A 72,089-nucleotide genomic window follows, 5' to 3' on the forward strand; every position below is an offset into this window, starting at 1 on the left:
ACCAAGTCCTCATCTTCAAAAATATTTTCAAACCCAGCCACAGGTTCAAATTTACTGTTGAAATCACCCCCAATAATTATCAAAGCACACTGGTTAATCGTAGTTAAAATTTGATCCAGATGCTCGATAACTTCTGCTTCTCTACTTGCTGTATTTGGTCCACTATACATATTAAAGATGTAAACTTCCCTTTTGTCTGGTGCTAAAACTTTATTCCCAAGATGTCTTGAGAAAGGGAATCAATTTGCTTAAAGTCAGCACCTAGAGTAATTTTCACCCAAATAGCTAGGCCGCCCAAAGGCCTTCCTCTCACTAACAGAATAACAGTAGTACTAAAGGTTTTCCATGGCCCAGGTTTCTTGGAATAGCACTATTTCACTCTGCCCAATATAATCCTGGCATATTACATCCCTTTGATTTCTCCTAATCCCTGCAATGTTCCATGAGGTCAATTTTATCTTTATTTTACATTCTCCCATAATTTGTTCCAGTTTATCTCCTCACTTCCATTTTCTACTGTTGGGGCTGCCTCACAATCATTACTAAAGTTACTAACAGAGTTGCCATTTAGTATATCTTCCTTCTTTTATGGGCTACTGGATCTTTCCCATCACACACTTTGCTTAGGTCAACAATGCTCTTTGTAAGTCCTTCAGAATTCCTACATATAGTTTCATTCTGAATACTATAGAAGTTACCTGTCAAATTCCTTTGGTGTTTACTAATAAGTGCCTCTGGGACCATATTATCAATAGCTATAGTTCCTGTCCCTATAGGACCTATCAAAGCACTAATAGGTATCGCCACAGCTGCACACTCGTTTATCTCACCCTGCCGAGTTCCAAGTAGTTGTCAGTCCTGGGAATCCAGGTCTGACAATGCTTGGTATCTATGAAATTGTGTGGCCGGTGGAAGTCTAATAGCTTTGTTCCCACTTTCCGGTTTATAGAATATCCCAAGGGAAGTGCACTAATCCCAGTCTCAGGGTCAACGGTTGCATCACAATGTTGTAAAAGATGGTGAACCTCCCTTGGCCTACGAAAGTGGACCACTATGCAATTACCTCTTATACTCTTAGTGGATTGCCCTATCCATCCTACCCTGCGGACCATTATAATCTCATCGCTATTAGAAGGATGAAGGTTCTTGTGTCTAGCCAACCCGTCTACAGTTTTGTTCCTTATGTCAGTCCAATTTTCTTTCTGCCCAACCCTTAATGTTGGAATCCCGGTCAAAATCAAAACATGAGAACATAATGCCGGTGGAAGTCGCAATGTCTCCATAGTAGGGGCCAAAGTATGATTAGGCTCTTTAGCTCTCAGGTGCCCAATAGGAGCACTCGCTCCATTACTCATGTCTGAAGTTACTACATGCCCCCTCTGTGGGCCCTGGGAGACTACCACATTCGGTCTTACAGACAGTGCATCAAAACTATTTTTCCCTTGTTATTTTGAGTGGATCTATTCCTATTTGTGTTCTCAAAATTCCCCTCATGGGCAGATAATAAGCAACTATACATTAGTGACCTTGTGACCTTCCTTTCCACTCTGGATGACTGCACACCCGCAATGTTACAACTTAGTTTTTTTTTTTGTAGACTCTAAAAGGCTGATTTTATCCCACAGTCTCGATAAGTTTTTTTCAATCAGGTTGCACATTTGAGTTACAGCTGCTCCTAACCCAGGGTCATTCAATCCTGCAGGAAACTCAGTCATAACTTCCTTAATGTTGGCTACATTCAAAGGTGTAAAAGATAAGTTTATTTCTGTTTGTGTCCCAACCAAAGTGGTTTTTAAAGGGGAAAAGGTGCCATTATTGTCCTTGCCGTTGGTTTTTCTTGTCCCAGTGCCCCGCTTCTTTTTATCTAACCGGGATTCAGTCTTATCTGACTCATTGTTTGCAGCCCTGGCCCTGGTAGCTCTATTTGGGACCACTGAAGAGCTTAGGATCGCTTCAGGGGGAGATAAGGGTGGGACAGGGGCAGGGGTAGACAGGGCACTTAAGGTAATGTTTGGTAAAATCTCCTGGTTATTATCCCCCAGTACCGGTGAAGAGAGGCCAGTTGTTAAGTGTCTCTGTAATGTAGAGGAAAGACGCCACTCAGTCAATTGAATTTCGTGGGTTAAGAGTGACTCCGCCCTTACTAAAAAGGCATCTAACGTGCCAGCAACCCCTTTGCGTTTTTCTGTTTTAAAAAAACACATTTTTTTAGATAACCTTGTGAGTCAAATAACCCAGTTATTCTCTAGACTCTTAACAGTCTCTTAACAGTACCTTAGTTCTTCAATCGGGTTGAGGGTTTCCAAGAAGAAAATGCAGAATCCAAACTTCTCGGAGGGGTGGCCCAATCCAGCCTCTCCCTGCCTCTGACGGGCGCAGAAGGGCCCGCCCTTGGCCCGGGAATGCCCATGCGCGTCCCGCGCTGCAGGAGCCCTGTCCCCCTTTTTAGCGCTTCCTTGAAGTACCATAAAAATAACATAAAAGGCTATACCTACCAATAGCCCCAATCCCATTACCCAATAAATCAGTCAGTTGGCAGTGAAGAAAGTTCAATCATTTATTAAGCAAAAATACTCTATAGAGGAGCCTCTCCAACCCTCACCCATCAGGTGCGTGGAGAAGACTGTTGGCTTGCATTCAAACATGAGGTTATATACTTTTCAGTTCAACACATACATTCACTATAAAAGGAAAAACACCAGTTGGCCCTCGAGCTCCAGGAAAGGACCATATAAGGCACACATGATTAGTTCAAAGCTTAGCTATTTATTACTGGGGAGGTCAGGAGGGGTGACTCCCTTTTGTCTTGGTGCCCAGGAGTGTAGGCACGGCGCCTCCAAGAATGCGTTTATCGCACCTAAAGCCAGATGTGACCTTGAGTCTCAGGACAGTCGAGTAAACAGTCTACGTTCAGCTGCTCCCAGTAATTCAGGTGAACTGGGGCTTGACAACTGCCGGAGACTAATATGTGATCACAATTCGTGTTCGGGCATAGGTTCAGAAAATGACGTCTGTATGGTTCACAGCCTACTCTGTAAGCAGGGATAACACAAGGAGTGAATAAAGGCTGTCCTCCCTGCAAAAGCGATATAGATGGATATATATATATATATATATATATATATATATATATATATATATATATATATATATATATATTCACAGAAAAAACCATAGGTTATAGTCCATATATAGTTAGGAATTTGCATTTACAATACCTTGAAAATTCAATGAAAAAACCATTGGTTTTAGGCCATATATAGTTAGGGATTTGCATTTAGAAAACCTTATTTTACTCACATAAAACCATTGAAATTCCATATATAGTTATAAGCGCTAACTATATATCGCGCACCCGCAATCCACTGCTGATGATGTCACATATTACATCATTCATGACATGGTTAGTGACATCACTGATGACATCACTGATGACATCTCAAATGACATCACTGATGACATCACTGATTACAACATTCAGTGACTGTATGTTTCTGTAAAGTTAAAATATGTTTTACATATTGAAGAATGAGTGGATATATAAGTGTCTGGATGAAGGATTTACTAGGTGCATGACTGACTGATTGAGTGAGTGATTAAATGTGTCTCACTGAGTGCATGGGTTAGTGACTAAACTGTTTTAATTTGTGCATCATTATATCTGTTGTTCTACAAACTGCTGCATATGTTGATCAGTAGCTATATGAGTAACTGTATGGGTTATTGATTGGTTGTCCAAGTATTTGTATGGGAAACTGAGTGTGTGTGTATGGGTGGCTGGGAGGTGTGTGACTCTGTACATAGATGTGTGAGTAGTTGATTCACTATATGTATAGATTCAAAAGTGCATGTGGAAACAGCTGTATGGGCGGTTGACTGTGCATGAGTGTATTAGTGAGTGAATGGATATCTCAGTGCTACATGTCAAATTAAGTACATATGTAAAACACAGTACATGTGAGAGTTGACATCTATAAATAACTGTGCATAAGAGCCAGTGAATGTGTGGGTGGCTGTATGGATCATTGTGAACATGTATCAGAGATTGTATAAGAGAGTAAAGTAAATATGTGTTAGTATATGTTTGAATAAGTAAGGTGTGTATAACTGTATAGTTGAGAAAATGGAGGTGTGATTGATTTTTGGCATAACTGACTAGGTGTGTGAGTAACTCCATGGATGAGTGACAGTCTGTGACTGTCTGTTTACACTGATTGTATCTAAGGTTATATTAGAGTCTGAAGAGGTTCATGGTATTATCACATGAATGATATCATCAGTGATGTGATCAGTCATGTCAAATGAGATGTTATCAGTGATGTCATCAGTGATGTCATTTGAGATGTCATCAGTGATGTCATCAGTGATGTCACTAACCATGTCATGAATGATGTAATATGTGACATCATCAGCAGTGGATTGCAGGTGCGCGATATATAGTTAGCGCTTATAACTATATATGGAATTTCAATGGTTTTATGCGAGTAAAATAAGGTTTTCTAAATGCAAATCCCTAACTATATATGGCCTAAAACCAATGGTTTTTTCATTGAATTTTCAAGGTTTTGTAAATGCAAATTCCTAACTATATATGGACTATAACCTATGGTTTTTTCTGTGAATTTCAATGGTTTTTTAATAGCAAATATCAAAAGCTGTCAAATGTCAAGTACGTGATAGGTAAAAACGTTTTCGTGTTTATGCACGCTGATGTGCTTTGAACGCTGCCCCCCCCCCACTTCCCTCTTTTCTCTTAGTAGTACTCTCTCTTTGCAGATAGTGAACGGTAGTTAACGCAGACCTTTACCCCTGTTGTAATCTGTCGTACCTGCTTGTCTCTCCATTTGATTGATTATTATCCAAGCATTTACTGTTTTACAATTGGTTCTCTTTGGATCATTCTCTATTTACAAACAAGCACAAAGTCGCAATACTCTGTTTAGTCTTTGCAGATAGTGAAAAATCGTGTAAAAAAATAAAAGTAATCGAGCAAAATCAGTAGACCACTAATTCGATCTCTTTTTGACCTCGGTAAAATACAAACATTAGGAACAACCCTTCATGAGAAATACGAAAATAATGAAATTAACTAAGCTCCACACCATGAGGGCTGCAAAACAGCTCGACTCCGCCACCCACACCGCCCAAAATAACGACAAACCCTATGCAAATATTATAAATATACACAACACACCAGCAAAGAAACAGAGTAAAACATTTTATTAAATAACTATTTACATAACTATTTTATACTTTTTATTGCCCGATCCGGCTAGCTCAATCGATCGAGCATGAAACTCATGCACTGATAACAAGCGTTGAGAGTTTGTAGAACTATGGCTTCAGATTTTCCACATACGGTGTAGTGGCGCGAACTGGCAGGGGGCGTTTGGATTCTACCCCTTCCCCAAATAAGATTTTCATACGTGAATGTTCGTTCATGCTTTTTGTCCCTGAGTTGCTTCCATGTCACTGCCTTACACAAATGGCATAAGTCCTGGTTGTTGAGTGCCATACTTCAGAGTTCTAAGCAGCTATTGTAACACTGTTTAAACCTTATTTGCACCTGCTGCAGCTTCACTATTCAAAGTAAGTGGGGTCCATTTGTGGACCTGACTGCATTGGAAAACAATGTGATACGGTGCCTCCCTAAACCGCTTGACGGAGGCCCCCGAGGGGCGGTGAGATGGCGGGGACTGAGAGGGGGCGCTTGGCTCCTGCCCCCTCCCCAAGTCGTGTTACCCTGGTGAGGCCTGAGATCGCCCCCGGCATAGGCGGCCGGCTCCCGGGGTCCGGCGGAATTTTTTCCCTTTTGAAGAATCTTCCATTCTGGACTTTGTCCCACAATCCGTTTGACCTGAAGACACGCTGTCGTGGGGCGCCCCTTTACCGTTTTAGTTGCCATTCCGCCCGCTTTTGGTACTCTGTGCCTCTTCCGCCATTCAGCTGTTTACCGCCCGCTCTTGCGACTACAACGTCTCGCTCACCATGTAGTTGAGTTGCTCCCGCTCTTAAGATTTAACGGAACTTTTTGGACTGCTGAAAGCGGTTGATTTCCGACCGCTGGTTGGTGGAGACATTTTGACTATATTCTGGACCTGCATTGTCGCGTAATGCGTCATATGACGCGACGCGTTAGCGCACCCGGAAGTGCTCCGGTGCGCAAGGCGCAGCTTCCCAGAAACGATCCAGAGCGCGCCGCGCAGCGCGTAACGTAAGCATAACAGGTCATGTGACTTGTTAATAAAACTTTTCATTGGTTCATTTTACTTTTCTTTTCCTAATTATGTAAGACTAGGTCATGTGACCTAAAAATAACACTTTTCATTGGATTAAAACATTTTTTTTCCCAAACGATGAAAGCCCCACCTTGTTTCTGGATGTTTCAGACTGAAGCTGGCGTCACCATGAGAGCACCACCATCTCGTAGCTCCGTCGTGGCCATTCCGCAAGCAATCATGGCAGCCGCTCCCCACCGGAAGCCTGCGGGAGTCGACGGCCCCCAAGACTTTTGTACAATCTTCAAGGCTGAGGGGACGCTTTCGAGAATGGAACCCAGGCCCTGGCAGACAAGCGTCCGAGTTCCAAGGTGTCCCAGGGCCATTTTACTGGACCAGGCCCAAATCCGAAGAGCCGACCGCCATTTTAGGAGTCCTGTGGAAGCCGCCTATCGCTGCACCGCAAGAGTGGGAGCAACTCAACTACATGGTGAGCGAGACGCTGTAGCCGTAAGAGCGGGCGCTAAACAGCTGAATGGCGGAAAAGGCACAGTGTAGCAAAAGCGGGCGGAATGGCGACTGAAACGATAAAGGGGCGCCCCACTACAGCAGACAAGCCTCCGCCATGTGCTTCAAAACTGCATATGTATCTCGTGATATCAAGGTTGGGCAACCAGTACACAACAAGCAGTTACGAGTCCCATTTACACCGGCGCCATTTTGGGCGCGGCCGGGCAGGTCCAGGATCTACTGAAACATAACAAATGAGGCTGACGTCTCTGAAGCAGTTGACGAACAGCAGGACATAGCAAATAAACATGAACTCTCTAAAGCTGTTAACTCACTGCAGGACAAAACAAGTGAACCTGAAACCTCTGGAATAATTGTCGCTCAAAAGAACAACACACAAAACTCTGTGGAGCCTGAAGAAAAAAAAACAGAAGGGCACTGTAGTTTCAGACACACTTAACACTAATGACTAAACAAAGATATCGTCTGTTTATGAAGCAGTTATCATCTTGACAGAATTGACAAAGAAGTGTACAGACACCAATGCTATTAAGAAACACAAGGAAATCCTAACGCATCAGCATTCTCGGAAGAGGTTGACACAGATAACATCTTAAGGAACAAAGAAAGACCTGTTCACTCTTGACACCCCAGGTGCTGTGTATATTGCACTATAGTGCTGCATCGAGAAAACGGACAACCCTATTGATGTGGATTTTTCATTATTGATTATTGTAAAGAAATGGCGACTCCCCCCTTTAGCAGATTAGCTAAATGTTTGCGTAATTTAGGCATAAAAGTTATATTATTGTTGTTGTTGTTGTTATCGTTATAGTTCTGGTTAATTTCAAAAAATGGTTAAATATATTTACAGTTTTTGTTGCGTTCGTTATATTTAAATGTTAATAAAGTTTTAAAATCTAACTTTGTTGGAGTGCTATATATGTTTAAAAAATCGGGTAAATGGGGCCTTGAATCGGGTTATTGTCATGTGTGGGCTTTGCAAGTGTACTGCTACAAGATCGGACATTTCAAACTCAAATGCACGTTCTTTTTCTTACCTTTCCGAAGCATGGAGCGCAATAGCAGGCAGAGAAAGGGTAATGCACGTGTTGAACACTGCCTGGCCTGGCAAGTTGCTGGCAGTGCCCCCCCGCCCGCTCCTGAAAGAGGGCACACACACACCGCCGCCCCGAGTACTTCACAAATCTTTAAAAGACCATGCGCTTGTTCATGAGGCTTAAATGGTTTATCACCCCTTCTGGAACCCCTGCATCGACCCTCTGACGTTTCCTGGAAGAATTAGCACGTAACACAATACCAAGCCCTGTCAGCTGAAACCCCCGAGAAATCATGGGGCATATTATCAAGGGGGTTTATTTCCGCTTTTTTGGCTTTAAAAGCCAAAAAAAAAAGAGATAAAATTATCTCCTTATTACCAAGCTGTCGCTAACACCAGTTAGTGACAGCTAAAAGGAGATAGCGACCATCTTGGGCCCCGCTTTGCATATCAGTGATATTTATCACTAATGACATGCAAAGTGGGCGTGACAAGATTTTAGCGACTGGAAACAGTCCCTAACCATCGCTATCTCCTATTACCAACTTTTGGAGATATTCACGCTAAGCGCGAATATCTCCAAAACCTAACACCTGCCCTGAGCGGTTTTAGCCATGTTATCCAATGGGAAGTGGATAACATGGCTAAAGTTGCTGGATAATGCATGAATATCGCTGACTTTTCAACGATATTCATGCATTGCGGCCATTTTTTAACGCATTTGCGATAAACCTTGCTAATAGCAAGGTTTATGTGCGATAAAATTCGCCGAAGTGCGGCGATAATTTTTGTCTCTAAACAAGTTAGAGACAAAAATTACCGCTAGTTGTTGGTAATATGCCCCCGGGTTTTTCCTTGCAGGAATCGGGAAGCGAAAGACTAGCACTGAAATCAGTAGTCTCACGCCTGAATCGGGAGGGTTGGCATGTCTGGATACTCTACAGCTGGGGCCATAAACTACATCCGCAGGGCTAGGTGATAGCCGAGGTCCGGCCTGGACAATCGGACACAGAGGAAGAGGAGTGTCAGAGGGTGCGGTAGTGAATAGGGTGAAAGGGAGGTGTCGGGCGGGCACAGGGTGTGATTCTCAGAGAAGAGCAGCGCAGATGGGGGGAAGTATATGTCCCATGCATGAGAGAGAGAGCGGGGGTGACCAGTGCGTGGGGAAGATGCTTGCGAGGGTGGGGAGCCATGCTGAGGATCGGTGGCGTGCAGAGAGTGGCCCTGGTCAAGGCATCTAAAATGGCTGCCCTGCACGACAAAATTGTGGCATTGGACAAAAACGCAAGATGGCGCAGACAATGTTTATCAATAAGGATTCATTTATAACACAATATTTACTCGCAGTGACAAAGTGGTGGTCAACACTTCCTGATTTCCATCGAATCGAACGTTAACAAACGTCACGCAGCAAAAAAAAAAAAAAAAGCTCACGCACAGAGCAGTTTTTAGCCATGTTATCCAATGGAAGGTGGATAACATGGCTAAGAGCATTTGCTGGATAATGCATTTATTTTATTTTTATTTTGAAAGTTTTATATAGCGCGGACAAGATCCTTGCGGATATCAGAGCGCTTTACATAGAAAAGTACATGAGGGATCATGGTTCAGATGAGAGAAACAATACATCGTCAGACAAATAAATCAAAAGAAGCAATCAGTACAGTCAGGTAAATCATGCATAGGGTGCAATATGATCTGTGCATCAAAAACAGACGATATTCAGCGATATTCATGCATTGTGGCCGATGTGCGGCGATAATTTTTGTCTCTAAACAATTAAAACGAAGCACAAAATGGCGAATTCCCGTTTCGTTACCAGTTTGCGGCCCAGTTCGCGGCCCGTGAAGCGCTTCTACCGTGAAAAATCATTTTTTTTTTATTTTCCCCACGCGACCCTTTAATAACCCCAACAACATTCCTCGGGGGTCAAGAGGGGTATACCTTGCCCCCTTTCAATAAATTCCCCCTTCGTTTTTCACCTCTTCTTCTCTCTCGATCCTACCGAGAGATAAGATGGCGGCCGCTCCGGACTGTTTAGAATGTTGACAGACACCGGAGAGCCAATCAGCTTTCTGCGCGCAAAGTTCCGTTTCGCGAAAAGTAAGCGGACCGGATCGCTGCCCAGAGCGCTGTTACAGATATATATCTTGTTTTGAACGTTAATTTCTCAAAAACTACTGGAGCACATATATTGAGACCTAGCAAAGGCACATCAGGCTAACAGTCCCTACAATTTTGCCAAGTTTCGTGCAAATCCATTCAGCCGTTCGAGCTAAAAGTGAGTCCAACCGCCCTATGGAAAAATGAATGGGAAAAACGCGTTTTGGGACCCCCCTTTTTTCTCAGCCCCCCCTTGACGAAACCCCCCCAAATTTTCAGGGGCTGCTCAGAAACACAATGTGCCATTTTCCTGAAAATTTCAGCCGATTCCGTCCTCAAACGCCAAAGTTATTAGACATAGAATTTTCAAAAATCCCATAGGGAATTAATCATAACTATATATACCTACTGGCGATAGCCAGTAGGTAATATATGTATATATATATATATATATATATATATATATATATATATATATATATATATCAAGCAAAGAGGGTACGTATAGATGCATCATGCTAATATAATATGGTCCGATACTCCTTATGTATGGGAAATCTATTTTTTTTATCCCTCAGAACGCCCTTTTAGCATGATGTAGCTAACTAAAACAGCTCAATCTTCAAATATTCCTTCATCAATCTGCATTAAATCTTTGAGCTCCTGCTGAACCAACTGAGCCTTTACTGCTGCTGGGGATGGACCGGTCAAAGAGGAGGTGAGTTTAGTTGCTCAATAAGAGCAACATGCAGGTCCACATTGTACACAAAGGCAGCACGTAAATATGATACCAGCTATATATGCCAGCACTATCAGAATTTTCCATCCCCAAGAAGACATCAGACCCCAGAACCAACCTAGAGAGGGACCATGTACCTGTCTCTACACGTATTTTGGAAGCCAAACGATGTAGCTTCTGAATAACCAATGAACGTAGGAGGTGGAGTCAGGGATATAAACATAGCAAGAGCTGCGGATCACATGGCATGTTCCTCCTCCATCTGCCAAGATAAAGTCTAAAACCATACGATTCTGAAGCGAAACGAGCCTCGTCGCTTGCAGGTCTACGGTAAGATTAGTCAATATTCCTGCAGTAGTGTTAATTACCCCTTCAACTACTCTGGACAAACAACGTACTTCTTTGCTGGTGATTATAGGCCCCCAGGAAACACTCCTTTTACAATATCGGTAAAATGCTGTTCAGGAGTATCTGTCTGATCTATATCAGTAGAATCTATAATTCTTTTATTTCTCTTAACAGGCATACTTCGTTTATCTAAGCGGTGATCCTTGGGATAATTAGAAAGGGCAATATAGATAGGTAGGTGCAGATGGACAGGTAGCAACGTCCAGCCCAACCTCGTGGAAGCCAAGTATAGGCATTCTCTCCACAAACAAAATATAAATTAGGAGGGGTTAACAAAGGGTGACTGCTAAAAGTACGCAACCGATAAGTATAATTACATCGGCTTTCTCCCACTGATATGTATCCTACTCCCTGAACACAGAATGCAGAGGTACTATTAAGTATAGGCACTGGAATAGCCTTATCTTCAGTAACATTTCGGTCTTGAAAATGTCAAAAATACTGAGTGAAATTAAACTCTACAAAATCCAAAATCTCATTTTTCAACCAAGTGGTATTTTCATGCATTGTATAAATATTCATACATGCATTCGGGTCTAAGGTTCCCTCTGCATTATTCCCCTCAGGGTCGAATCCTTGATGAACCTCGATATATGCTAAAATCATTTCATAATCCTTTTCCGAAAATCTTTGAGTGTCCACAGTATAATGCATGTACATCTTTGAAAGTAATTTAAACCAAGCCTCACAACTCCTCAGATGAGACAAAGGTAGGAATATGAATAAGTCGTGCTTGTGCATAACATATGGTAAAAGACCACAAACCCAACAATTTGTAGCATTGGTTGCGCTGTGTGTTTGATGAAGCATTTCAATAAATACAATATTCACATAGGTCTGACGATGCCTTTCCTTATGAGGGGCTAAAGTATGAAACACATGTTCTGGAGTTAGGGCAGTTGTTCCTAAAACAGTATGCATAGGGTGGCGAAATTCCAAATAGATGAATACTCCCATCAATATGATTAATATTATTGCTATAATAGCTATAAATGCAATTTTAACATGTCGGGTCCAACTAGAAAAGACAGGCATATATGCAGGGAAATAACGTCTTCAGGACCGAAAAGAGCAAAGGGATACATGCTAACTAAAAGTCTAAAAAATAAACTCGGGCGATGCATTCCAACCTGCCAGAGGGTGCTTCTTTCCTGTGTTCGTCTAGAGCCTCACAGGCAGGCTCCTATCGTTCATCACAAATGATACCAAAGCAAGCCTCTCACATTGGAGTTATGTTCTCACACAACCCTTGAAGAAAACACAACCTGGGCCCTTTTAAACAGGAAATTCAGTCTTTCTTTCTGAACAGAGCAAGCAAATGTTCAAGGCTCTCAGCGCGTTCAGTTCAGTGTCTCGCTCAGTACCCCAGAAGCGCATATAACAGACATTCGTGGAGCAGGTCTGTACCCTGTCACTCAAGTCTTTCCCTACCCCCTAACATGTTCACCTGGGATACCGCGTTGTTTTCTGGGCCGCAGGTTGTATCGAGCATCGCCAGGCACTTCTTGATCAGAGAACAAAACAGGGGATGATGAATCCGGTGAACCAGAATACTGTGTAATGCGAGCCTCTTGTTCGACTGTAAGGGCAACAGAATCTGGGGCAATCACTTGTGCTGAGGACAGAGCCCCTTCTGAGCCCGAGACACCTTCTCCTTGCCCTTCTCCAATTACCTGGGTGTCGTAAAAAGGGACAAAACGAGGAACTCGCTCCCTTTCCTGGGTCAGAACCCCTTCCTGGATTCCCTGATCATATGGAAGCGGGAGGGATAGTTTTTTCAGATGTGACATATGGATCCAGTGTCGCTTGCCATTCACCTTTACCGCCGTCAGCGTGGCCAACAACATTTGAAATGGTTCAGACCAACTAGGATCCACGCTGGATTTTCGCTGGTAATTACGGACACAAACCCACTGTCCTGGCTCCAAACGATGTCCGGGACCCTCCGGCAGGTGCTTCAAAACTGCTGAGACCTGTTGATGAATGGAACGAAGAACTTTAGTCAAAGCATACAGATAGTCTGTCAACATAGTATACTCTATATCACAAAACGTTCTGGGTCTCGGGACGCCCCAAACATTAGCAGAGCGCCCAAAAATGACCCCATATGGAGATAAGCCAGAATGATAATGTGGGGTAACCTGTATTGACATTAATGCCAGTGGTAGAGCATCTGGCCACTTCAATCCGGTACTTTTTTGGATTTTTGCCAATTTGAGCTTTAGTATCCAATTATACTTCTCGACCAACCCAGGGGACTGGGGGTGTCGAGCCACATGGAATTTCTGTTTAATCTGTAATCCATTACAAATGTGACTGCCAGGATCTGCATTAAAGTGTTTTCCATTATCACTCCAGATCACCCGAGGCAATCCATAGCTTGGGAAGTATTCCTGTACCAATGCCTTTGCCGTTGCCAAAGCAGTATTTTCCTTGGTTGGGTAGCCACCCATTTACTGAAAGTGCACACCACGACCAGGACATACTTCAAATTATTTACACACTCCCGCTGGATATAAACCATTTGGAGCAACTCAAAAGGCAAAGATGGTGGTGCAAAGTTTCCACTCTAAACAGGCTCCCTGCTCCCAGGATTATGTTGTAAGCAAACCATGCAATATTGCACCAAATAAGCAGCGGTCCTTGGAATATTGAGATTGTACCATACAGGATCTAATAATGCACAAATACCTTTCGCCCCAATATGAGCCGAACCATGTGCCATGGTTACCACCGCATTCACTAATGCATTGGGCAACAACCATCGTTGCTTTTCTGTCAAATTAATCCAACAATGATCTGAATCTAATTTCCCCACTTTCTCTTTCCAGTGAGCCAGCTCAATAGGGGGAGCTTCTTTCTGTATTTCTTGGACACTCTCCACGGTGTTATTAAACATCTCTGTTTAAACCACCCACCTAGCAGAGCTAGACAGAAACATTGAGGTCATTTTGGATTTCGTAGTTTCCTTAGCTACTTGATCAGCAAAGGCATTACCCTCACCCACTGCATCAACCACTGCCTTGTGTGCACTGCATTTAACTGCAGCCACCATCTATGGTAAGGTCGATGCTGTCAGCAATCGCAAAATCAAGGGGCCATGCAGTATTCGCTGATCATGGGAAGTGAGAAAACCTCTCTCAGCCCAAAGCGGGCCAAAACTATGAGCCACACCGAAGGCGTACTGGCTATCGGTGATAATATTTACTCTCAATCCTTCACTTAGCTCACAGGCCCGAAGCAATGCCACTAACACAGCTGCTTGTGCTGATTGATAGGGTATTCAAGAAGCTTCAACTACAGTGAGAAGAGTAGTTATCGCATATGCAGCAGTTGGCGTACCATCTGGTAATTTGAAACAAAAGCCATCAACATACAACTCTCCTTGAGGGTCAGGTAGGGGATTGTGTGTCAGGTCTACCCGTCCCTTCGTCTCTTCCTCTGTCCGAAATATACAATCCTGAACATCATTGTTCTTTTCGTTCGAAGGGAGGGTTAGTAACGTGGCAGGGTTCAGAGTGGCACATTGTTTAACCGCATCTCTGCTGCGGTGATTTTCGCGCTGTGCGGCTGTTTTCCCTTTTCCGCGTTACATGACGAGCTCAGCTCGTCATCAGCACACGCCACCCATGGCTGATGACGAGCTGAGCTCGTCATCAGCGTCAAAGGGGTTAATTGTAATGTGGGGAGCAAACAAAGTCAGTTCGTAACCGGTAAGACGCGCACTAGTAAAGTGCTGGGTCTTCGTTTTGTTCAATAATGTATCCACAGCGTGTAGTACCATCACTGTGAGAGCAGTGTTCAGAACAAGCCCTTCTGACTGTCGAATAGCCACCGCAGCAGTAGCCCTTAAACAGCTAGGGAGTGCTCTTGCAACATTGTCCAACACCGCCGAGAAATAGGCACAAGGTCTCTGCTTACCACCAAATCCTTGTCTTAACACAGAAAGCGAGCAACCGTCCACCTAATGTACATAAATCACAAAACCTTTTTGGTAGTCAGGGGTACCGAGAACAGGTGCAGAGCATCATTTTTAACTTTTCTACTGCTTTTATCCCTCTTTGTAAAACTCTTGATCATGTATCTCCTTCACTTTTTTTTAAAGAGAAATTGAAAAGATTTTTATTAATCGTGCAATAAAGTTCATTATTATCAGGTGCAGAGCAAAGCCCAGATTTCAAAGAGTCGAAAGCATTTTGGCAATCATCAGTCCTAGGTAAAGGTTCATGCACATCTTTAGTGGTGAAATACAGGTGAGGTTTAGTAAGAAGGGAAAAATTAGGTATCCATTGGCGACAGTAAGAAGCTATGGCGAGGAATGCACGAACATCATGCTGAGTACGAGGAACAGACATATTAGATATGGTAGTCACACGCTCAGGGGTTAATCTCCTCCCCTCTTTTGACAGCAGATGACCTAAGTAGGTCACCTCCGGTCGACAGTATTGGAATTTAGAAAGAGAGACTTTATTGCCATTAGCCGCCAAATGAGACAATAATTGTACATTGGCTTCCTTACAACCTTCCTCAGTATCAGAGGCCACTAACAGATCATCGACATATTGCATAAACACATTATCAGGGGGTAGGACCAAATCATCCAACAATGTCTTCAAAGCTTGACAATAAACACCAGGACTCTCCGTGTACCCCTGGGGAGCGGGACAAAACCGGAAGCTGCGACCAGATAACGAGAAGCCAAAAATATGATGGGTATCAGGATGTATCGGAATGCTTAAGAAAGCATTCTTTAAATCGATCACGGAAAAAATATTTTGCAGTGGGAGGAATAATGGTAAGAATAGTCGTGATGTCAGTAACCACAAGGTATTGGGGCACCACTATTTTATTAATTTCATGCAAATCAATCACAAAACGATAAGTATCAACATAGTCAGGATCACTTCCAACAGGGGGCTTTTTTAAAATCGGTAAAATGGGGCTGTTACATACATTAGCAGCCGTCTCCTCCACCACACCCCTTTTGATCAAATTTTGTATGATGGAGAGCAAAGCTTTCAAAATGTTGTACTGAGGTATACGTGGAAGTCGAGCATTTTGTTTCAGAGTAATAGAAATGGGTGGAATCCTTAATATTCCTACATCTGTGTCTCCAGTGGCCCACAGCGTCTCTGGGATAGCAGCAAACTCAGGAGGGAGGGGTTCATTTTTGTTGAAACACTGCAAAGTATGCTTGCCAAAGGGATTAATAGTCAAATAAACACCATCAGGTGAACAATGAATTTTTGCATGTAATTTCTTCAACAAATCCAAGACCAATACATTTTTACCACAATGGGAAGTCAAAAGAAACGGGGAGTCTACTGTGACTGGACCAATTGTGAAAGGAATAGGCTTGGAAAAGGGGCTTACTACCGGAATTCCTGAGAATCCCACTGAAACATTATTGTGCCCGGACAGAGCAGCCCCTGGGACCAGAGAACGAGAAATAGAACAATTCATCGCACCCGTATCAACTAAAAACTTTTCAGATGTCCCCATCAAATGCGCCTTTACATAAGGACCTTGCTGATCAACGGGTACTGACTTCTGGCCCCCACTCTGACCTTGGCTGTCCTATGTATAGGCATACCCTTCGGTTGCATCCATTGCACAGTCCTCATTATAATACTGCCTACCTCTCATATTATCCAAATAATTATTTTCTGATCCGATGTGCGCTGCCTCATCTCGTCGCATATCACTACGATCCACACCACCTCGACCTCTTCCTCTCATAGCCCCATTCTGAGCAAGCAACAATGGACACTGAAATCGACAATGTCCTTCCTCTTTCCAGTAAGCGCACTGGTTTGGTCCCAAAACAACAGCCGGCCATCCGCCTCGTCCGGTTCCCGCCCCCCTCGGGACGAACCCTCTACCACCTCTCTCCCTGCCTCATCCTCGAACGACTTGTTGCAACAACACCCGCGTCTTAAGTTCTTTCGCTTTCTTTTCCGTCTTATCCTTACTCTCATATTCTCTATGCTCATAATATTGAGTAATACTCAATATTATCGAGGGCTTAGATGTGGTCCAGGTACTTACAGCGGCTTGTAGCCGCGCAGAAACTTCCTGTAACAAATTAGTTACAAAACGATTAAAAAATAATCGTACACCGCCTTCCAATGATAAATCCTGTCCACTAAAGTCAATGAAAACACCTTCAAATCTAGTGAAGAAATCAGAAATGCTTTTGTCTTTCTTCTGCTTACAGGCTGTCAATTTATCCCAATCCACCTTATGAGGCAGAATTAAGGAATGCATGTAAGTAATAATACGGCCAGGTAACGCCAATAGTTTGCATTTTGGTTTATCTCCAGACTTACGTTCCTTATCCCAATCTTTTATCTGTTCCCATGTTCCACCCAACTCCTGAACATGGTCCTGATCATGCACCTGACGCAATACATCAACAGGGACTAGCAATGCCAAAAATAGCTCCATGTCAGCTAGGGTCATAATGGTTGAGGAAGCCGCTTCTGTGAGTTCTTTTTAATTAGCCGTGGGATTCTTACCGGGGTCAGGTAGTTGCGATTTTAGTGAGAGGACTTCACTCCTCTTCCAAGGAGTATAAACCCATTGTTCCTGTACTCGTGCCTCTACACGAGGTCTAGTCACTACATCCTGATCATTTTTTAATTCCAGTATTTCAGGGTGAATCATAGGATGGACTTCTCGCATAGGGTGCTGAGAGTCCCATGAAGAACATTTTTGGTGCATTCGCCCTCGATAACTTAATAAAACCTCAACATTTTTGTACACTTCCTCTGGTCTAAGTTCAGACTTATGAGCCTTGTTCCAAATATCATACATCACTTGGGGGGCCATCGCTCCTGCAAAACACTGTTCCCATAAAATAATAAGACATGTGGCCATGTGTTTCAGGGCATGTTGCTACATCACAGGCTCAAAGTCTCGGAGCGTGCTCCATATATCAGTTATAGTATAAATAGGATATCGCATCCACTGGGATGACTGCTTTTTGACCATCTGTTTCTCATTTAGTTCTACAGTCGAACGAGTAAATCATTTCGTGTGTCCAAATCCCTCGGAGCACGAGCCGGAGTTGAAGCAGCTAGAGATAGGGACGTGCTCACGGACTGGGAAGCCCACGCAAGGGAAGGGGGAGACAAAACAGCTGTGGACATAACCAAAGATGGCAATGTAACAGACCATAAGGTAGTCGTCTCAGACACAGAGGGAGATAAAACAGAGGATTTTCCCGGAGAGACAGGGGAAGAGGAAACAACAGGGCCATAGGCTAAAGGGACCTGTACTGGAGTTGGGGAAACAACAGGATATATACGTTGTGGGGCATAAGGTGGGAGCCAACGAGTATTCAATAAATCCTCCATTTCATCCTCCGCCTCAGTCCTAGTCACATAGGTCTTATCCACTTGCAATCTGAATTGTATTTCTGCACAATCAATTCCCTGTTCGGTTTGAGCTTTATCATAAGCAATGGCTTTCTGCGTAATTGTCTGACCTCCCTTCATTCTGCATAATTTCTCCCCCAGTATCCGTCTGCGCTTAGCTTCCTTCTGCCATATGTTTAGGGAATCAAACATTGACTGTCGACTACATTTAGCAAACAATCGATCTTGCAGAAAATGTATCTTTTTCTCATCAAAAGTCCCGGTTAAAGGCATTTGCAATTCTACATTATCCTTAGTATATTTATGCCATATAGTGTTAAACAAGATAGGTGTAATACCATGCTTTACTTACATATCATAACTTGGGCCGTCCTCAGTTGGGGCAGGCTGATTTTCAGCCAATCGCGTATCATTAGGATGGCAACAACATCCAACACAACTCAATTTGCTAAAGCACGGCATTGTGATTGTTGTCACGTATTCCTCGTTCAATCATGAAAACATACTTTCAAACATGGCCATGTTCAAACATTCACAACATATTCAACCTCACTCTTATTCGAACACACACCGAACAATTTATATGTACATACAAAGATATTCAAAACAACATGCCTCTTTTCTGTCTTTCCAAACAAAGAAAAGAGCCTGTTGAAACCTGTTCCTGGAGAATCAATCAATTCAGATTCCAGACCAACAGATACCAAAATCAAGCAGTCCAAAGACGACCAAGAGTCCATCGGACAGGTATAACCACAGACTGTCCTACAGACCATCCTGCAGTCTTCCTGGTTCACCCTTGAGACTTTTCCGACTAAGCCTGCTTCCTTAGCACCGCTTCAGATATGTCCCCAGGGCTACCCAGGTTCAACCACAGACCTGTCGAAGACCAGTCCGGCTGAGTGCGCACCACGCGAGCCACACCAGGGCGTCCGATCGGTGCCTCTGTTGTTTCCAAAACAAGTCCGTGGAGCATCTCCCCGTGCAGCCACAATGCTACCCCATCAGACCCCCAAGATTCTCCGTGGTACACTGACCACCAAATCCAACTCAGTTAACTGCTTCAAAAGCACTGCTCAACAGCACGTACCAAAGGACACCAAAAACAATCCACTCACCTGTTGCATGCAGGTACAATTGCGTATTCTCCACTGCCAACTCGTGAAGACCAACACAGTCAGCTCCTGGGTTACGCCCGTAGGACTCCAGCGAAGGGTCACTAGCAGCTGAGGCACCCTGATCGCGAGAGCAGAGTAAGTGAAAAATGTTCGGTCTGTCCACCCGCTCGACCAGAGTTCCCCTTTCGTTTTCCTGTTTAACCGGTTACGGCAGTGGTTCCCAAACTTTTTTGACCTGTGGCTCCCTTGACCTAATCGGCAGTTGGCCGTGGCTCCCCACCATTTTTTTTTTACCGGTGGGCGGGATGTAAACCCGACCTCGGAAGTACTTCCTGTTGTCTTCCTTAAAGTAATTGGGACGCAATGAAGGTATTATAATCATATTTGTAACAAAATAAGAAAGATAACAATTGTTTAATAAAAACTTGTTAAGTGAGAAACAATACAAGACTTTTTTGGATCACACAAGAATAGTTTAAAAACTTCTGCATAATAAAATATCTTTGTCAATGAGCAGGAAAAACAACGGAGTTCGAATTTACCTTACAAATCCTAGTGAGATGGATGTGCTTGTTTTTTCTTACATAGCTCCGGAAATCTTGGAGTTATTTTTGAGATCGCAACATGCATTTCCTTCTGCCATCTGCAACATCCTGGTGGGCCTTACTACTGGTCAAGAGGGCCCATGCCTCCCCCACTGAAATTGAGTGAAGAGATGTGTGGGATAGATAGACTGCAAAGGAACGGCATTTGGTAAAACCACGTGCTTACCACACAGCAGTCAGCACCAAAACAGGGCATCAAGGACCAAGTACAGAACGCTTGCATTAGTGCAAAAGCTAAATAACATCCTTAATAAAGAGCCTTCAGGCACTGTGCGTGGCACCTGCCATACAGCAACAATGGGAGCGCAGCAGAACAGCATTGAGCCGCAGATAGACTGGAGTCATGAACAGAGAGCATGTTCATCAAAGTATTGCTGCACAGAGGGCCCCGGGACATGGTGGCCCCTAGATCAGCCACACTTCATTTACCAGTCTCTAGTTTCACCAGAGAGTGCCAAACTCGCCCTGCCTGGGGCCTTTTTCTCAGAGAAAACCCATTTTGTCTGCATGTGTTCGGGAGCCACCACCTCCTCCCAGGCCTTCAAAATTGACCTCAAAGTTCTCCTCCTTCAAAGACACTTCCAAATTTAACTCACGTCCTCTCTATTTATCTGAAGGAAGACCTTCTAGTACAGAAAATTCTATTCTCCATGACTATGGAGTGTGCCTTCCAATGTGTTCTTGTGGTTTGAGTGTCTGCCATTTATTGCAGTATTATCCTTCTACCTTTGTTTGGTACTCGTTTGTAACATGCACACGTCACTTTTCTCTTGCAACACTGTTTGCTACCTCTTACATTTTGTTTGCTTTAGATACTTGCACAAGTACCACCATTGCCTACATAACGTTTGTTCTTGTGCTTGAGTGTCTGCCATTTATTGCAGTATTATACCTCTACTTGTAGTTTCTACGTTTTTGTAACTTGCACACATCACTTTTTCCCCCTGTGATGTACCTTTTGCTACTACTTGTATTTTGTTTGCTCACGTTACTGCCTCATGTAACTTAACGTTTGCTTTTGTAATTTGGTCACTTGTAATTTTCTCCTCATGTATCATTACTGTTCCTATTGTGAAGCGCTCTGACACCTTTGGGTAAAGTCTGCACTATATAAAACCGCATAAAATCAATCAATCAATAAATAAATATGCTGCAGAAGTGGAGACCCATTCATTGGAGCCTGCAGGACTATTTCTACCAGGTGAGTCCCACCCACCTCTCCCTGTGCCATTCCAGAGAGCTCCAATAACCTATTCTTATTCAGAACATTTTCCCACAGAGTTTTCCATTTCTGATGCCACAGCTGTGACCCCCATATTATGATTTGGTCTTCTGCTCCTTACTGTAGCATCCAGAGTTGTGCATACAATTATGCAGAATAAGCATATAACTCGGCAAAAATACTGGCTTGCTCTATTGGACTCCGGTTGTAATTCTGGCTCCTGCACTTCAGCAAATCATTTAATAACGTTTGATTTTAGGCAAATACAAGTATTTCACAAGGCCTTAAATTGCAAACGTGTGTAACATAACCTATATACTGTGTAATTCAAACCAACTTTCGATTGTCATCCCATCCTGGTGTCCATAATACTGTCTCAGCTCCACCGTGCACACGGAACTGATCCAGCCAAAACTCATGTCCGAAACAAAGCACTAAACGAAATGTCTCAAATAAGATTAAAATGAATCCATATTTCCACACAGTGTCCTACGAGGGCCTTTCATGTGGAGCCCAGTGAAATTGAACATTGGAGGCGCGCCACTACAATTGCTACTGTTTCGAATACTTGCAGAAGTGTAAATACAGCATTAGTCATTCCTACATTACTTTACAACTAAGCTTACTTACCGATTTTTTTCCCACCGGGTCCCACGAGATGAGGCGAGGCGAGGCGAGGCACGGCAGGGCAGGGCAGGGCACAACACGGGGGTCAACAGCAATGTTCCTCCGACGTTACACAGGGTCCCACGAGACGAGGTGAGGTGAGGCAGGGCAGGGCAGGGCACAACACCGAGGTCAACAGCAACGTTCCTCCTACGCTCCAAGCTTGCTAAGGCAGCAATGGTGAGCCTACGCAGCTTAAGTAGGAAGCGTGCATGCGTACGGTACGCACGGATGCATATGCTGTGCAAAACCATTCCGAGGGTGGCGTTTTAACCCCTTCCATGTGGCCGCGATTCCCCTGGTGTGCTGTAAACAACACGAACAGGGGCTGGCCGTGACAAACCCCAGCCGTCATCAGCACACGAGCACCGTAGTGCATGACGGCTGGGGTTCGTCATCAGCATGGAAGGGGTTAAAACCCCCCCGCATGTTGAGCTGCAATGTATATCACACACATCCTGCCTGGCGCGCCGCGGCGCCCATGGCTGCTCATCATGGCGCACCGGGGTGCCGCGGCGCACACTTTGGGAACCGCAGGGTTACCGGGAGGACGACCCTTCAATTGGTCCTCCAGAGTCGCCAACTGAAGTGCCATAAAAATAACATAAAGGGCTGTACCTACCAATATACCTAATCCAATTAAGGAATCAATCAGTCAGTTGGCATTGAAGAAAGTTCAATCATTTATTAAGCAAAAATACTCTATAGAGGAGCCTCTCCAACCCTCAACCGGAGGGTGCGCAGAGAAGACTGGTGGCTTGCATTCAAACATGAGGTTATATACTTTTCAGTTCAACACATATAATCACTGTAAAAGGAAAAACACCAGTTGGCCCTCGAGCTCTAGGAAAGGACCATATATAGCACACATGATTAGTTCGAAGCTTAGCTATTTATTACTGGGGAGGTCAGGAGGGGTGACTCCCTTTCGTCTTGGTGCACGGGAGTGTAGGCATGGCGCCTCCAAGAATGCGCTTATCGCACCCAAAACCAGATGCCACATAGGGTCTCAGGACAGTCGAGTAAACAGCCTAGGTTCAGCTTCTCCCAGTAATTCACATGAACTAGGGCTTGTCAACCGCCGGAGACTAACACGTGATCACAGCTCGTGTTCGAGCATAAGTTCAGAAAATGGCGTCTGTATGGTTCTCGGCCTAATCTGTAAGCAGGGTTAACGCAAGGAGTGAATTAAAGCTGTCCTCCCTGCAAAAGCTATATAGATGGATACATATATATATATCAAGCAAAGAGGGTTCGTATAGATGCACTATGCTAATATAATATGGTCCGATACTCCTTATATATGGGAAATCTATTTTTTTATACCTAATCCTGTTGCTCGAAAACGCGGTGCGCGGCATGCACGCTGCAAAGGACAGTGGGGGATGAAGTCCCCTAACCACTCCGGGCGTCAGTGTGGCCCTACGGTAAACAAGAAAAGGCCCCTGGTTCCGTGGAAGCAGTCGTGACCTTCAGCAGGATGTGGCAAGATGTATTAGGCAATAAACACGGGCTCCATTCACTGGAGAGAGGTGATTCCTGACAAGGGCATACTTTGTGTTGCCTTTGTCGATCTTCCTGCAGAATTTGACTTGGTTTCCAGTGCCAAGCTATGGAGGGTCCTTGAGGAGACGGGGCTACCACCTCCCTTGTTGGACATCCTTGTGAGGTTTCATGCTGATACACTTGCACAATTGAAAATAGGGGTAGTACGGGGACTTGACCGACCCTATCCATATTAATCAGGGAGTCAGGCAGGGATGTTTTCTTGCACCTACTCTTTTTACATTATATATACAAATGGTGTAGTTTGGATTTTTCGATAGAGTTGGGTGCAGTGCACCCAAGATAGGAAGGTGGACAGTTCCCACACTTCTATTTGTGGATGACACTTTGTTAATCTCTAAGTTGCCACTGGGTTTGCAACAACTACTGAATTCCTTACATCTGTTTTGTGTGGAGTAGGTCTTGGAGCTTAACAGCTCCAAGATCAAATGTATGATTTGAACCGGACAAATGTTGACTTTTTGTAAGAGAAGGACGCTAGTGGGTGATACAGCTCTAGATGTAGTGTCCAGCTTTGAGTATCTGGGTATCAAATTGACTAAGAACCTATGCTGGTCACCACAGGTGGAAAAAGCTAATGTATCTTTGATCCAACACACTGCGTATATAGGGAAAATGCACCAAAAAACATAATCAAGAAGGGTGGCTCTAGCATTGGAAGTATATTAATTGAAGGCCCTAGGGATAGTTATACATAATGCAGAGCTGTGGGGCTATTCACATACAGCGGGGTATATGTATAAGAACTGCGGCTAACTAAAGCTAACTCTAGTTAGTGGCAGTTTTCTTAACGCAGCCTACCACCAAAACTATTGCCCTGTTAGCTGTGTATTTAGAATATGTCTCTAAATGGCGATAGTTTCAGGTAGCCGCAGCAAAATCTGCCGCAAACACTAGCATAAAGGCAATACAAATTCTGACCTTAGCAAGCAAAAACTGACGAAAGGCCCATTAGCAGTAAGAAAACTCACGTTAGTCAGCCCAACATGACTTTGTTTGCCTCTAGAGGGAAAAATAGCCTATAAGACCACCTTCAGTTATAGAATCAGAAACAAAACCAATGGGATGCAATATGGAGCAGCCAGGGCCAAGTGCAGCTCAGATCATCAACCCTCCAAGCCCCCCAACAGCCAAGATCACAAGGCAGAGTCCCAAGGGAAGAGGAAATTTAGGATTGCATTGCTGGTCAAAACCAGTAATGCATCACTTATCATTGCAGGCCTGCATCTGGGACCTGGAATGGGATGCGGAGGTGCTATGGAGTTGCGGGGCTGTGGCGGTAGACATTGGGGTGTCAGCAATCGCCCTTTCTGATGGTTAAGTCTGCCAGGTCGCATGGAGACACGTTGCTGACATGGGTGAGAAGACCTCTTGGTGCCTCTTGGACCTGTGAATGGTAGAGGCTCTCCTGTGCACCTACATAGGGAGGTATGAATCGCATACCACCTGCCACCATTATACCAGGGTGCATGGAGGAGATTAACAAAGGTGGGCAGCGCCTCTCTGCATCACATGCCATAGGATGTTGCGCTGGCTGGACGCTGTAGAGGGTGAGACCACTGCAACTTCACACTTAGGAGGGCCCTGTTGCATCACCTGCATTTGAAGTTCCCTGGGAAACTTGACGGCCACTGTTGTACCCAGGCTTATGAAATCCTGCCTGGCTGAGGCTCCTGCTGGCTGAGTCACAGATTTGTGGGTGGGGCTGCTCTACTCACAGAGCTGGGCAGGAGGGGAGGGGTATGTCCACTCAAGTGCGCAATGGCCTTTCAGGTCACCCAAAGCAGTCATGCGCACTGCCCTGTTTGAAATGCAGGCTGCATTACAGCCTGCATGGATTACATGCCCACCCCTCCAACCCCTCTGAAAGACTTCTCACTGCGCTTAAGAACAATCACAATGCTGCATTGCAGATTTGTGATTGGCTTAGGGAAGGGCGCCTGGCTGCCTGCTTCCTGTTCTTGGAAGCAAACTCAGGAGAGCAGGAGCACAGAAGTCGCAGGACCCAGCATTGAGGTTAAAATAAAATAAAAAAATTACAACCTCCGCTGTCCCCTGTGTCCCGGCCCCCTGCAGTGTCATTCCCATGTTTCCTATTCCCCAGCTGTCCAGTCCCCCCAGCACTACTTAATGGTGGCTGCTGTGCAGCCATGCGCAGCGGCCTTACCACTGGTGCACCAAATGCAAGCCCGTCTGCATCTGTCTTTCCCTGGACCGCGCCCAGCAGCAAGGACCCTTCTTCTCGGACACTCAACTGCTATGACGCCAGCACCCTCCTCGCCATCAACGATGGACACCACACAACCTGCCATCCAGCAACACTGTTGGATTCTCTTTTATCCTCCGCCTGTTGAAACTGCAAATGCACCTTCTGCTACATCAGCACACCAGTGCCTCCAGCTGCCCAGCCGACCAACAGCGCATCCGACTGGCTCAACTGCATCCTCCTGAACGTGCTACCCTCCCCAAACATGCAACATAAATTTAGGACATACTCAACACCACCTCTTCAGACATCGCCTTCTTCACAGAAACCTGGACCAACCTTTGCTCCGGACCAGACATCGCCATCTCCATCCACGACGGCTACAAATTCACCCACACTGACCACCCCTAGCACCCAGTAGGAGGCATTGCCATTGTCTAATAAAGTACGCTCCGACTGACCACACACTCTAATGACCTGACAGTGACCATGGAACACCTTCACTTCCAGATGCGGACCAACCCCAACACCACCGTCCATGCCAGCCTCACCTACTGACTCCCGGGCCATGAAACCCTATTCACTGATGCCATTGTAGACCTCATCGCACCCCAGGCTCTCACATCCACTGACTACATCCTACTTGGACACCTCAAGTTCCACCTGGACAACCCCATTGACAAGAACACTACACCCTCCTGGGGAACTTTGCCAACATCATACTCAAGCAGCTAATCATGACACAAACCCAAAGAGCCTGAGACACGCTCGGGCTTGTTTTCTCCACCAGCGGGAACTTCAACTTCAGCCACACCACAGGACTCTCCTGTACCTACCATCATTGTTCATATCATGCCTTAACCAAGCTCACCATACACCATCACTATCATTGCCCACCGTCGCAGTTGGATCAATGCCACAGAAGAACTTCCCGTCAACTCCCTGAGCACCACCACTCCACCAAGGCTTACAGATGCCAACACCGAAGCGCGCAACCTCCACCGATGGATCTTCAACTGCGCAGACAACCTGGCATCCCTCAAGAAAAGACCAGGCAAACAACATTTCCTCCCTCCACTATTTCCAGCCCCACATGCAGACGTCTCAAGAAGTGATGGAGGCACACCATCAATCAACTTCACAACACAGTCACCCTTGCACCATGGCCACTGGGTGCCTCCTTTGGCGCATGGCAGCCATTGTCAACCAATGTAGGGGAAAAAGACAGGGGGGTTTACTCATGAGCCTTTACTGACAGTTTCACCCAGCCGGTGAGTCATTTTCTTGGCGTACATGCAGCGTGTTTCTTGCACCACATTGCGGCATATTTGCAGAGTGATACATCTAGGCATATGCGTGATCTTGTGAAGCTCTGTGCCACATTATACCTGCATCTGGTATGATGTATGTAGGCTAGGCGTTCCCACACAAAATAAATCTCATGGGAGTTGTGCAGTGAAATCAATCAGATTTCACTGCAACAATTGTAGGACGCAGTGCACAGGGATAGGCTGGCCCCATGCATTGCTAGTGTTGCGTCATGCTTGTGACTCAACTGCAGCAATGCATGACTTTGGCACTGACAAATACGTCAGGATTCCAGACGTATCTGTCATGAATTGTGACATGGAGCACTGTTCAGTGAATTCAGTGCATCCATGGTGTTGCAAGAAGGACGTAGTGAAAAGTGTTGCAACGCTGTTTTGTCAAAGAAATGCAAATTTTTTCATGAATGAGATCCAGGGATGCACCCTAGCTTATTATTAATGCACATTCCTGCCCTTTTGTTTTGTTGCAGGGCATCACAGAAACATTTCTTACAGCGCTGTCCAGTACCAAAACCTTCTGAAATGAGGACACAAGTGTTTGCACCATTTTTAAGACCAGCTATTTCCTGGTCTTAAAATCTGCCTCTAACTGGAGTTAGAGGAAGTTTTTTGATTTTCCACCATACAAGAAATTCCTTGTAAATATCGCGAAGTAGGTTTAGTGGCAGTTTTTGCACGGGACCGCCTACCTTGCATCTCATTTTTGTTAAGTCCGGCTAACAGAAGTGGCAATCCTAAAAATTCACGTTTACGCTGGAAAACTGCTGTTAACTGTGGTTAGCGGCCTCTTGTAAATACAGCAATAAAAAAGCAACTGTAACATAAAGAAATTAATGCTACTGCAGTGTTAACTCATTGTACGTATACCCCCGAGTGTCTTTCCATAGTGGAGCAAAGGTTTTTAAGAAACCCTACTAAATTTCCCTGTAAGTATACTATTGATCCCCCTATATCTAGACATGGCCCAAAATAAAATTGCCCACAAGATTAAATGCAGAATGTTGACCTATTGCTATATGCTATGGACAACATGTACCCTTGATTCCTATTGGGATGTAATCAATGAACATTTGGTCCCACATCACCCATGGAAAATACTGTGACTCTGTGCCATTAATACCCTACTCCACAGATTGAATTTTGACAATGATTGGATTTCACTGGAGAACATGTGTTTCATTTGAAAGTCCAGCATAAAGGGACTATTTGGGAAAGTGGGTCAATTGATAATGTTAGACAGTGCAAGGGCTCCTTATCTGTGTCTTTCACTGATTGGAAGCCAATAGCTTTTTACAAAAGTAACATTTATGAAACTGTCCCACCATTATCAAGGAAACTCTGCATTCAATTTAGGTATGGCACTTTACCTATAAAATCAATTACTTGTAGATGGCAAGAGCAAAATGGTTTGTGTTATGATTTGTGTGCAGACTGTGAAGGATGTTCTGAATCGCTAATCCATGTTCTGTTTTTTGCCCCTTTTATCAACACATACGTTGAAAATGGATTGTTCCCCAGTGCAAAAATCTGGGCTGTAGGGAGAATCAGGAAATGTTCAGAATATTGCAGTGTGATTCTAGGCAGATTGTAGTTTTTTGCCTGGCTATGTTTTTAAAGGTATTTTGAAATAAGTGCACTAAATTCCTACAGTCTGCTACTGACCTTGGATAAGAATTGTTTGATGTTTGTGAGGTTTCATGGTGGGACATTTCTAAGCTGTAGATTTTCCCTGTGATTATCAAACGCGCGTCGACTACATGCTTACCTATGTTTGACTCAGGAATTATTATTATGTTTTTATGAAATTGTGATTATTGTAGATTATTTTCTGTTTTGTATTTTTTGTTTGCTCACATGTATTGCATGTTTTACATGCTTTTGTTTTAAAATAATTTTGTCACTGTGATCTTTTAACAAATTTTGTCTTAATAAAAGAAACTGTCCTTTGCTACGGTAGTGGGTTGGTCTGTTGTGTCCTATCACTATTTACGTGGGCAAGTTTTGTTTATTACCGCCTGGGTTGATACCTACACATTATCATCCATTTATACTTTTAGATCTTGGTTTGTGCCATGAAATTTTGTGTTTTTTATACTGTAGTTTTTATTAATATATTTTATTCATTGGTATTTATATTTCCCCTTTTTAATTTGATTTCTTCTGTACACACATAAATAGAGTTCTACATGCCAGAAAAAAGTCTGATGACGGTTGGTTGAGTGGATCCTTGCCTACATGCTGATGGTAAGGTTGTGTTACATGCTCGCTGGAAGCACAGACACACTCAACACACAGTATGCAGCGTTCATGGTGGACTCTAATGTTGTATATTGAATATGAGGAACTCTATCAGCTATATTCTTAAAATTTCTATTTTTTTATGCTTCTCACATTGTTATTTGGACTGTTTAAGATGATGGTGCCACAGGAACAGCTTCTGAGCTGACTATATGGCCTAATATGTTTTTTGTTAAATATGCTACACACTACTTATAGCAGAGTGACATACATTCTTAGGTCCTGAGAAATGCCTTGAACTTTTCAGTCTCACGTGGCCGAAACATGTTGACGATGGGATAGGGTAATATCTATATACATATTTCACTTCAATATGTTGAATTTTTATTATTTGTGTTTTTAGGAAGATCATTTATGAATTATGACATAGTTAAAATTAGTATTTTTTGTTCCGCTCATGTATACAAATAAAACATTTATATTTTTTTAGCACCAGGGTATTGGGGTTTTAGTTCATAAGGTTGGGGAGATTATTCAAATAATGTCATTGAAGTTTAATGTTCATTGTTTACTGATATGCAAATTTGTATAGGAATGTATACATTTCTTTTGTTACATTAATAATCTTATTAAAGAATGCATTCTGATAATTTTCAATGTACATTAACTCCATTAAATTAAAAAAGAATATTTAATTTTAAATTATAAAATTAATAAAATTATAACATATTAATGAAAAATAAGCATATATTATACATTTATATAAAAATGTGAAATAAAGGTAATTTCTTTATTGCATTTTTTATTTCTGCTTTTAGAAAATATACATGTTATCAACATTAAAATATCTTTTTTTAATTTTTCAAATGATACTGTAAATGTAAAAACATTTTGGGACACATTCTCTTTTTATATTTCCATTTATTTGAAAAAGGTTTTGAAATGTTGTGTAGCTACAATATGAAAATAATGTAAATATGTATTAAGATGTAAAATGCATACTTTGTTGCATATTAAAGTGTTACTTTTTATATTTTTTTAAACATTTATTTAACATTTTCAAATTATTTACTGTTTATTTCTATGAGAGATTTTTCTTAGTTTCATTTACTAACATTTTTTGCTGCTACCTTCTTTTTTGTAGTCTGTGTAAGTTTGTGTCTATTTTCTGGGATCAAGGTGACGGTGCTGCTGTTTATTAGTCAATTAAAAAAGTTTCTTTAAGGGTTTTGAGGGTAGTGGGAAGGTCTAGAGGTCAGTTTTAGTGTAGTTTATGGTTTTGTGTATATTTAGTTGTAATATTAGAAGTGTTTTTTACTATTTTGTAGTTTGGGGTTTTCATACACTGTTGTAGTGATGTATTGTTATGCTATGTTACATTGGTTATGTTACTTAATGTTTTATGATTAAGTGTAATGTTTATGTATTTTAAGGAATGTAATGTGTTTTGTGGGTAGATTTTCTTGTTTCATTTAAAGGTTTTGGTAATGAAGAGGTCCTATGGGCATTGGTACTTACTGTTTTGTATTTCTAAAGAAATCCCTTTTAGTTTATAGTAAACCAATATTTTACATTTTGGTTTCCTTTTTTGGGGGCTTCCAGTAGAGTGTATTTTTTAAACACTTTTTCAGGGTTTACATAGTTGCTCAATAGTTTGGATTGCTTTGAGGGATCTCCATTGGTTTGTTTTCATTTTGGGGTATTTTGGGAAAATATTTTTACAATTTTTGGCGAATAAGATTTTTTCTTATGTGGATGTAGATGAACATCCGCAGCTACGGAGCAGTAAGTCATATTTATTTAGTTTTTTTGGTGGGTGATGTTATATTTTTTCGTTTGATTAAATATTATGTGATTGTGTTTTGGAAATGTGTAGTTTATGTGTTGTATTTATTTTATGTAATGGATTGAGTATGTCTTTTGAGCTTTTTGGCTGGCAAGGTATAGTTTTTTTGTGTAAATAATTATTTCAGTCTTTTTTAACATTGGAGTTTTATTTACTGTTCACACTGATATAATAAAATATTATTTATAGAAAAAAGGATTTGTAATGTTGAAAAAGATTGTTCTATATTTTTTGGGGAGTTTTGTAGGTTAGAATTTATTTTATAATATGCTGATACTATTTCTTTAAGCAACCCCCTCATTTCTTGCTTATTAAGAGTTTTACTTTGAATTGTAGCATTACATACATTCTTTTGGTTTGTTTGCTCAGTGTAGATGCGATTTGGGTTACAGATGGTGCTAATTGTGGTTGTTGGTAGCTTTGCTCCTTTTTCAATCTTTCTATACATTTATAAAGTGTAGGTTGAACTCTGCCTTGTGTGGATCCTTCTACTGTGTTGTTTTGTTTTGACTTCCTGTGCTAAGGTGCTGTCAAAGACATTGCACCATGGTATCTGAAATTTGGGTTAGTGTCTACAATCACAGTGATGCAGCCTGTCAACAATCTAAATAATCGGCTAGGAGGCTTAGTTTGTCTTTGTTTTGTACGTAAAAAGGGATTTTTTTTAGTAATTTTAGTAAACTGTAGTGGTTAGCTACTTTTGTTACAGAGACATAGGCTATTGCTAATATTCTTTATTTTAAAGACAAATCGCCTTTTTTCACATATACTACAATTAAGGCACATTAATGTAGGTGTCTCCTTATGCTTTGATTACAATTATAGTAACAGCCTTGCATGACTGTGTGGGGGTAACTTTTTATCATCATTTGAATCATGGCTTATTCAAAGTCTGTGATATTTTTTGTGAGTGGAAGTTATTTGTGTTCTATTTAATGTGGTTTAGGAGTTTGTAGTAAGTGTTGCTTTGTTTGTTTGGTAGTAAGGAATATTTAAAAGTGATATTTATATTGTTATATTCACCATATATGGTGTATATGTGAGTGAATGGTTTGGGACATGAATGGTTTGGGACACAGTTTGAAAGTCACATCCATCATCCTGGATTGACAATGGCTTAGGTTTACTAGGTTGTCATGGTCTCCTTTGCCAGATAACAAGAAAGGTTTGTCATTGTGCCATTGCTATTGGTAAGGTATTTCTATATCTTGCTATCGTCTAGAGGCAGGAGGAGCATCACTGGTGGCATTTTTAGTCGTGCAATAAAGTATTTTAAAGAGGGCATAGGTGTCAGAAGACCAGTGATGTGCCTAGGGAATTTAGAAGGGACGGGCAGAATTTGAGGCGTTTCACATAGCCCTGCATGCTTCTGGTCCAATCTATTTGTGGAAACGTTTTATTTTCTACACTCCAACTAGACAACTGCGCTCTGCTTCTCAACTCCTAGCTCATGTCCCATGCTTTCGACTGCAAAGGATGGGTGGCAGTTCCCTTGCTTTGAGGGCTGCTCTGGCTTGGAATTCGCTGCCTTTCACTCACCATAGCATTCAGTATCCCACTCTTTTTTAAAAAAACTGAAAGCTTTCCTTTTCATCTAATCAGCTTCCCCTCTCTCCTTAAGGTTCGCGCCGGGACACTCCTCGGAGTATCTGTGCACGCTACAAATTCAAACAACATAGCAGAACAGTTAAAAAAATCAGGCAGAAATTGGCAGGTTATGTTACTTGTGCTGGTGTATAGTGCTGGGAGCTTGTTCTTCACCAAAAAATCACTGCAAGCGGCATCACAAGGCATGCAAGAGGACACTTTCTCGTGTTGCTTTTGCTGTAGCTCAGGCAGATTTTCTGTTTGAGTAGCAGCTTTCTCACCAGTTTCGTGACAGCCTGCATTTGAAATATTCTACCTGTGCCCTACCATTGTCTGCAAGCTAGGGGATGGCATTTCTTGCTTGCCAACTTACCATTGATGACCTGCGCACAAGAGCAAACTCCAACATGTGGCAGTTGGTAGAATATAGACAGAACTCAGCGTTATCTCTCTATGTCATTGTTTCTAAAAGTAGTGTAACATTATAAATAAGTAAAAATTTTCACATTGCATATGTTTATTATTTACAAATAAAAATCTGCAACTACTTCTATATTTGAGATGTTTTCAAACTGTTTTGCAACTTTCCTGTGTGTTGTAATGTGAAACAGGTGTTTTCTTTTTTTGTTGGAAGAAAAACGTGTGACTTTAATTTTAAATGTGTATTTATTGGTAATTTGCAGAGGCTGAGGTTGTCAGGTGTATTTTTACTCACTTTTGGGGTGAGCTTATCTTTTTAAATAATGTATGTATACTTGCTTTTTTATATCTTTATGATGGTTTGTGATATGTGTTTTTGTGCAGCAGGTTATCACTTCGGAGTTGTAATTTTTTCTTTTAGGGAGTACATGTAAAGAGATGGAAGATGGAGAGTGTTTTGTGAAATATTTGCTATTTTAAAGATTAAGGGGCCTATTCTGATAGCGGTTTTCCCTCATCCTCCGGGCCGGCGGAAGCCACCGCCGGCCCGGAGGATGCGGGGATGGCGGTGAGTCTTCAAATCTGTCCGCAGCCTTTCCGCCGCGGTCGCCTTCTGACCGTGGCGGAAAAGCTTTAACATGGCTGGCAGTGTCTATCATACACCGCCAGCCATATTAGGATTGTGTGTAATGTATGCTTTTCCGCTGCGGCTTTTCCGCCGTGGAAAAGCATACGGACCTTACCTTCGGGGGACCGTTGCGGGCCCCCTGGGTGAAGGGGGGTAGGGGGGTGCACCTGGGTGGTACCTATGGTACCCCCCTGCATTTGCGTGCACAAAGCGGCAGGCACCGTGCGGTGCCTGCAGCTTTGTGCATGCAAATGCACAGCTTACATTTTTGCCATTGCAGCGGGTGCTGCTTCAAGCAGCACCCGCCACAATTTTAAAAATACAGGATGTGACCGCCACGGTGGCGGTCACATCCTAATTTGCACGGAGGGACCGCCGCTGCCCCTGCGGACGGTCCCTCCTACTCCGGGGTGGCGGACGGACTCAGGTCCGTCCGCCATCATAATAGGCCCCTTAATCTTTATCTACAAGTGAGTTTTAGTTTAAATATAAGTTTTAATTACTCGATTAAGTAGTTGTCGGAATGTATATATTTCTTCTTTAAATGACTGGTCAGAAAATCAGTCTCCTGACCCTGCAGCATTTGTTGTTTTTAAAGAATTTAGTTGATTAAATTTATGTGCCGTTTTTATTGTTGTTTTAGTTGGTTGCTAGATTTTGTTGGTTAAGGTTGTTTGTAATTTGACTTTGTTAGTTAGTTTTTTTTTGGAATTGTTTTGCTCAGTTGTGTCTCTCTTTGTTAAATGCTAATTTAGGTTTTATTTATAATGTTTGATATATAGTGGGTCATTAGGATGGCTGAAATGGGACCGCCCCCCATAAGGGCGGCGGTTCGGTGGGGGCCATTAGGATGCACCCGCCACAGTGGCGGGCGCATCCTGTATTCCTGACATTGTTGTCATATAGATGCTGCTTTTCTATATACTGTGTTAAGTTAGCATGAGCTTATTAAATGTTTAAACACCATATTTCCTTCGGCTTCAGTTTGCACACGACACATAATTGTTATTGTAGCTTTCAACCTAGACGAAAGATGTGATTTATTTGAGAATAATATGTTATTACTCTGATATCAGTCGTGCTTGGTACACTGTCTGCACAGTGAGTGCTGAACCCTCTAAGAATAACTTAACACAAGGTTGCTGGGAGGTCTGATCCTCGCACCACATTAGACATAACACAAATACAGTTGCTGCCAACATTTAGCTCTAAGCGGGTTTAAGATAGAGTTACTGGGAATGCAAAAACACACTTGATGATGCTTCGCATGCAGAGAGCTGGTTGAAGATGATGTGATCCTCTCCTCCTGAGATTTAGAGGTATGGGCCCGCCCTGCTAAAACCCAAAAGAGACCTTCATAGATATAATATAATATACTAAATAGGGAGGGCGAGAAATAGGTGTTATTAATTCCTATTAATTTCAGCATTATAATATGCTATCACCGTTTGCTTACTATGGACTAGTAACTATGCTGATAACTTTGATTCTTATAATATGTTTTCTTGTATTATATAAGATACTGTGTTTGAGAACCTTGCATTGAATAATAAATATTTCAAATGTGCACGTGTCCTCTTTTACTCCACGTTCTGGTTTAAAATGATTATAGAGCGAAAGAGTGTTCATGTGTTCCACGATACGTGAGGTAACCTAAGTTCATGTTCTGGTTTGTCTAAGTCATTGGGAGTTTGTTATGACCAATGAGACACTGTAGCTAGCTCGGTAAGGGGATTTTGGATACTGAGGCGAGTTTTGGGTCACCCTAAGTCACTGAGGTTCTAGATCTCTATGCACAGTTCTGTAGGAGAACGGAATCCCTGCTACATTGTAGCGATTGTGGTGCCCGGGGGTCGAGGGATGGTACTACTATCAAGATCCCGAAGATGGTATGCGTGTGGGGACGTTTGTAGAAGAGGCAGAGTGAACTACAGTGACCAGCATTCCAAGGGGCAAGCAGGAAGAGCCATGAGACCTAAGGCATATTAGCCCCTCCCCTTCTCATGGACGGTGCTTGTCAATTTTTGTTTGTTGAGAGGATCGGAGTGGCGGAAGGTGTTCCCCGCCGGATTCCAGCGAGAAGCTAGAAGATTCCTGGATTTGAGAAGCTGTGATTACCCAGCGTTTGGAACTGTCAGCGCTTTTCTGATAAGTACTCAAAAAACGGAAACGGGCTCGTTTTCGTTTTCTGCCTTGTTGTTTAAAAGTCCCTAGCTAGTTAGATTAGGGCACTCTTGGGACGATTGCTTGTTCTTGCAACTCATATTAGGCAGCGTTCTGTCTGAAGACGCGCTGCGCTAATATTCCTTGTACTGTCTCTCCAGAGAGGGTTTCTGGGAGACGTAGTCTCAGAACTGTTTATAGTTTTGTTTGTTTTGTTCACGGACAGTTCTTGCCTCACAGAGACAGAGACATTATTCCACGGACGTTTTCTTGTGGGTTCCCTGAAGCAATCTTGTGGCTGACTCTGAGAGCGGTTTGTGCCATTTTAAACAACCGCTATTTTTCCCTTTCCTTTTTTGACTACCTCAGGCCACAGTTCTGAACTCATTACAGAACGAGTCATAGTCCTTGCAGGCTTGCTGTGGTGTCCTCTATTCACTGCCAGGGTTTTGTATGATTCCGGTGAGTGATGTGCCTACGAATTGCTTCATATACTGTCCGAGAAACCTGAAGTGTAGTGTTGACTGTGTTCCTTACTTTTCCCTAATCAGGTGGGTCCTCTCCTGCTGTCCTAAGCATCTTGGTGACAAGACTCCCGGGGGATCCCAAGGAATCATCGCTACCCATTTTTTATTTTATCCACTTCCCCTTTCCCGGCTAGGTACGTGTGCGCACAGTGTGTTTCGCTTCCACTGTGGGTTCCGTGTCTGGTGGGGTAAGGAGAGCTTAGCATCCGAAGTCGTTTCTGCCGGACACCCTGAGCTAAGGTTAGTGGCGTGTGTGAGCCTGCGCTGCTGCCAATCCATGACAGAATGACAAGCCCAAGTTGACACACCGGCCCGAACGATGAATGTTGAGGCAGTCTTGGCCTCCCTGGTGGAAGGCATGGCCGCCTTACAACAGGAAGTAGCCACTTCCAGAGCTGAAAATCAAACCCTGTATAAAGAAGTGGGCACCTTAAGAAGGGAAGTCGCAGGACTAGTCCAGAAAGGAACAGGAGGGAGTCCTTATATTAAACCTGCTACCTTACCTCCCCCTGGCGCAAAAAAACCTATAGAAGTGGAAGGGGGTGGGTTCTCTGTTCCCCCTCAATTAGCCACCTCTAGTGCCTCCTCGGCTGAAGCCGCTCATACCGTTCATGTGGTGCAGACCGTAGGCGTTCCTTTAGCTTCCCCTGAACGCTTTTACGGAGACCCCCGTAAGTTTGAAACATTCCTGAATCAATGTAGGTTACATTTTTTATGTAAGCCCGGGGTATTTCAGGACGATTCTGCTAAGACAGCTTTTATGATGTCTTATATGGGGGGTAATGCTGCTAGCTGGAACATCCCTTTGCTGGAGAAGAACGACCCAGTGCTGCACGATTTTTCTGCTTTTTGTGTTGAGTTGCGCAAACTTTTTGATCGCAAATCTCACATGTTGACCCTGGATAGGGAACTACTCACCATACGTCAAGGTTCGCAGGACTTGCTGACTTATATCACCTCATTCAACAGGTTGGTGGTAGAGACCGATTGGCCCCCTGCAAAACGCATCTCGTTATTTTATCAAGGCCTTCGTGGTGAATTAAAAGACGTCCTTGCACAAGTGGTACAGTTACCCGACACCTGTGAAGAATTCATTGATTTGACTGTCCAGTTGGACCACAGGCTCCTAGAGAGAAGAGGGGATAGATCACGAGGAGACAATCGCCCTTTCTACCCTCGCTTTAGAGGTCCGATAGAAGAACGTTCCAAACCCTCCGAAGGTCCTGAACCCATGCAAATCGGTGGTATCCGTGGACCGCTGACACAGGAAGAAAAAGAGAAAAGGCGTCGTTTGAAGCAATGTCTCTATTGCGGAAAAGGGGGTCACTTCATTAAGGACTGTAGAGCCCGGAACACCGTTCCAGCCAGAAACCCCGTCCCAAGGATACAAGCTCTAGTACAGTCCGATCAACCGACGGAAAACTGAAGAACCCAAACCAGGAAGAGGTCTCTGTCTTGGGTTGTTTGCCGCAAATGATCTCCCCATGTCTTGCAAACACATTGCATCCTGCCGTGGCGCATATGAACCTTCAAATCATTCTCTGGGTCACCCCACAGAAATCATTGAATATAGATGCCTTAGTAGATTCAGGAGCCACCGGGAACTATATTGATCAGGAGTTTGCCATGAAGATCGGAATTACATGTGAGAAGAAAGAAAAACCGGAGTTGGTGAAAGCCGTGGATGGAACTGTTTTATCATCGGGTCCAGTGGCCTACCACACCTGTCCCATGCTGATGCACATTGGAAACAATCATCAGGAATACATCCAGTTTGATCTCATTGATGCCCCCCAGTTTCGGCTCATCCTGGGAATGCCCTGGTTAACTCTACATGATCCAAAGGTCTGTTGGGCCGCACGTACTATCACCTTGTCATCCGATTACTGTCAGGAACATTGTACTCAGGTTTCTTCGGTTCCCTGCACTACCGAACTCTCGTCTTCTCTTTGTCTGGCGGCTGCATGTCCTCTTGAGCGATACTGTTGTGCCACGATACTTCCCTTGGAGTATCAGTCGTTCTCCCCTGTGTTTGACAAACAACAGGCTACCCAATTGCCGCCACACAGGGTATACGACTGCAGAATCGATCTCGTACCAGGAGCAGATATTCCATGTAGCAGGGTCTATGCCATGACCGAGAAGGAGACAGAATATCTGAAAACATACATTGAAGAGAACTTAGCATCGGGATTCATCAGGCACTCATCATCTCCTGCCTCATCCCCTATGTTTTTTATTCCCAAGAAGGATTGCGCAGAATTAAGGCCCTGTATCGACTACCGAGCCATTAACCGTGTGACCATCAAAAACCGGTACCCTCTCCCCTTGATACCTGTGCTCATGGACCAACTCAAAGGAGCCAGATACTTTACCAAACTCGATCTGCGTGGAGCCTATCATCTGGTGCGTGTCAAAAAAGGGGATGAGTGGAAGACAGCATTTCGAACGAAGCTGGGCCTGTTTGAATATAGGGTAATGCCCTTTGGGCTGTGCAATGCCCCCGCCGCATTTCAGTTTTTCATGGACGAGGTTCTGCGGGGTTGTCTAGAAACCTATTGCATAGTCTACATCGATGACATCCTGGTGTATTCCTCCACTCTTTCAGAACATGTCATGCATGTGAAGTCTGTGCTAGGCCGGTTACAACGTAACTCTCTCTACGCCAAGTTGGAGAAATGCTTGTTCCACGTCCAGGAAGTGTCCTTCCTTGGGTACATCATCAACGAGAAAGGCTTTCAAATGGACTTGAGTAAAGTGGAGGCGATACTCAATTGGACTACACCCAAAACCGTGAAAGCTGTACAAAGCTTTCTCGGTTTCGCAAACTACTATCGTAGATTCATCAAGGATTTCTCCAGGATCATACATCCGATTTCTTGTTTGTTAAGGAAGAATATGCCTTTTGAGTGGAGTAAAGATGCGGACGCGTCTTTTCAATACCTGAAGAAGCAGTTTACTCAAGCTCCTATTCTTCGTCACCCTGACTCACAACTACCATTTATACTGGAAACCGACGCATCTCAATATGCTGTGGGGGGAGTGCTTTCCCAAAGACACCCTAGTACGGGCCAAGTACACCCTGTTGCCTTCTTCTCTAAAAAGCTCACGCAATGTGAGGTGAACTATGCCATAACAGACAAAGAACTTTTAGCTATAAAAAGGGCATGTGAGGAATGGCGTCATTATCTACTAGGCGCAGTACATACAGTTGAGATCTATACTGATCACCGGAATTTGTTATTTTTGAAAACAGCTAAGGCCCTCACTCCCCGACAGTTACGGTGGTCTCTGTTTTTCTCTGACTATAACTTCATTATCAAATACAAACCCGGACCCCAAAATGGGAAGGCAGATGCGCTGTCACGTCTGGAGGATGGAGTACTGAGAAAGACCGAAGACATAGAAACACCTTTGATCCTTCCAGAAACAACTGCAAGCGTGGGATCTGTAGCTCTCCTGTCGTCAAACAACTTTCTTGAGGACGTGAAAATAGCCCTTGCAGATATGAACGTACTTGAATGGATACAAGAGGATCCAGAGCATCGCACGGAAAAGGATGATCTCGCCTACCAGGATGCTGCGCTGTTTATCCCCACCGATGCCCTAAGACAATGAGTTTTGGCCTGGTCTCATGATTCGGTTCTGGGGGGTCACATGGGAATGTACAAAACTATTGCTATCGTGGAGCGTTCCTTCTGGTGGCCTCAGCTAAGAGAGGAAGTCCGGTCTTATGTGAGGAACTGTGCCATCTGTACGCAAGGAAAAGCTGTGCATGCTCGACCGGTGGGACTACTGAGACCCTTGCCCATACCTCCCCAGCCTTGGCACACTCTCTCCATGGATTTTATTGTTGAGATGCCCCCTTGTGATGGAATGACAGTGATATTAGTTGTCGTCGATCACTTGACGAAGATGGGCCATTTCATACCTCTGGAGGATGTCCCCACATCTACTGAATTAGCAAAAGTGTTTCTTCAACATATAGTCCGGGCCCATGGTCTTCCTTGTGTATTGATCACCGACAGGGGTTCTCAGTTCACTTCTCGATTCTGGAAGGCGTTATGTACCACTTTGAACATTGATGCCCGTCTATCCTCCAGCTACCACCCTCAGACGGATGGAAAGACGGAGCGCCTGAACCAGACCCTGGAACAATATCTTCGTTGTTTCTCTCTGAGGAATGATATGGACTGGACTGTGTTACTTTGGATGGCCGAATTCGCATACAACAATGCCGTGCACTCAACACTGGGTTGTTCGCCTTTTTTTTGTCTCCATGGGTACCATCCACACATCCTTCCCTTTGAGTGGCCTGTCCATTCCCCTGTTCCTAGCATCCACGAACACCACGCCCATCTGAGAGCGGTGTTGTTGGATGCACGAAACAGCCTGGCCGATGCCCAGTCCGCGCAGAAACGCTTCGCTGACAGGAAAAGGAGGGTCGAACCGACATATGGGGTAGGAGACAAGGTGTGGCTCTCCACCAAGAATCTCCACATCAAAGGGCATACCAAACTGACACCCAAATACGTGGGCCCCTATAGTATAGTTGAAGTGATCAACCCTGTTGCTGTGAAACTCCTGCTCCCGGTGGGTTGGAAGATTCATCCTGTGTTCCATGTCTCCCTCCTGGTTCCCTGCCCTCCCAGTATGAGGCTCCCGGTAGCTCCACTTCCTATTGATGTGGATGGTCAGGAGGAATTTGAGGTGCAGTCCATCCTAGATTCCCGTATGGTGAGGGGCAGGATCCAGTACTTGGTGGAGTGGAAGGGTTACGGCCCGGAAGATCGGTCTTGGGAACCCTTAGGGAATCTGCACTGTCCGGAACTAGTTGACCGGTTCCATGCCCTGCATCCGGGCAAGCCTGGCTGACCGCCGAGTCGGCAGTCCTCGAGAGGGGGTTCTGTAGCGATTGTGGTGCCCGGGGGTCGAGGGATGGTACTACTATCAAGATCCCGAAGATGGTATGCGTGTGGGGACGTTTGTAGAAGAGGCAGAGTGAACTACAGTGACCAGCATTCCAAGGGGCAAGCAGGAAGAGCCATGAGACCTAAGGCATATTAGCCCCTCCCCTTCTCATGGACGGTGCTTGTCAATTTTTGTTTGTTGAGAGGATCGGAGTGGCGGAAGGTGTTCCCCGCCGGATTCCAGCGAGAAGCTAGAAGATTCCTGGATTTGAGAAGCTGTGATTACCCAGCGTTTGGAACTGTCAGCGCTTTTCTGATAAGTACTCAAAAAACGGAAACGGGCTCGTTTTCGTTTTCTGCCTTGTTGTTTAAAAGTCCCTAGCTAGTTAGATTAGGGCACTCTTGGGACGATTGCTTGTTCTTGCAACTCATATTAGGCAGCGTTCTGTCTGAAGACGCGCTGCGCTAATATTCCTTGTACTGTCTCTCCAGAGAGGGTTTCTGGGAGACGTAGTCTCAGAACTGTTTATAGTTTTGTTTGTTTTGTTCACGGACAGTTCTTGCCTCACAGAGACAGAGACATTATTCCACGGACGTTTTCTTGTGGGTTCCCTGAAGCAATCTTGTGGCTGACTCTGAGAGCGGTTTGTGCCATTTTAAACAACCGCTATTTTTCCCTTTCCTTTTTTGACTACCTCAGGCCACAGTTCTGAACTCATTACAGAACGAGTCATAGTCCTTGCAGGCTTGCTGTGGTGTCCTCTATTCACTGCCAGGGTTTTGTATGATTCCGGTGAGTGATGTGCCTACGAATTGCTTCATATACTGTCCGAGAAACCTGAAGTGTAGTGTTGACTGTGTTCCTTACTTTTCCCTAATCAGGTGGGTCCTCTCCTGCTGTCCTAAGCATCTTGGTGACAAGACTCCCGGGGGATCCCAAGGAATCATCGCTACCCATTTTTTATTTTATCCACTTCCCCTTTCCCGGCTAGGTACGTGTGCGCACATTGTGTTTCGCTTCCACTGTGGGTTCCGTGTCTGGTGGGGTAAGGAGAGCTTAGCATCCAAAGTCGTTTCTGCCGGACACCCTGAGCTAAGGTTAGTGGCGTGTGTGAGCCTGCGCTGCTGCCAATCCATGACATACATGGCGCCCAATCGTTGGCGGTCTTATATCATGAGACTCGAGTAGTATATCATTCAAACCTTTACACCTGCATTCCCATTTCCGGAAAACGGTGGTGTCGGAGAAACCTACCTATTTTTGGAAATAGGTCTTTTCAAGCTTGAATCTATCTAAAACGGTTTCATTGAATTACTACCCAGTTGTGCTACAAAGTATTCTTTGTTTTTTCACATTCCTGTGCAGTCATGGCACAAGCCATGGACATTCCGCAACATAGTTGCATTGCGGTGCGTGATCATTTGCGGGCTTATAATGTTCCTTTGGAAGGCTTGGCTGTGATAATGGTGGTGAGTGCGGAACATGCTTATCCGTACAAATTATTTTATTCGTGGGTGACGTTTCCGGCGGTGGATGCAAATTCTGGTGTTTTCCACACATACACGGCCACCCCTGTACCTAATGTGTATACTCCGTACAGGGCGTAGGAAGTTCCTATTGATGTTTAGCAGCATGGAGTTTGGTTTGGTGGCGCCCTCCCCCATTCTTTAACCGCTCCGAATTTGGGTCCTTTGTCCATTCCAGGCGCAAATTGGCCTGTTTTGACTGGATTTACTCCTCAACCTCTGCACAGCAATTGTACCCTAGCTGAACTTTGGCGACTACATGTCGTCGCGATTGCCGTGATTAGAGCCCTAGTGCACTACACAAGCCGTAATCTTCAGGGTGGAGCCCCGGGAGGTGCGGCGCTTCCGGCTGGGCAGACTGGTTTGAAAATTAGCCCTGTAATGGTCAATTCCGTGATGGGCAAGAAGCCCCAGGATAAGGATGATTTTCCTTTCTGGCTTGCCGAGAAATTTGACCAGCTGGAAGCGGTGTTTCCGAATACGACTCCGGGAGAAAAACACCGGATTCTTACGCTTAGTTTGCCGAAAGATTTGGCCCCTGAGCTTGTTGACTGTGAGACATGGGGAAAGACTTTTGCAGCGGTCTATTCGAGATGCTTTGGCACCCCGTCTATGTCCAATCTGTATACGGTCCTTAAACGTGTTCAAGATGAACATGGACTGGAGTCTGCGGTTGAGTTGGGTATGCGCCTGTGTGGCACCTTTAATGTTGTTTGCGATCTGATCCTTGCAAATGTCAAGGGGATGCAGTGAACTTTCAGGTTGCTAACGCGTTGAAGGCGATTCCCGATGCCGAAAAACCCCGACAGTTAGCAAAGATAATTGTGGCGGCTTATAAAATAGTTGGCCGCAATGCCAAGGGTCTTAAGCCTTTTTCTGATAAGGAGAATAAGCAGCCCCAGGGACAATCTTCGGTAACGGCGGTTCAGCCCAATTCCAATAAAAAACAAAATTGGCCTAAAAAACAGAAACAGGGTAAGCAACAACAACAACAAGCTCAAACTTCTCGCCCTGCGTCCCCGTTGCCTGCGCAGTCGGAACGTGTTTATGATTTGCGTGACCGCGCGATGATTACATCTCCTGATCGTTTTCAGGCTTCTGAACAACGCTCTCCTCGTTCCTTTCAGGACTCATCGGCCCCGTCAACCGGTGGTTGAGGGGGCGGCAGGGGCCGGGGTGGCCAGCAAGGACGTGACCAGCCCCGCCCGTGCAATGGTGCAGACAAGCAGGAGGGCTCTAGGCCTAAGAGACCGCAGTTTGCCAAGAAGAAAGTCGCTGCCTTAACGGCGCATCGATATGCCCCAGATTGTGAGAACGCGGCTTCGGAATCTGACGAGGGCTCTGACCTTACTGGACAGCGCGGCGGAGATTACCATAGTGAGAGAGGCCCTCCGTCCACTGCTGGAGGTGACAGCGACTGATACTTATGCTGTGATTGAAACAGCTGATACAAGAGTTGCTCCCCCTGATAGACTTTTTGAAATTGTCCTGTTAATAGAAGGTGACATACAGCGAACTATAAAAGGGGTATTTTGGGAAAATCTTTCGTCTACGTATGACATTTTGCTTTCGGAGGCTGACTGGCCCCCACCTTTTGTTCTCGCAGCTCCGCGAGGGGAGGAGGTGATCCTCCCCAGTTTCGCGAACACTGTTCCGAGAGTGGAAGCGCTGCACCTTGCAGAAGAGTGGGCTCTGGCGCTCGCACCGGCTGTGTACCGCAATCAATGTGGCTGGGATAAATTGTCCCCAAGCCACGAGATTCCTTTACGGTCTCACCCGCAGCCTCAACCTCAATATCCCATACGACGTGAAGCCAAAGCTTCAGTCGCGGCTATCCTTGAACAATTGGAATATCAAGGTGGAATTGAAACGTGTGTGTCACCGATGAATTTACTGTCAACATGCCAGATGGCTCATATCGTTTGGTTTTGGATTACCGGCATTTAAACTCGCATTGCCGTAACTGTGCAGTACAGAATACTCACGGCTCTGCCCTAGTGAATAGTCTTGTGCGTAAGCGGTTTAAAACCACACTTGACATTTCCAATGGTTTTTATGCCCATAGATTGGACGGTCTAAGTTCCCAATGGACCTCCTTCACATGCGGTGGTGTGCAAAAAATGTTTCGGCGTCTCCCTATGGGCTATAAGAATAGTCCTGGAGTTTTCTCTGCCTGCATAGTCTCTCTTTTGGAGAGAATCGATCCAGATGCTTGTTCGTATGTGGATGACATATATCTCACAGACGACGAGCTTTGGGAGCATCTGTGTCGAGTCAACAGTATTATTTGTAACTTTGCAGACATGGGTTACAAGTTTAATTTTGCAAAATCGCACATTGCAGAGTACACAGTGTTGTTTCTAGGCTATGAACTCAACAATGAAGGAAAAGGGTTAGCACCTAACTTCCTGGAGAAATGCGCGCAGTTGCGCTCTCTGACAACACTGAAAAAATTACATTCTTTACTGGGCTTTTTAAATTTCGGGAGAACATACATTCCGGAATATGCCCAGCGTATCAAGCCTTTGTATGCTTTGATACAACCATCTTTTTCCAAATCATGCTGGCTGCCTGAGCATTCAGCTATTCTGCAGACTTTGCAAGCTGATTTGCTCACTTCTGAATATTTGCAGACTCGTGATAACCAGCCCAACCTGGTGAGAAGAATTGTACCTGGGATGGTAGGTTTCACGTACCTAACTTTTATTGAAGGAGATACAGTACCTATTGCTTACAAGTCACACTTGTACACTTCAGCTGAAATGCGATTTTCCACTGTGGAGAAAGTTTTGACGGCTGTACAGATGGCAATTCTCAAGGAACGTGCCCTGTCACAGGGAAAGCGCATGTTGGTTGTTACCCCGTGTCCTGCCTTGGAGGCAGTTACGAAAGCCAGTGTACCAAATTCCAAAGCTTTGCACCCTCGGTGGATTCAATGGGCTGCATCCTTGACATCCCAGGATGTCACGTTTATTTTTGACGCCACTTTACGGTCGCAGGAGTACTTACAGTATGAATTTGTTCATCCGGATCCTTTAGCAATGCGGCTGTTGGAGGATTTCCATTGCATCATTTACACTGATGGTTCGGGGCGGGTTGCGCATGGCTCTAAACATGCCTACGTTTCCGCGTGCGCCATTGTGGTCTGTGCCATGGTGAACGATGAATAAAAGTCCAATGTCGTGCACACGCAGACACTTGGGGACTGCACCGCACAATTGGCAGAGCTTCGTGCTCTGATGCTTGCATTAGAGTACGCTGATACTTGTGTGGTGACTTTAATCTTAAGTGACTCTTACTACTGTGTCCAGTCTTACAATGAGAACTTGTTCTTTTGGATTCAGAATGAATTTCGTGATTCCAAAGGTAGCACAATAAAACATAAAATGATCTGGGTCCGAGTGGCTGAACTTAAAGAAAAGTTACCACTCGTGTTTTTGATTCATACTCTTGGCCACCAGCGTGTGGGAGTCCACGCTGTCGGTAATTCGCTTGCTGATGAAGCGGTGAAGTCAACAGTATCGAAATACTTAGTTGCAGCTGTTACTCGTTCCAAAAGTAAAATAGATGATGACATCCTGGCGGCTGTAGCTGCCACTGAGAAGGGAGGTAAATATCCTGCGGGGTTCCCTTCGAAGTACACATACCACTTAAGTCCCGATAAGGTTCCTTATGTGAAAATTCCTGGTGTTGGTGAACGTTTGCTTCCCAACATGGATCGCAGAGCTACTTTGATTACAGCGGTGCATGAAGGTGTGGCGTCTGCGCATGCGGGCGTCTCAGCCACTGTAACACAGCTTCAACAAAGGTTCTGGTGGCGGGGACTGTACAAACAGACGCGCGATTATGTCCTTCAATGTGACATTTGCCAGCAGATTAAGCCTTCAACTGCGGCGCGTACGCCTCAGACACAGTTGTACATATCTAATAAACCACTAGGTTGTGTTTATTTAGATCACTGCGGTCCTTTTTCTTATGATACTGCGTATAAGTACATCTTAGTAGCAGTTGATTCATGCACACGCTTTGTGTGGGTATAGCCCCATCGCAGCGCTGATTCACGGACTGTCATAAGAGATTTGCGTGTCTTTGTAGGGATTTTTGCCTGTGGTACCTTCCATTCGGATCAGGGTCCGGCTTTCGCCTCTAAGGCGTATAAGGATGCTATGGTTTCGTTGGGGGTCCAAGTCAAGTTTTCGTCTCCATACAGACCAGAGGGTAACAGTGTAGTGGAACGAATGAACCGTGACTTAAAGCAATCTTTGACAGCTCGAGTTATAGGCACTGGCAGAAACTGGTTAGCCCATCTCAATGGCGTGCAGCGTGCTCTTAATATTCTCCCTAGAAGGTCTCTGGGTGGGCGGATCCCATACGAAATGCTCTTTGGTATCAAGATGTATGTACCTGACCTCGACGGTCTAGACTGCAAGGCCCAGGCCGCGGCCTTTGACGTAGACGAACATTGCAATGTTTTACAGGATCTACAAAAGACCAGAGACAGTCTAGCTAAGGAACATTTGCCCTCCACATCGGATGTTGCGTTGCAGATCCCAGTAGTTGGCTGGCTACCCCAAGTTGGAGAACTGGTTCGAGAGAAGATCGATAACAAGAAAGAATTTGGTCCTTCATTTCGAGCTCCTGTTCGCGTTCTTGGAGTGAAGGGCAAGAGAACAGTCATATTACCACCGCTTCTAGGTCGTAAGGAAAACAGATTTATCTCAATTGACAATGTCAAGATACACAGGGTGGCCGATTCTTCATAGCATGACACCGGCAGTATCCTGTCCTTCCATGGTGAGACATTCTGTGTTGGCCACTACTTCTGGTGTTGAGCCAGAGGTGTCCCTCGAGATGCCTGTTGTTTCCAATCCTTTATTAAATACTTTTCCTGTTAATGACACTGATGACCTGAATTACACCTATCCAACTGATTTATCAATGCCGGATTTGCAGACTCGTTTGGCCACAGAATCCAGATTCTCTTTTGACTCTGCTTCAGTACATTCGAAGAAACCTTCAAATATTGCAATTTATGCCACAATATTTAAAAAACATTTTTTGATTCCCCCATGGACATATATTTGGATGATTCTTTTTTCAATTTATCTTTTTATGTCAATTGGTTTTGTGTTTTATTTTTTCCGTCTGATCGATGGACACTATGTCAAAGAGAGAACAGGAATTCGGTACCTTAATGGAACTTTGGCCCGTCTTTCCTCTTCACATTCAGCACACAGACTGAAAAGATATTTGAATACATTTAACATCACTGCTTGGCCTGTTTTTGATGGGATTGTGTGGGATGCGGTTAGGTTTCAAATCCATGGCCCCACTGAAGTGATTAATGTTCCGAATGTGCTTAGAGTAAACATGGGGGATGTGGTAAAACAAAATATACGTTCTGATGATTGGGATATTCAGGCCGCAGAAGCATTATTCTCTGATTTGAAATATTATGCTGCCTTTGATGCTGAGGATTTATACTTAGATTCTGTTAATTATGGTGATTTGTTTTGCTTTTAACATTATGGTAATCATTTTCTGCATAAAACAAGTTCCAGAAGGAGTACTGTAAATTAAACACAGTGGGAACATTGCCCAGCTCCATTACAAGGCAGCTCCAGTACATTTCTGAAAAAATACACGTATTTTACAGACTTTAATCAATCAAATCTTGAGTCACTTTATTTCAAAATGACACAAAAGTCAATGTCCAAAGTTAGACTTACCGATACAAAATTGCTGTATTCGAAGTCCTTTCTAGACAAGTTAGCTGTAGATGGCTACGAGCTATGGAAGGAAATAATTGACCTTAAATCAGTTTGGGGTACTAAAAATTGGCAGGTACAAGGCACTGAGGCTTTGCACCGTGCATGTCTCATCCCGAATCACATGTTGTTTCTAAATTCTACCATTTCCCAAACAACATGCTTTGGATTGGCGACTTCTAAAAAATTAAATACACCAACTATTCCCGAATTGGAAGAATATTCAGGTTGGGGTAATCACACTGAATTGTCCATTCGTGATTTACAAACTCTATTGCACAATTCATCCTTTATTGTATCCAGTTTGGATCCGAAGGGTTGGCTGATGTGGCATAGAAGCTCTGATTCTTGCCAACGTCGATTTCTTGGTTTGACTGAGGGTTTTACACAAGTCAGACCTGATCCCCGTTTTGAAGCTGATCATACTGTAACAACTTACTCAGTGGGCAAGCTGTGTCAGAATTGGTTACAACATTCCACGTTAGCTGCAGTTAAACTACATCTATCCCAGTTAAATGATAATGTGGATTTAAATGATTTTATAAAAGGCCCGGCTAATGGCAGATCTAAACGGTGGAGTTATGCGGTTTAAAATGAAATTTGGAAATTTTCACAAATTGAGGCTGCTAAACGCCTTAGGGCTATTGACCAAGCTAATTTGGAAAAAGTGCTTGCAGTTGTTGATAACAGTATTAATATGCTTTCTTCCAGAATTTACACTTTGAATAAATTTGTTTCTTCTGTTGTTGACATTGTAAATGATGAGGTGTCTGCATTATACCATGGTCAAAATCAATTGCGTTCTGTAATGCAGTTTGCATGGACACTGCAGACTCTTAAGGCGGGCCGTGTGCCCTGGAGTTACATGAACGTTTCCTCCCTCTTTGCCCCATTTAATTTGACTGACAAGCAGCGCATGCTTTCAATGCGTGATGCATCATTTTTTATGTTACATATTGGAAAGTTAGAGTCTTTACCCTTTTCTGTAGCTGAAGCCGCTGCTGCAACGTGGCTTATCCATGGAATAATTACATTACCATTTGCTTTGTACAAATTTACTAATTGTATGCGGTATATTGCAATAGGGCGATATGAACCACTAGGCAGCGCTTTCCTCCATGAGGCATGGTCCTTACCATACACATACAGATGTCTAAAGGATGGAAAGGAAGTGAATCCTAATGGTGAAGAATGCACGCAGTCGCCTGACCGTTCATTAATATGCAGACACATCCAGTTACACGGTTCTTGTAATCAGGACCGACCTAATTTAGCCTGTGTTTTGAAAGGCACACCAGTTCCGGCGATAGTTCCCACATTTACATTATTGACAAATGGTAGTTATTTGCTTTTGAATAACGAAGAGTGCTGTGGTTTAATGGTCGGTATCGCTTATGTGGTTACTGTATCAGAACGTGTGGTGTGTTGCAAAAATGTTCTATATCCTCTCACACATGGGGATTCAGATGTTTCCATCTGGCCGCGCATCCCAACCTTGAAAGCGGAGTTCATTGGTATGAGTAGAATAAGAGCCCTTTTGTCTCAAAAAGAAGTGGCCCTGAGCTCGGCACGTGAAACTTATGTCCTTCACATAGCTAACACACGCACAGAGGTGCAGGCACTTTTGAATACTGACTTGCCGTTTTATTTCTGCGAGCTGGTTCATCAGATCTTTAATGCCTCCTCCACGTCTGGGCTCGCTCATTTTTTTAAATTAGTTAGCAGTGGTCTCGTGACTACCTTTGAAAAAATATTTGGTGTGATCCCCGCGTTTTTTCATTCTATATTTTCAAGTTTGTTTGGCGGATTCCCTGTTTTGCTAGCTTTGGCTGCAGGCATTTTGATATTGTTTTGCTTTATAAAACATGGATGCCCATCCTGCGCAAGAAGCCGCTCAACTCCTCCTGACACAGTTTCGTAACCGGATGATTGATTACTATGGCACCCTGCCGCTTGCGACTTTAAGCACGGCATTTGGATTATCGTTTGGATTTTCCTATTTCACATGTGTCCAGCCTGTGTTTCATTGCCTGAGCTGCGATTTCAACTGGGCCATTGATTTGTGTCTCTGCTTGACGGTATCTCCTGACGTCGATTTTAATCACCTGATGAGCCCCGTAGTTGCTCACGAGTTGGTTTGTTCTGGCGAACGGATTATGGCCTTGCAGCGATGCATGGACTAATGGGTCAGTGGGACATACCCGCAGCGGCGCATGAGTTTCTGGCACATAGCGTTCTTGAGAACCCACTAAGTTGTCCTCTGATGTTGCTAGAGGATACGGTGCTGGAGGAGCACGTATGTTTTTTCCCATTGCTTAATTGGATGGCTGAACTGTTTTCGGATGATGACAGTGATTTCATGTTGGAAGCTGTTGCTGCCTATTTTGCATATTCTGTCCAATCATGAGATGCCTTGGAGACTTTCATTATTAAGGCACGTGACTTTTGGTATTTTTGAAATGTGCCTTTTTCTTACGAACATTTGAATTTATACGACCCAGGCCTAAAACTTTGTACTTCAGAGGCCTTGCGTTGAAGACTTTTTAATTAAGATTTGTTTGGCCACTATAGGCATTCATACATATTTTTATATATTTAGCTTGGCTCAATATTGTTGAACTCTGCTTTCATGTTATGCCTCTATTCTAGTATTGGCTTACTTTTTGACCATCCTCGGATCATTGGGGGGGTGTCATATAGATGCTGCTTTTCTATATACTGTGTTAAGTTAGCATGAGCTTATGAAATGTTTAAACGCCATATTTCCTTCGGCTTCAGTTTGCACACGACACATAATTGTTATTGTAGCTTTAAACCTAGACGAAAGATGTGATTTATTTGAGAATAATATGTTATTACTCTGATATCAGTCGTGCTTGGTACACTGTCTGCACAGTGAGTGCCCAACCCTCTAAGAATAACTTAACACAAGGTTGCTGGGATGAGTGATCCTCGCACCACATTAGACATAACACAAATACAGTTGCTGCAAACATTGAGCTCTAAGCGGGTTTAAGATAGAGTTACTGGGAATGCAAAAACACACTTGATGATGCTTCGCATGCAGAGAGCTGGTTGAAGATGATGTGATCCTCTCCTCCTGAGATTTAGAGGTATGGGCCCGCCCTGCTAAAACCCAAAAGAGACCTTCATAGATATAATATAATATGCTAAATAGGGAGGGCGAGAAATAGGTGTTATTAATTCCTATTAGTTTCAGCATTATAATATGCTATCACCGTTTGCTTACTATGGACTAGTAACTATGCTGATAACTTTGATTATTATAATATGTTTTCTTGTATTATATAAGATACTGCGTTTGAGAACCTTGCATTGAATAATAAATATTTCAAATGTGCACGTGTCCTCTTTTACTCCACGTTCTGGTTTGAAATGATTATAGAGCGAAAGAGTGTTCATGTGTTCCACGATACCTGAGGTAACCTAACTTCATGTTCTGGTTTGTCTAAGTCATTGGGAGTTTGTTATGACCAATGAGACACTGTAGCTAGCTCGGTAAGGGGATTTTGGATACTGAGGTGAGTTTTGGGTCACCCTAAGTCACTGAGGTTCTAGATCTCTATGCACAGTTCTGTAGGAGAACGGAATCCCTGCTACATTGTGGTGGGCGGTGCACTCAGCATCGCGCTGTGCCTGACATGTTGTGCATGGAACTGCAGTGGGGTACCATAGGTGGTGCACAGTCAAAATATTGACTACAAAATATCGAATGGACATAATATCGAGTACAAAATACAGGCTGGACAGAATATCGAATGGACAGAATATAGACATCAAAAATATCGTTTTGAAGGTAAGTAATGTAATATCGAATTTTAAAGTATAGATAGTCAAAATATCGAAGTACATATTATAGGTTAATAAAAATATCGAAAAAGTTATAATATCAATTTTTTATAAAGTATTTTGTGTGTTAAAAGTGTTTATTTATGTTATAATGTAATTTAATTAATGAATTTAATGTTATTTAAATTTTGCATAATTTAATTCTGTAGCGGGTTGTGGGTTCATCGGGGAATAGGGTGGGAAGCAATTTAATTATAAATAATTGAATATGTAAATTTATTTATTGGTATTTGTTTATAATTAAGTGTTAAATCATTTTTATTTTGTAATTAATTACATTTTAATTGCCAATTAATTTTATTTAATTAATTAATTGATAAATATGTTAATTTAACTAATTTAATTTCTGTAGCGGGTTGTGGGTTTATAGGGGAATAGGGTGGGAAGTAATTTAATTATAACTAATTACATATGTTAATTTATTTTGTGTATTTATTAGATTTTAATTGTTAAGTAAGTTTTTAATTACTAATTTGTAATTAATTAGTATTACTAAATAACTAATTGTAATGATTAAATTACATTAGTATTTGTAATTAATTAATTGTTATATTAAATTAAATTGGTAATTACTTCTAATTAATTTTTTATAGATATTAATATATATATATTTTTAAATAATATATGAAGTATCTACTTTCCCTACTGTTGCACTCTTTGGAGTGGGTATAGTAATTTTTACCCCTACGCTATCCAACGCTTTCCCAACTGTTGCACTCTTTGGAGTGGGAATAGTAATTTTTACCCCTACGCTATCCAACGTTTTCCCTACTGTTGCACTCTCTGGAGTGGGAATAGTAATTTTAACCCCTACGCTATCCAACGCTTTCCCTACTGTTGCACTCTTTGAAGTGGGAATAGTATTTTTTACACCTCCGCTATCCAACGCTTTCCCTACTGTTGCACTCTCTGGAGTGGGAATTGTAATTTTTACCCTACGCTGTCCAAAGCTTTCCCTACTGTTGCACTCTCTGGAGTGGGAATAGTAATTTTAATCCCTACGCTATCCAACGCTTTCCCTACTATTGCACTCTTTGGAGTGGGAGTAGTAATTTTTACCCCTACGCTATCCAACGCTTTCCTTACTGTTGCACTCTCTGGAGTGGGAATAGTAATTTTTACCTCTACGCTATCCAACGCTTTCCATACTGTTGCACTCTCTGGACTGGGAATAGTAAGTTTTACCCCTACGCTATCCAACCCGTTCCCTACTGTTGCACTCTCTGGAGTGGGAATAGTGATTTTTACCCTTCCACTATCCAACGCTTTCCTTACTATCGCACTCTCTGGAATGGGAATAGTAATTTTTACCCCTACACTATCCAACGTTTTCCCTACTGTTGCACTTTCTGGAGTGGGAATAGTAATTTTTACCCTTCCGCTATCCAACACTTTCCCTACTGTTGCACTCTCTGGAGTGGGAATAGTAATTTTTACCCCTACGCTATCCAACGCTTTCCCTACTGTTGCACTCTCTGGAGTGGGAATAGTAATTTTTACCTCTATGCTATCCAACGCCTTATCTACTGCTGCACTCTCTGGAGTGGGAATAGTAATTTTACACTTCCGCTTTCCTACGGTAATAATTTTGGATATTTTTTTATTATATTATGTTACTATATATATATATATTTTAATAAATATGGCTGTAAATTTTTTTTATAACTTTAATTAATTATTTAATTATTATAAGGTAATTTAAGTATTTTTAAGTATATTTTAGTAAATAATTTTTTATAATAATTGAATTTAACATTGTTTTTAATAAATTCAATATTTTTACAAACTATATTTTTGTAAACGATATTTTTTACTCAATATTTTTGTACTTACCTGTTTGTAGATACAATGTCGATATTCTGTCTGTCGATATTTTGTCGCCAATATCTTTGGTAGTTGATATTATGCCCCTCGATATTATGTCAGTGATCCACCATAGGTACCCCACATGTGCACCTCCCACCCCCTAGAGTGCCTGGGGTCCCGCAACGGGCCCCCGCAAGAAATTCCTGCATGCCTTTCCATGGCGGCATTGCCGCCACGGAAAGGCATGTTTCCACCCCCATAGTAATATGGCTGGTGGTATCTAACATGCACGGCCACCATATTAAACTCTTTTCTGCCCGATTAACTTGTTGACCGGGTGGAAAAGCGGCGGACGGTCTTTCCGTCCGCCGTGGTCCCCCCAGCCATGGTAATATGGTGGGGGGAAATAAGTGACGGGCAGGGTCGGATCTCGGGCAGATCGCCACCGCCATGCGGGCGGTGGCGATCCTAAGGGGCCCAATAGTTTGATAATTTTTAGTAAAATGTTAGTTTTATATATAAATTGTTATTAATATTTCCCATGAAAATGTTTGTCGCTGATGCAATTTTTTAAAATTACATTGTTATGAATTTCGTTACAAAACTTAAATTGGGGTGAACTAAAAGTATTTTGGTGATGTAATATATTTATTTTTAACCCCTTCCCTGCACCGCGAATTTCGCCGTGGCGCGGGGGGGGCTAGTGGGTGAGTGCGGCGCTTTGGTGCTCATGATGGCTCCACGCCATCATGAGTCACGAGGGGCGTGTGCTCATGACTACGTGGTTCCATCATGACCAAGCCTGCTCATTAATTCTCCCGCACAGGAGGGGAACTAGTGCCCTGTGGGAAGAGCGGTTGCGGTATGAGTACACGCCGCCCTTGGCTCATGATGGCGTCGAGCCATCATGAGCATGCAAGGGGTTAACTCAAATGTATATCTTTTTTTGTATATTTTATTACATAAAACGTGCTTTGTCAATTTCTATTAATAATATTCTAATTATTTGTGCAATATTACTGCAGATGATATTGTGGAAATCAATATTTTTGACATATTATATGTTTATTTGAGATTGACAGTATTTTTTCACCAATATTGATATTTTAACAACAATATATGTGTTCTTGATATTTGTGATTTTATTAGTTACGTATAAGAGGGTGGTATATATATATGTATATATATATATATATTCAAAAGTACATTTCTCATTTGGAAAAAACGTCGCCAACACACGAAAAGTTGCTGTGCACGGTAAATTTAATAGGCAGGAAAACAACGCGTTTCGCTTTGCAGCTTGATCACGTTTACAGTGAAACACCAAACAATTGTCTTTTTACAGTTCCTTCACCTCTAGAGAAAGGACAAACCACCAAGTGTCTAAAACATAGGTATTCTCATGGCAGCCATGTTGGAAAGGTTAACATTTGCTTTATGCGAATCAAATCATGCCTTTGCTGGTTTAATATCAACATAATACAGAAATTGCAGAAAAATATCAGATCCACCAAGCAATGCGTAGATGTTAAATGCATTTTGTAATAATTGCGTGCTAGTGTCCAATTTTATATTTGACCATGAAGAGTACTTGAAGTGCAAAGTAACCATCGTGGACCTTCATGGGTATTATAACTACTGTCATTGTTATACTCAATTATTGTCCACATCGATCTTAGTGTGCAGAAATCTAGCCCAAGTGGGCAATGACCAAAGATTCAAGCGTCATACAAAAGTCTAGCCCAAGTGGGCAAATAGCCATGATTCTAAGTAAAGTTGCAAACCATGATTCTGAATAAAGTCCACGCCCCAGTGGGCAAACTCGCATGTATCTCATCATCATTCATGTGTCTTAGGTATGGATAATAAGCACTGCATTGATTTCCATGTTTCGCATGCTTGGATTAGTATGGCTTTTCCCAAAGTTTATCATGGCTGGTCATGAGGTACCTAAGCAATAAATAAGAAAAAGGGGGGGGGAAATTAAAAGCTTGAAATGCTATACAGATAATCTAATCTAATTACAATTGTAAGTTCATTCAGCAAGATGTACTGCCAGTTCTTCATGCAGATTTAATCCATTTGGGGTCATACTCTCAAAGTCAATGATATATCGAGATTCAAGTTGTCGTAAGGCCAGTTTTCTATTGCCCCCTCGTGTGCCTAGGGCAACCTTATCTATCACCACCATCCTTACCAAGTTCTCATTCTGAAAATGATGGCTAGAGAAATGGCGAGCCACTGGATATTGTAGGTTGAGGTTCTTGATCGCCCTCAAATGCTGCAGCACACGTTCTTTAGCTTTTAAGATAGTGCTGCCTACATACCAGAGGTTGCAGGGACAAATGAGAACGTACACACAGTGTGTGGTGTTGCAGTAAAGGTTCTTTTTGATCGCAAACCTACTGCCTGTCGTCGGACCAATAAGTTCCTTACAATTACTGCGGTTCCGACAGGCCTTGCAAGATCTACAGCATCTGAAACCTGGAGTGTCTCCTATTTCCATTTTATCCAACACAACATTTTTGCTCAGGTCGTCCTTCAGAGATCTACCTTTCCTGAAGGTGATCTGTGGGTTTTTCCCTAGATATGGTTTCAGGTGCTGGTCTGTCATAAGGATAATTTTTAGTAAAATGTTAGTTTTATATATAAATTGTTATTAATATTTCCCATGAAAATGTTTGTCGTTGATGCAATTTTTTAAAATTACATTGTTATGAATTTAGTTACAAAACTTAAATTGGGGTGAACTAAAAGTATTTTGGTGATGTAATATATTTATTTTTAACCCCTTCCCTGCACTGCGAATTTCGCCGTGGCGCGGGGGGGGGGGGCTAGTGGGTGAGTGCGGCGCTTTGGTGCTCATGATGGCTCCACGCCATCATGAGTCACGAGGGGCGTGTGCTCATGACTACGTGGTTCCATCATGACCAAGCCTGCTCATTAATTCTCCCGCACAGGAGGGGAACTAGTGCCCTGTGGGAAGAGCGGTTGCGGTATGAGTACACGCCGCCCTTGGCTCATGATGGCGTCGAGCCATCATGAGCATGCAAGGGGTTAACTCAAATGTATATCTTTTTTTGTATATTTTATTACATAAAACGTGCTTTGTCAATTTCTATTAATAATATTCTAATTATTTGTGCAATATTACTGCAGATGATATTGTGGAAATCAATATTTTTGACATATTATATGTTTATTTGAGATTGACAGTATTTTTTCACCAATATTGATATTTTAACAACAATATATGTGTTCTTGATATTTGTGATTTTATTAGTTACGTATAAGAGGGTGGTATATATATATGTATATATATATATATATTCAAAAGTACATTTCTCATTTGGAAAAAACGTCGCCAACACACGAAAAGTTGCTGTGCACGGTAAATTTAATAGGCAGGAAAACAACGCGTTTCGCTTTGCAGCTTGATCACGTTTACAGTGAAACACCAAACAATTGTCTTTTTACAGTTCCTTCACCTCTAGAGAAAGGACAAACCACCAAGTGTCTAAAACATAGGTATTCTCATGGCAGCCATGTTGGAAAGGTTAACATTTGCTTTATGCGAATCAAATCATGCCTTTGCTGGTTTAATATCAACATAATACAGAAATTGCAGAAAAATATCAGATCCACCAAGCAATGCGTAGATGTTAAATGCATTTTGTAATAATTGCGTGCTAGTGTCCAATTTTATATTTGACCATGAAGAGTACTTGAAGTGCAAAGTAACCATCGTGGACCTTCATGGGTATTATAACTACTGTCATTGTTATACTCAATTATTGTCCACATCGATCTTAGTGTGCAGAAATCTAGCCCAAGTGGGCAATGACCAAAGATTCAAGCGTCATACAAAAGTCTAGCCCAAGTGGGCAAATAGCCATGATTCTAAGTAAAGTTGCAAACCATGATTCTGAATAAAGTCCACGCCCCAGTGGGCAAACTCGCATGTATCTCATCATCATTCATGTGTCTTAGGTATGGATAATAAGCACTGCATTGATTTCCATGTTTCGCATGCTTGGATTAGTATGGCTTTTCCCAAAGTTTATCATGGCTGGTCATGAGGTACCTAAGCAATAAATAAGAAAAAGGGGGGGGGAATTAAAAGCTTGAAATGCTATACAGATAATCTAATCTAATTACAATTGTAAGTTCATTCAGCAAGATGTACTGCCAGTTCTTCATGCAGATTTAATCCATTTGGGGTCATACTCTCAAAGTCAATGATATATCGAGATTCAAGTTGTCGTAAGGCCAGTTTTCTATTGCCCCCTCGTGTGCCTAGGGCAACCTTATCTATCACCACCATCCTTACCAAGTTCTCATTCTGAAAATGATGGCTAGAGAAATGGCGAGCCACTGGATATTGTAGGTTGAGGTTCTTGATCGCCCTCAAATGCTGCAGCACACGTTCTTTAGCTTTTAAGATAGTGCTGCCTACATACCAGAGGTTGCAGGGACAAATGAGAACGTACACACAGTGTGTGGTGTTGCAGTAAAGGTTCTTTTTGATCGCAAACCTACTGCCTGTCGTCGGACCAATAAGTTCCTTACAATTACTGCGGTTCCGACAGGCCTTGCAAGATCTACAGCATCTGAAACCTGGAGTGTCTCCTATTTCCATTTTATCCAACACAACATTTTTGCTCAGGTCGTCCTTCAGAGATCTACCTTTCCTGAAGGTGATCTGTGGGTTTTTCCCTAGATATGGTTTCAGGTGCTGGTCTGTCATAAGGATAATTTTTAGTAAAATGTTAGTTTTATATATAAATTGTTATTAATATTTCCCATGAAAATGTTTGTCGTTGATGCAATTTTTTAAAATTACATTGTTATGAATTTAGTTACAAAACTTAAATTGGGGTGAACTAATAGTATTTTGGTGATGTAATATATTTATTTTTAACCCCTTCCCTGCACTGCGAATTTCGCCGTGGCGCGGGGGGGGGGGGCTAGTGGGTGAGTGCGGCGCTTTGGTGCTCATGATGGCTCCACGCCATCATGAGTCACGAGGGGCGTGTGCTCATGACTACGTGGTTCCATCATGACCAAGCCTGCTCATTAATTCTCCCGCACAGGAGGGGAACTAGTGCCCTGTGGGAAGAGCGGTTGCGGTATGAGTACACGCCGCCCTTGGCTCATGACGGCGTCGAGCCATCATGAGCACGCAAGGGGTTAACTCAAGTGTATATCCTTTTTGTTTATTTTATTACATAAAACGTGCTTTGTCAATTTCTATTAATAATATTCTAATTATTTGTGCAATATTACTGCACATGATATTGTGGAAATCAATATTTTTGACATATTATATGTTTATTTGAGATTGACAGTATTTTTTCACCAATATTGATATTTTAACAACAATATATGTGTTCTTGATATTTGTGAATTTATTAGTTACGTATAAGAGGGTGGTATATATATATATATATATATATATATATATATATATATATATATATATATATATATATATATATATATATATATATATATATATATATATATATATATATATATTTATATGCATCGTATTATGTCAGTGATACCATTCAAGCAGATCTCTTCACTTCTCTCTCCCTCCAACCATGTCAGCTCTGGTCTACAACTATATCCCAAGTTTCTGATTGGACAACCCGGTGCATCAGCTGTAACCAATTTGAAAGTGCGCCTTTCAGTAGGCCGGGCCACCCCCTTGCTCCCGCCCCTTCCAGACGATCTGCAGAGGACTGCCGAGGACTCCCGCCCACCTGCTCCTGCCGCCGCTGCCCTCCCTGCACCCAAGCGACCCAGCCACAGCTGAGCCACCCAGCGCCAGTTTTTTCCCACCGCTGATCCCCTGCGGCCCCGCCCACCACCGCCCGTTGGACTCCCCTCTCCCGCCTACCCAGCTGGCCCGCCCTCCCGTCCCCCTCCTTATGACGCCCCCAGAGCGACCGCGCAGCGGACGCGCGCAGGGGGAGCGCGCAGCGGGAGCGCCGACTGAGCGCCAAAGGTGCGCCAAAGGTAAGCCTGTCTGCGCCCATCCGCGCCTGGACCGCGCCCAGTGCCAGGACCCCTGGCTCCCACAGACCCCAGCCCACCCGCTGGACCTACAACGCCACCGAACTCTACGCACTCAACGCCGGCCGAACACCGGGATGCTATCGAGCCACCCCGAGACGCACCCACGGACTCTTCTGCTGCCACTCCTGCAAGTTCACCTGCACCCGGACCTGCACTACACCAGCAACGACCAAGCCGAGCAGCAGCAGCAATGACCTCAAGTGCATCCTGCTCAACACCCGCTCCATCCACAGACACACCGTCGAGCTCTGGGACCTGCTCGACACCACAGCCACAGACGTCGCCTTCCTCACGGAAACCTGGATGAACGCCTCCTCAGCGCCCGACATCGCCATCGCCATCCCGGACAGCTACAAGATCATCCGGAGGGACCGCATCAACCAGACAGGAGGAGGCATCGCCATCATCCACAGGAAAACCATCCGCATCACGACCGACACCCTCGCACCCACCGAACACCTGCACTTCCAGATTCACATCAACCCCAATACCACCCTCAGAGGCACCCTCATCTACAGACCCCCGGGACCACGCACACAATTCAGCGAAGACATCGCCGACTTCATCAGCCCGCACGCCCTCCTCTCCGCTGACTACATCCTCCTCAGGGACCTCAACTTCCACCTGGAGAACAACAACGACCGCAACACCACCACCCTGCTGGACAACCTCGCCAACCTCGGTCTCAAGCAGCTGGTGACCACCCCCACCCACTACGCCGGACACACACTCAACCCTGTGTTCTCATCCAGCAAGGACATCACCGTCAGCCACGCCACCAGACTCCACTGGACGGACCACAGCTGCGTCCACTTCAGCTTCAGTAGGACCACGATCCACCACCACCAGCAACAGGTTGCATGCAGAAGCTGGAACAAGATCACTGCCGACCAGCTCGCGACTTCCCTGAGCATGAACCCTCCCACCACCGCAACGAACCCAAGCCAGGCGGCCACCAACCTCGCGAAGTGGATCAGCAACTGCGCAGACGACCTCGCCCCTCTGAAGACCCCGCCTAGCAGACCCGGCAGCAAGAAAGCCCCATGGTTCACTGACGAACTCAAGAGCTCCAAGAAGAACTGCCGAGCACTCGAGAAAGCCTGGCGCAGAGACCCAACACCGACCAACATGACTGCCCTCAAGCTCGCCACCCGAAAACACCACCAACTGATCCACGCCACCAAGAAAACTGCATTCAAGGAACGACTGGACAACAAGGCACACAACAGCAAGGAACTCTTCAACATCGTTAAAGAGCAAGACCTCTGCAACTCCCTCGCCTCCTACTTCCACAACAAGATCGCGGACATACACAACAGCTTCAGAACTCAACCGACGCATGCCACGACTGAACCACCACCCCCCACCACCACCCTCCACGCCTGGACCCCGATCAGCACCGTAGACACCATCCGCATGATGAACTCCATCCACTCCGGATCTCCGGCCGACCCCTGCCCTCACCACGTCTTCAACAAGGCCGACGCTGTCATCGCACCCCACCTGCAGGACATCATCAACACCTCCTTCGACACCGCTACCTTCCCGGAGAGCTGGAAGCACGCAGAACTCAGCGCTCTACTAAAGAAGCCATCAGCCGACCCCACCGACCTCAAGAATTACCGCCCCATCTCGCTGCTCCCGTTTCCTGCTAAAGTCATCAAGAAGACCGTCAACAAGCAGCTGGCCGCCTTCCTCGAGATGAACGGATCCCCCGACCTCTCGCAGTCTGGCTTCCGGGCCAACCACAGCACCAAGACCGCCCTGATCGCAGCCACCGATGACATCCGAGCCCTGCTCGACAACGGAGAAACAGCGGCCCTCATCCTCCTAGACCTCTCCACGGCTTTCGACACTGTCTGCCACCGTATCCTAGTGCGGCGCCTCAGCAACATCGGAATCCAGGAGAAGGCACTGGAATGGATCATCTCGTTCCTCACCGGAAGGACACAGAGAGTCCGCCTCCCCCCGTTCAGATCAGAAGCCACCGAAGTCATCTGTGGCGTTCCTCAAGGCTCCTCGCTCAGCCCAACCCTCTTCAACGTCTACATGAGCCCCCTCACAGCCATCGCACGCCAGCACAACCTCAACATCATCTCCTACGCCAACGACACCCAGCTGATCCTCTCCCTCACCAACGACCCCGCCACCGCCAGAGCCAACCTACACGAAGGGATGACAGACGTAGCCAAGTGGATGACGAACAGCCGCCTGAAACTGAACTCATCCTGGGATCTTCACCCTCCGCCTGGGTCGACTCCTGGTGGCCCCCCGCCCTGGGCAGCGCACCCAAACCAACAGACCACGCACGCAACCTGGGCTTCATCCTGGAATCCCCCCTCTCCATGACCAGACAAATCAACGCCGTCTCCTCGTCGTGCTTCAACATCCTGCGCATGCTACGTAAGATCTTCCGGTGGATCCCCACCGAGACCAGGAAGACGGTCACCCAGGCCCTCGTCACCAGCCGGCTGGACTACGGCAACTCCCTCTACGCCGGAACCACCGCCAAACTCCAGAAGAGACTCCAGCGGATTCAGAACGCCTCAGCATGACTCATCCTGGACATCCTCCATCGCAGCCACATCTCCGGACACCTGAGAGATCTGCACTGGCTCCCGGTCAACAAGAGAATCACCTTCCGTCTCCTCACCCACGCACACAAAGCCCTACACAACCAAGGCCCAGGATACCTCAACAGCCGCCTCAACTTCTACGCTCCCACACGCCAGCTTCGATCGACCGGCCACGCCCTCGCCGCCGTCCCCCGCATCCGAAGAGCCACCACAGGAGGAAGGTCCTTCTCCTACCTGGCCGCCAAGACTTGGAACTCCCTCCCGAACCACCTCCGCCTGACACAGGACCACCTGGCCTTCAGGAAGCAGGTCAAGACCTGGCTGTTCGAGCAGTAGCGGACCCCCCCCTCCCCCAGCGCCTTGAGACCCTCCGGGTGAGTAGTGCGCTATATAAATGCTTTGATTGATTGATTGATTGACAGACATTAAGCATCCAAAATGCCATAAAGATACCTGTATAACTATTAAAAACTGCCAGTGTGGGGAGGTGTGGCTTGGAGCATCAAGATGGTGGTTGCACTCAAAGAGTACTCCGGACCCCTCTGTCATTCGCACAGAGATCCGCCACCATTGACAGCCATCCATCCCTCTAACTTGTTGCCAACATTCTTGTTGTGACTTATACTACGCTGCTGAAACAAAGAATGCTGAAACACTGACTGTAGCGCCTGGCTATCGGCCACTGTCTCCAGCTTGCTCTGACAGAAAATGGCGGTAACCGTTACCCACAACCTGGGGCCCAAGTCTGTGCCTGGCGCTGTGGACACACCCCGCTTGCCGACAGAGACCTCCTCTGTGCTGCATCCTGCCGAGTTGGCCGATCCCCGGTGGTAGAAGGAAAGGAGCTATGGGACTGTTCCCACTCCCCAGTAATCTGGAGTGAGGCATCCTGCTGCGTGGCCCAGGGCGAGGCCTCCTTCCTTTGGCCACATTTCTGGCACTGCTGGGGAGACCTGAAGGGTGAAGGTTTTGGCCTGCAGGGGTGGTGGACGGGGACCGGAGGATCAGATGCCACATCGGGCTCATTGGTTAAACTCCCCCCTCTGAGCCTTGCTACCCGGTGGGCAGGGGGCCCAGACCTGATGTTGGGGCCCAGCGGCAGACCTAACTCGCCTGCTGGCTGAAACCCTCCGCACTGTACCTGTAGGCCTGGTGGCGTACGTGGTGGAGGTAGGCTGGAGAGCTGAGGGGCCTTGGCCCTTCCTACTCCTGGTGCCCCGAGTGAGGTGTCTGGCTGCGCAACTCGGACCAGTTGTCCGGCCACATGACTCAGATTGGGTCCTCCTTTCTAAGTATGGGCAAAATTTACGAATTCGCGTTCCGCGAATTTGCGCAAAATCGAATTCGCAATCCGCAAAATCCACGAATTTGTGCGAATTTGCGGATTTTTTTTTGCATGTTCACGAGGTTTTTTGCGTGTTCGCAGAGTTTTTTGCGTGTTCGCGGGGCTTTTTGCAGATTCGCGGGACGCTTGCATTGCGAAGTTAACCACGCGGTCGTGTATGGGCACAGCACCCTCTGGTTCACCACTGCCACCCTCTGGTTCATCACTGCCCACCTCTGGTTCACCACTGCCACCCTCAGGTTCACCCCTGCCACCCTCTGGTTCAGCACTGCCACTCTCTGGTTCACCCCTGCCACCTTCTGGTTCAGCACCGTCACCCTCTGGTTCACCACTGCCACCCTCTCCTTCACGACTTCCACCCTCTGGTTCATCACAGCACCTCTGGTTCACCACTGCCACCCTCTAGTTAACCACTGTCACCCTCTGGTTCAGCACTGCCACCCTCTGGTTCACCACTGCCACCCTCTGGTTCACCCCTGCCACCCTCTGGTTCACCACTGCCACCCTCTGGTTCATCACAGCACCCTCTGGTTCACTCCTGCCACCCTCTGGTACAGCACTGTCACCCTCTGGTTCATGACTGCCACCCTCTGGTTCACAACTGCCAGCTTCTGGTTCATCACAGCACCTCTGGTTCACCCCTGCCACCTTCTGGTACAGCACTGTCACCCTCTGGTTCACCACTGCCACCCTCTGGTTCATGACTCCCACCCTCTGGTTCATCACAGCACCTCTGGTTCACCACTGCCACCCTCTGGTTAACCACTGTCACCCTCTGGTTCAGCACTGCCACCCTCTGGTTCACCACTGCCACCCTCTGGTTCCCCACTGCCACCCTATAGTTCACACCTGCCACCCTCTTGTACAGCACTGTCAAACTCTGGTTCACCACTGCCACCCTCTGGTTCACCACTGCCACCCTCTGGTTCATCACAGCACCTCTGGTTCACAACTGCCACCCTCTGGTTAACCACTGTCACCCTCTGGTTCAGCACTGCCACCCTCTGGTTCACCCATGCCACCCTTTGGTTCACCACTGCCACCCTCTGGTTCAGCACTGCCACCCTCTGGTTCAGCACTGTCACCCTCTGGTTCACCCCTGCCACCCTCTGGTTCATCACTGCCACCCTCTGGTTCACCCCTGCCACCCTCTGGTTCAGCACTGCCACCCTCTGGTTCAGCACTGTCACCCTCTGGCTCACCCCTGCCACCCTCTGGTTCATCACTGCCACCCTCTGGTTCATCACTGCCACCCTCTGGTTCACCACTCCCACCCTCTACCGAGACCTTTTGTGACGCAGCGGCAGCCATGGTGCTGGGTATTAACAACGTGACGCATCTGAGAGATGCGTCACGTTGTAAAGCCCTGCGCCATCAGGAGGCGTTCCGGCGCAGGGGAGGGCGTTCCTGCGCAGGAACGCCTCCTAAGAGTGAAATCTACAAGAATTCACTCAGTCACTTTTAGGCCAATGCTGCGTCAAAACCCTGTGCCTGCTTGAAGCAGGCGCAAGGCTTAATGCAGCGTTGGGGAGATAGGGCCCCCCAGAGCATTGCTGGAGCAGCGTCGCAAGCGCGACGCAGCTCCAGCAATGCGCTGCTTTTACGGCACAGATGTGTGACGCATCTGTGCCATTTTTGCCACATGGTGCGCCGCATTGTAAATGCGTTACACAAAAGGGGGGGTTTAACCCATATAGTCACGGGGACCTGGGTGCTATGTAGTACATATAAAGGGGGTCCCCGTAAGGATAGTGTATTGTAAGGGACATACACTGAAGTGGGATAACCAAGGAACAATTAAACAAACATAAGTAAGAATTTGAGATTTGGTATACGAAATTTATTACCAAAAAAAAAAACTGCGCGATTGCTGGTAACAATTAATGAATCAACTTGTGCGAATTGACAAGCCCCAAGAGAAGGAAGGGAGGGTAGTGCTCAGGGAGGTGAAAAAGAATATGGAATGTTGACACAGTGTTAAGAAGGATAACATCCAAATTCAATGATAATACAAATCAATTACAATGCAAATGCCAAAAAATTAAGGCAAAACTCCAAACATAGTCAATAAAACATATTCGACGGTCACAACTAATTGCTTGATGGATCGGGGGTGTGCCGGAATCTCAAGAAATGAACAGTCGACGTTTCGACCCCTATTGATAGGCTAATTAAAGTCCTTAGGCGGGGTCTTCATCAGGACGTCAATTGGAGAGGGGGGGGGCAGATCTGTGTAAAGAATAATTAGACTTTAGTACGTTATAAGGACGACAAATGTTCATCCTATGTATTGGGGAAAGAAAAGTTAAATGAATTACCATGGAGTACGGCCCAGCCGGGCTCTGTACAGGATAGGGACGCCACACCAGAAAGTCGTGGTCGATCCAATGAGGTAGGAACCTCAGCTACAGAGGAGACAAACGTAACTGTAAGGTGATAAAATGGCTATTTCTGTTGAAAAACTTCTGTCATGAACGGTTGGATACCACTCATACTCATGAGGGACCCAATTCAGGAATATTATTAAATATTATAAAATGTCCCATCAGGACATGGGCAGTGTGGGAAATTACCTCTAAATGATGTAATCCTGCCTGACAAACACGTCTATGAACGATGCAAGGAATTAACTGATAAATAAGGCGCTGCTTCAGTCTCCAAAAATCAACTGGAAGGAGAGACAGAGTGCTAACTGTGGTAAACATGCCTACTAAATTCCAAAACCCAACGAGCGAATCTCGTGTTTTTACATATTCAAATGACTGATACTTACAAGAAATTGAGGCGTGAAGCCTCAGACATTTAACCGATCTCCGTCATGCAAGGGGAGCGGAGTTGTAAAACACGGACTGAATCAGAGCGGGGTAAAAGCCACCGGCGCTCGCGTGTTAGTTCTGAAATGGAGGATACAATTGTATTGTTTTAAAATAAAGCAACAAGCGAGTCGCGGGCTTATCCAACGCTGGAATAGACAAATACTCACACAGAATTGAAGCGGGCAGCGCCGTCTCAAAAAGCCGGGTTAAACCTCCGGTGCTCGTATATTAATCCTGAAAGCGAAGATACAATTGTATCGTTTCAGTGCTAAGGTCTCTGAATGGTCACGGAAACACTGAATGAGGGCAGTAGTTAAGGACGCAGTTACTTACAGAAAAGCAGGCAGCGTAGTCTGCATCGGTATAAGCAGGGACTCCGCAACAGCTTGAATGCGGAGTTGGGGGAGTGGCCAAATGGAAGGTGAGACATAGAAATGAAAGAGTTACTGGGCCAAGGTCGCTAGGGGCCTAGGTGTATCTCCATACATTATCCCAATTGAATTACAATTGTGCTGTAAATTCATAAGACTAATATGAGAATTATATAGAACGTATTGTAAAGATTACAAGCTCACAGTCGCTGGTGCATCTCTCGCACAGGAGGATGAAGACCAGAGGACACGATCTTGAGAGAACAATTATTAAGGTGGACTTGAACTGTCCAGCATACTTTTAGCGAACAATTCATTCATAGTGAACATTCACTGGTGTATCTCACACACAGGGGGATAAAACCAGGCAACAATAAATTAAACAATGAATCAACAGACAAAAACCAATTTGCAATACATGTGTGTACTGTAAAGAAACCCACGTGACTCTCAGTACACGAGGTCAAAGGTGGAATATTTTCTTTTTGAAAACACATGCTCTGATCAATTATTTCGAAAGGAAATTTGTCATTTTACAACAGATATGTGTACTCAGGAAAAAAGGGGAGTGAGCGAATTAATTAGGCAACAGTTAGAGGTGTATTAACGTTGTCCAAGTGCTGCTAACTGTGCTAGACTGCTGTCCTGTTCATTCAGACCATTGTTAATGGAGTCCAGAAGGGACATCCATTTTGACTCACGTGTGTTTAGTATTGTTGCGAAGTTCCCTCCTCTTCTCCCTAAGGTAACTTTCTCAATCACAAGCCAACGTAGGTCTGTGACTGTGTGTTCTGCTGTTAACCAATGGTCAACCAGGGGGGCCCCTGTCACCTTGCATCTTAATCTGCTGCAATGGGATGAAATCCTTGACTTAATTTTTTGTTGAGTTGGGCCCACGTATAACTGGCTACATGGGCACCGAATTATATAAATGACTCCGGCTGAGTTACAGTTCGTGTAGTGTTTGAGCTTATACGTTCTACCCCCATGGTCAAAAGTTTTTGTCTGGATGGTCGTGTCACAGGGGGTACAAGTTCCGCATCTGTGATGACCAACCAGCGGGGGCAAATTCCAGAGTGATGTTAGAGTCGGTTGGCTTGCTGGTTCAAGATAAGAATTCACCACCATGTTTTTAATGTTTTTGGCTCTCTTGAAGGAGTGAAGAGGCAGTTCAGTTTGGTTGATGACCTCGGCTACCAAGGGCCAGTTGTGATTGATAATCTTTTTTATGTCATTACTACGGGTTGAAAAGGTAGTAACACAGATGACACGGTCAGTCGCTCCACGTGGTAAATTCTCGGGATTAAGTAGTGAATCATGGGGATTATACCAGGCCCGTTTTCTGGCTCGTTTTACCATCCTGGAGGGATATCCTCGTGATATGAGGCGTTGACTTAGGACCTCCGACTCTTTGAGGTAGTTGGCTCTTGTGGAACAATTTCTCCTAATTCGTAGGAATTGCCCTACCGGGAGGTTGTCCTTGAGGCCCCTCGGGTGATGACTCTGATATTGTAATAACGAATTGCGCTCTGTTGGCTTTCTGAACAGTGTTGTTTGTAGATGATCTGATTCTACATAGATCGAAATATCTAGGAAAGGTATGGTTTTATTGCTGGATTCCATCGTGAACTGGATGTGAGGGTTCCGGGTGTTCAGCCAATCGTGAAACATTTGAAGTTGGTCATGATTTCCCTCCCAGATGCACAGAACGTCATCGATATATCTGACCCAGGGTGACAGATGAGCTTTGAAAGGATTGGATTCTGGAAAGATATGTTGATGTTCAAAATGATCCATGTAAATTATTGCCAAATTTGGGGCAAAAGTAGCCCCCATGGCTACCCCTTTAGTCTGTAAATACAAATCTTCTTGAAAAATGAAAAAGTTATGCATCATGGCAATCTCCAATAGTTCAATAATGAATTGTGTGGGAACCTGAACAGGCGCAATTCGAGTGTCTAGGGCCTCACGCATCACTTCCAAGGCATCTTGCTGTGGGATGCTGGTGTAGAGTGATATGATATCACAAGTGACTAGGAGTGTCTGTTGAGAGTCAAACGGTCTTTCGTCTATCAGGTTGATCACCTGAGTAGTATCTCGTAGGTAGGCCTTTGTGTTGAGAGCAATGGGCTTAAGAAAGAAGTCCACATATTGGCACAGGGGCTCCAACAGTGATCCGCAGCCCGAGACAATGGGGCGTCCTGGGGGTTTGTTGAGGTCCTTGTGCACCTTCGGAAGAGTATAAATTGTGGCTAGTCTTGGGAACTTCTGATTAGGAAATTCGAATTCTTGTTTGCTCAGAAAACCCGTGTCCAGTCCTTTCTGTGTGACTCTCAGGATAGTGCTAGCCAGTTCCTGCGAGGGGTCACTGGGTAACAGCCGGTAACTAATGCCATCAGATAATTGTCTGTAGATCTCTGCCTTGTAGTCTGAAAGATCCTGTACCACAATGGCGCCGCCTTTATCCGCGGGTTTGATGACTACATCTTTATTATTGCTTAAGGAAGTCAGGGCCTTTTTCTCAATTCCGGGTAGGTTGAGCCTCAAAAATTTGTGCTGTTTGAGAGATTGGTCTACAGATGAGGTAACAATTTCCTCAAAGGCAAGGATACGACTGTTCATGGCATATGTTGGTGGGAAAAAGGTGGACGGTGTCCTAAGGCCAGTGACCGAATTCAGTGGTCTTGAGGTCTGATTGCGGAAAAAATATCGTAGCCTTATCTTCCTGAAGAAGCTGTATAATTCAGTCTTTAGCAGAAATTTGTTCACTGAAGCAGTGGGAACATACGAGAGTCCTCGGCCGAGGACTTTACGTTCTTCCTCCTGGAGGGTATATTTAGAGATGTTAATCACTGGACTGGTGGTAGTTGACATAGTGGTGTCATTAGTGATGTCAGTATCTACCACCTGTATGTGTTCCTGCGGGTCGAGATCTCCCCGTGTGCCTCCTGATGAAGACCCCGCCTAAGGACTTTAATTAGCCTATCAATAGGGGTCGAAACGTCGACTGTTCCTTTCTTGAGATTCCGGCACACCCCCGATCCATCAAGCAATTAGTTGTGACCGTCAAATATGTTTTATTGACTATGTTTGGAGTTTTGCCTTAATTTTTTGGCATTTGCATTGTAAATGCGGCACACCATGGGTGGCGGAGCTGGGGCCCACAATAACTGGCGCATCCCTGGGGATGCGCCAGTTATTGTAAATTTGCCACTATACATTTAGCCAACGAGGGAGCACTTACTAGACAGTAGAAAGCACTCCAGTCGAGTAGAGGTATTGCACAAAAAGGTGGCATCTTCATGAACAAACACTCAGGGCGGGATTCATTCTGCCCCCTGTTAGACTCGTTTTTTATGCCCTTCTGCCCTCTGTTAGACTCGTTTTTCCCTTGTTTTTGTGCCCTTCTGCCCTCTTTTAGACTCGTTTTTTACTTGTTTTTCTGCCCTTCGGCCCCCTGTTAGACTCCTTTTTTGTGCCCTTCTGCCCTCTGTTAGGCTCATTTTTCCCTTGTTTTTCTGCCCTTCTGCCCTCTGTTAGACTTGTTTTTTGTGCCCTTCTGCCCTCTGTTATTCCCTTGTTTTTGTGCCCTTCTTCCCTCTGTTAGACTCGTTTTTTGTGCCCTTCTGCCCTCTGTTAGACTCGTTTTTGTGCCTTTTTGCCCCGTTAGGCTAGTTTTTTGTGCCCTTCTGCCCTCTGTTAGACTCGTTTTTCCCTTGTATTTCTGCCTTTCTGCCCTTTGTTAGGCTGCTTCTTGAGCCTTTCTGCCCTCTGCATCACCACATCATCGCTCAGCGCTACCCCAGCATCACTTAGCATCACCACATTATCACTCAGCACCACCACATTATCACTCAGCACCACCACAGCACCACTCAGCGCTACTACAGCATCACTCAGCGCCACCGCAGCATCATTCAGTGCCATCACATTATCAATCAGCACCACCGCATCACCACTCAGCACCACCACAGCATCACTCAGCACCACCACAGCATCACTCAGCACCACCACAGCACCAATCAGCACCACCACAGCACCACTCAGCGCCACCACAGCATCACTCAGCACCACCACAGCACCACTCAGCACCACCCCAGCATCACTCAGCACCATCTCAGTATCACTCAGCACCAGCACAGCACCACTCAGCATCACCACAGCACCACTCAGCACCACCACAGCACCACTCAGCACCACCCCAGCATCAATCTGTGCAAACATTCAACAACAACTGGTTCAAATATGTTCTCTCAATGTTTCAAACTTTATTACAAATGTCACAAAAAGATGTTAATATTTCACTTCTGTTCTTGGATTTTCATCACAATAAAATACACTGAACATAATCTTCACAAAAGTTATTTACAAAAGTTTAAGCTATTGCCATTATAAATTAAATTCACTTTTATTTAAGTATTAATTATTTAAAAAAATTAAAAGCCATGGTAATTTGTATTATCAATACAACTAAGTCAT

The sequence above is a fragment of the Lissotriton vulgaris genome, chromosome 6 (assembly GCF_964263255.1).
Source record: "Lissotriton vulgaris chromosome 6, aLisVul1.2, whole genome shotgun sequence".
In the NCBI taxonomy this organism is placed as follows: Eukaryota; Metazoa; Chordata; class Amphibia; order Caudata; family Salamandridae; genus Lissotriton; species Lissotriton vulgaris.